General features: G+C 39.5%; 1 protein-coding gene across 1 annotated transcript; it reads right to left on the bottom strand.

Moving 5' to 3' along the window:
* Positions 1–30,032: 30,032 nt before the first annotated feature.
* LOC127126107 (tryptophan synthase alpha chain) lies at positions 30,033–32,206 on the bottom strand. Its single transcript, XM_051054962.1, has 9 exons — positions 31,920–32,206; positions 31,571–31,717; positions 31,383–31,448; positions 31,184–31,292; positions 31,009–31,085; positions 30,830–30,907; positions 30,654–30,731; positions 30,408–30,467; positions 30,033–30,324 (listed from the first exon to the last, which is right to left on the bottom strand). The coding sequence occupies exons 1-9, from the start codon at positions 32,115–32,117 to the stop codon at positions 30,190–30,192; spliced, it is 948 nt and encodes a 315-aa protein (XP_050910919.1). The 5' UTR covers positions 32,118–32,206; the 3' UTR covers positions 30,033–30,189.
* Positions 32,207–72,089: the final 39,883 nt, after the last annotated feature.

Below are 72,089 nucleotides of genomic sequence, written 5' to 3'. Positions count from 1 at the left end.
AAAAGTAGGCATATTCAATAGATGCTCATCGGTGAGGTCAAAGTCGGGTAGTGAATGTGTTGGTTGTGTGAAGGTGCTGGGTTGGGTGTGTTGGATAGGAGAATAATAAACATCATCAGGGTTGTGTAGCACCTCAAATTTGCACCTATCATTGTACATACATTTTCATATTAGGTCATAGCATATCATGGTCCATTGCATAGCATTGCATTGCCTCTTTTGCCTCAAGTGCAAGCAAGTCAAGAAATTAGGTCAAACTGATCAGGAGATCAGTCAGTCAAGCAAGCAAGCACAATTCCCAAGGAGCCAAGGCCCTAGGGTTGGTTCAACATGTTCACATGACTTGGGGATCCATTTGAAGTGTTTAGGTCAAGGATTGGATGTTCAGAAGTCATCAGTCAATGCACAGTCAATCAGAAACCCTAAAAGTCAACTGTTGGTCAACTGTCCATTTAATCAGTGATTTGATGATGGAAATTGGTTTGAGAGGTCTCATTCATGTCCAAATAGTCCTCATATATCATGTCAAACACCATCATGGAAGAATTTGAAGCCAGATCAGAAATTTCCAAAAATGGAAACTGGACCTGTAACTGAAACTTACCAAAAATGGAAAGTCTTGATCCTCAAACTTACATCATGATACAAGCTTCAAATGAATTTTTGCCCAACATGAAAGTTGAAGATCTTGTTCTCCCATTTCCAAAAAGTCCAAGAACTCTCAATTCCCATGTGTGGTTGGCAAGTTATGATCGAATCGTTTTCAGAAATTCTTGAACTTCAAAAGGCCATATCTCTCAAACCATTTGGCCAATTTGGGTGGGGTTTTTTCCTACAAGTCACATTTCATCTCCTCTTTCCAAAAATATAAATTTCATGAACCAAAACCTTGCCAATCAAAATGGCATTTTTGAACCTAGCATGTGTGAAATTCAAGTTTGACCAATGGTTGACTTTTTGAATTATGCATTTTTAACACTTGGGGCCAATTGGAACTTGTTTGGAATGTTATTTGCAGCATGTACAAAGGCATTTTCGTGCAAGTACTTGCACCCATCATGTAGCCCATGCTAGCTTGCTTGAAACTTGGAAGGAAAGTACAAATTCAACCATATCTATCCATACTATCCACCATACCATGCCTTGTACTATCAAACAGAATTTTTGGAGATCATTTTCTGTCATTGGAAACTACTAGCTGCAGCCATCAAACAAGAATTCATTCATTCTCTCACATTCTAAAAAAAAAAACTCATCTTGGATGCATTTCTAAAAACTCTGTCCAAAAACACCAAAGAACCAAACCCTGCCTTACCACAAAGCAACATCCAACAGCAGGTTTTTCCTCATTTTTCTGTCATTTGAAACACAAGAAGCAGTCAGCAAAACACATTGCACACAGAACTTCATTCATTCTAAAAAATCACATCTTGGCCATTTCTCAAAAAAAACTGTCAAAACTCCAAGAGGACCAAGCCTTGCATTGTTGTTTCACCATCCATTCATCACTTGGAAACCACTAGGAGCAGCCATAAAACACATCTAACTCAGAGAAAAACTCATTCTAAAAAAACCTCATCTTTGTGCATTTCTAAAAACCAGTCAAAGAAACTTCAACAGAACTGAGCTTGGCCATGGACTGTTTCACCAACATAGCAGTATTAGACATCACTTTCTGTCATGGAGAACCCTATTAGCAGGAGCAGCCATCATCTTGCAGAGAAAAAAAATCATTCATTCTCTAAGAACATCACCTTGCTTTTGCATTTCAAAAGGTCTGTCCAAAAACTCCAAAAGGACCAAGCCTTGCATTGTTATTTTTTTTCACCATCCATTCATCATTTGGAAACCACTAGAGGCAGCCACAAACCAGACAAACCTTGGTTCTCTCATTTGCTCAAAAACTCATTCTTAGCATTTTTTCCAAAAAACAGTCAAAAACTTCTAAAAGAACAAAACCCTGCCCTGCTTGATACAATATAAAAAACAACATTTTCTGTCATTTTGAAACCACAAGAAGCAGTCAGCAAAACACATCAAACCAACAGAACCTTACTCATTCAAAAAACACATCTTGGCCATTGTTCAAAATCTGTCCAAAACTTCCAAATAACCTAACCTTGCCTTTGTTGTTTCATCATCAAAACAACATCTTGAGCTCATTCCAACATGATTTCTCCATCTGTAGAAGCTTCTTGCAGCACTGTTTTTGCAGAGCATACAACCATGGCAGAGTTTGTTTAAGGTCTTTCCAAGCTATCTCAAGCCAGGCCAACTTCACACTCATCATTTGAAGGCCTAAGGTGCATCTGTTTCAGGCCAAAGACACCAAACAACATCAGAAACGCGACTGTCCTTCCATTTTGGTAAAAATTCGATCTCCCTATTTTGTGAAATAGATGCATGCTTTAGGTAGGTCTCTTAATGCTGAGCTTCATGATAGTTTTGTTTTTGAAAATGGTTGGGTAATGGTTGAGTAATGTTGAAATGAATATTGATGATCCAAACTTGTTTTGCTTATTCCTTCTTGCTTAGCTCGATTTAAGGAAAATGGATGTTGGAATATTGTTGTGCTTGGTTTGTTGATGAGAATGATGTGCTTGATTCAATTTTCTGGGCGTTTTTGAAAATCACGATTTGAAGGTGATGATGAAGCTTGCTGTAGCATTTTACAAACCCTAATTTTTCCAGATTTCCTCTTCATTCACGCGCATGGCATGGTCTAACCCCAACAACCAATCAAAACATTTCCAGCCATGGCCCTAAACGACCGCGTTTGATTAAGTGGTCCAGGAAATTACAAAAGTGCCATTCTCCTTTAATTAATCCAACTTATTCCATTTTAATTTCACATTTTATTTCACTTTGATATCCAATCTTCCAAAAATCATAACATCTCCAATTTTGATTCAAAAATCAGGGGGTTTTTTGCATCATCTCCATCATGATCCCTAGTTTTTTATCATTATTTTTCCAGATTTTTTGGTTGAGTAATTCTTAATTGGTATGAGGGTTTGTGACATGTATGCACATTTTGTACATCTTGCCAAAACATTTGTGAAATGATGAGAATGTATCCAATGGCTCTCCAATTTTTTGTGCTTAAACTAGACACACTCATGGTGATTTTGGTGTAGAGTTTGTGAATTTATCATTGCTGGTTTGTGAGTTATGATTTTTTGAATTAGGGTGTGACAATTTGTGTCACACCATTGATGTCCAACTTCATGATTTTTGATACCATGCTTCTTGACCTCCAATTGATCTGATTTTTTGCATGAACCCACTCTTGTATGTCTAGTTTACATGTGAATTTTCTTGGAATTATTTGTGGCATTTCCTAATTGTTTGAGATTTTCTCCCCTGTTTAGTCATATGTTGACTTTTTGTGATACATGTTCCCATTTCATTTGTGAAATTCTCATACTTTATTAGATGGACATGAAATTTTACATGAGATAACTAGACATCCTCATCTTTGACATGGTTTTGATCCCATTCATTTATCATATGCTATCCCTGACTTATGATTTTTCTAAGTTGATGCATGTTTGGTTGACTTCTTTGAGCATGTTCAAAATTGCTTTGACTTTCTGATTTTCATTGACTGCCTTCCACTTGTCCAAATGGGATGAAATTTGACATGCTTACCATGCTGTGGGTTGTGATTGGTCATGATTTATTTGATGATTTTTGGAAATGTTTAAGATTGCTTTTGAGTTAAGTCTTGCTGTTGACTTCTACGAGCTTCTGTTTGCTATACCTTGACCTAATTTATTCATGAAATGATGATAGTGATTGATATGAATGTGAACCCAATTGGTCTTGTTTCTTGAATGTTTGAAAATGATTTTGGACACTTGTCATTTGCTGTTTTGACTTTCTCATTCTCTTTTGACCCTAGGCTTGTCCTAGTGGTCCCGTTACTCACCTTTGAGCTTATGTTTTCAGGTTGACCAACAAATGACCAATGAGACCACTTCTTTTGATTGAGCTTGCCTAAATATCATTGTCTAACATGTTTTGTTTTGTAGGTGGCTTGGCTCACATGCCTTAAGCCTTATGCCTTGCACATTCACTTGCTTGTGTTGACTGGTTGACATCTGTTTCATTTTGATTTAACTTTGACTTGTATACTAACTGTCTGCTTGACTATTTCAGGTGCTTTTAGTTGCTCAGTTCCTTGTGAACTTTTGCTTTGCTTTGCTTGTATAAGCAATTTGCATTGAGGTATATCTCTTTTTCTTCATGTAGTCTGGAAGACCTGGCCTGTTACTTGGCCAGGCAACTGTCTGAAGTCCTCCTTAAGAGGCAATGTTTGTGATTGTTTAATTTTGTCCTTGCATAGAGTCAAAGACCTCCTAAGTGAAGAGGCAATTGGCAGAACCCAAGGGATATGCAACCTATCCCCTGCTATTCAGTGTGTCTTCTGTTTTGCTCACACCACTGTGCTGATGCATTACAGATACAAACCCAAGATCTTGTGCAATCGCACAGTTGAGTCAGTATCAAATGTGTAGAAGGGTTCCCACTTTCTGAACCCACACATTCTTGTCTTAAGCTCTCCCAGGCCAGGGATAAGAGCTGTGAAGTCTTACCTTCACTCACCTTTCATCAGCTTCACCTTAGCCCCTCAATGGCAAGGTTAAGAGCTAACTTTACCCAGTTCCAGAGGTTTGCTTGTTGAGGTTGATATGACCCCTCGACTAAAACCTAACCCTTGTTTGAGCCACTTGCTTGTGTATAGTGTGTGCTATCTGTGCTTGTATGTTTGTTTGACTTGCTTCCTGTGCAAGTTAGGATTGTTTGACTTGCTTCCTGTGCAAGTTAGGATTGTTTGACTTGCTTCCTGTGCAAGTTAGGTTTGTTTGACTTGCTTCCTGTGCAAGTTAGGTTTAGTTTAGACTTGCTTCCTGTGCAAGTAGGTTTTGCTTGGCTTGCTTCCTGTGCAAGTTAAGTGGGTGTGTGGCTTGCTTCCTGTGCAAGTCATGATTAGGATAGGCTGGCTCCCTGTGCCAGTTAGCTAGAAACCTTAACTTAGGGATGATTTTGCATGATAACACCTAGGCTCGAGTCGTAGTCTCCCTAGTTGTGTCTCCCTCTGTTATCTGGTTAGGCTAGTCCTTTATCCCTCCGTAGGAGAACTACATCGCCCTGATCTTCATACCAGATGAAGTATGTAGGCAGGAGATTGAGCTGATCTCTCCGGGCGCCCTTTTTTCTTTTTGTGTGTGTTGTTTGACAGTTGCTAGGCTCGAGTGCCTGACTCCTTAGCAATTTGTTGTCTGTTTGTTTGAGCGTGTGCTTGACAGTTATAGGCTCGAGTCCCCGACTCCCTATTAACTTGTTGCCTTGTTGTGTGCTTGGAAGCTGATGTAAGTCCATCGAGTGGCAGTTAGGTTCCAGTGTGCGTGTGTTTGGTTCGGATGCTGATGTAAGCCCAGTGATTGGCATTCAGGCTCCATGTTTGCCTTCTTGAGTGTGTTTTGGTTCGGATGCTGATGTAAGTCCAGTGATTGGCAGTCAGGCTCCACATTTGCCTTTGCCTGTGTTTGTTTGTGTGCGTGTCAGCCGAGCTACGAATGCTCTGATTCTCCTTCGTCCAAAGGAGATACGTATGCATAGGATGCGATATCCTAGCGAGCATGTGTCGTTTCCCAGTCCGAACTACTTCGACTCTGATGTCTATGCCTGATAGACTAAGTAGGCCCAGGATACGACATCCTGCCGAGTCAGTTTCAGTCTGTTTTCTTGTGTCTCTTTCAGCCAGTGTGTGTGTGTGTGAGCAGTGTTATAGCAACCATTTTCCTTCCTTTTGTGCGTGGATCCCGTAGAGTACTACGGATGCGTAGGGGTGCTAACACCTTCCCTTCGCATAACCGACTCCCGAACCCATTCTCTTTGGTCGCGAGACCATGCTTTTTCCAGGTTTACTCTGAGCGTTTCCTTTCCCTCTTTTGGGATAAATAACGCACGGTGGCGGCTCTGTTGTTCTTGTTTTCCCGCCGGTTTTTCGCGTGATGCGACAGCTGGCGACTCTGCTGGGGATATAGAGAAGTTGACCTCTTGCTGGTCCATCTTCCCTGAGCGAGTCTCTCCTAGCGCTCTCTAGGTTAGGGTTTTGGTTGCTGTTTGCTGTTTTTTATTGCATTCATTTATTTATTGTTTGCATTTATGTTTGCATTAATGTTTGCATTTATATTCATCTGTTCATCTGGCTGGTTGTCTGTTTCTCTCTGTTGGGGTGGGAGTTACTCGAGGTAAAAGGCCCAATACCCAGGCTATGAGTGAAATCTAGGATGCTTAGGAATAGAGTGATTCATGGGAAGCGGGTGGTATTGCGCCACTTAGCGGAACATTGATATCACGAGCAGTTCAGACCCTGGTGGGATATTGTCGTTACATACTTCAGGTGTGTATATGATGGTATTCTGCGAAAGGTTATTTATGCTGCGTTTCTCTTCGACTTTGCCCTGGCCTAGATAACACCCGTGAGTGGGGAGGGTTTGATCATTACAGGTACAGTTGCTGATTGGTTGGTGATGTGTTGGTGACTCTCGGTACTGATGGTGACTGTGAATTATGGACATTTATTTCTGGGACGCCGGAGTTCTGTCCGTGGTTTATCAGCGGGTTCCGTTTATTTCGGATCCCCGGGTTGAATTTGAGAGTACCTGTTCAGAGGAGCTGGCTGTCATCCGTTCAGTGGATGTTCCTGTGATGATAGTGATGTAATCTCCAGTTTCGTTTATTTCGGAACTCCCCAAGTCGGATTTATGGTGACTTGGTTCCTCATATTGGTTTCAGATGCCAGTTGATCAGATTGACTTTGGGTTTCAGATGTTTGTGATCAGAGTTCAAGACGAAGCTTTGACCCTGTGCCTTGAGACGCACAGCCTGACCAGTCATGTTCACATCATTTGCATCATAGCATATTTATTTTCAAAAAAATAATAATGCATGAAAAAAGTTAACTTGCATGCGCATATCCTTTATCAGGATCATTCATGATAAAATATAGTACCCATATCATGCATATCATGTACATCCTTGCATTGCAGACATGTTTGGAGAGACTTCTCACTTCGGTTCTTGACTGTGGCAGGATAGCTGGTCAACGTCCGCACCGCTACTCAACTAGATTAAATCAACAGAGGAGTATGGATCAAGTTCAGGCAGAATTGGCCGAGATGAGGGCAAACATGGCCCAGTTCATGACGATGATGCAAGGAGTGGTTCAGGGGCAAGAGGAGCTGCGTGCCTTAGCCCAGAGACTGGAAGCCGTGATTCCACCAGTCCACCGTGCTTCACCAGTGAGTGTACCCGTTCATGAGAATGCTGCTGTCACTATTCTCGTCAATGATTATGCCTTGGGCGATGAATTGAGGGGGATCAGAATCAGTGAACAACCACTTACTGCAGAGACTGTTGATGTCAGAGCAACCTGTGCTCCGTTTCGCCATCCTGGCTCTTCAAATTCTTCCGGTTCTAAGAAGCCATCCTCTGGGGCACCCAAAAGGGGAGAGATTGAAACAAATGCTGTGCACCGTCGGAGGAGCGCAAATAGAGGACCATGTCGGCAGGCTGCTGCTGTGACTATCCCAGCAACTCAAACTCAACAGCAACAGAGAAGACCAACTCAGCAGCATCAGCGTCCACAACGTCATCCTCAGCAGCAGGTTCACCAGCCTCCCATTGATAATCAAGCTGGTACAAGTAATGAGAGGAAGAAGATCATTTTTGATCCAATCCCCATGTCCTACGCCGAATTGTATCCTACTCTGTTAGAGCGGAACTTGATTACTCCCAGAGACCCGCCGCCCATACCTGTCAACCCTCGGTGGTGGTATAGGCCTGAACAGCATTGTGTGTATCACTCGGGTGCTCCTGGTCATGATGTAGATAGCTGCTTTCAGTTGAAGATGAAGGTTCAAGACCTCGTAAGGTCAGGTATTTTGAACTTTGAAGACTTAGGTCCCCGTGATAATCAAGCTTGAAGATAGCAAGTCCTGGGCTGGCGCCGACTTTTCTTCTAGAGGTTTGTTCAAAAGCAGAGGCTGCTGATGCAAAGGATACTGACAGTTGTCATCCCTGGTGGGATCTATCACAATTGGGTCACAGTGGGCGTTCCTACAGTTGTTCATAAGTCGGAGTAATAATCACTTTGTTTAGAAACCCTTCTCCCATGAGGAGATGTGATGACATTGTTGGCAACGTTTTGTGCAATGATATTTTCATTCAAATAATTCATGTTAAAACATTTGTTTTCCAATTGTTTTCCCTTTTCGCTTTTTGCATGAAATTGGTGATCACAAAAAACCCTAAAAAACAAGAATAAAAGCAATCTTTTCATCTGCATAACGATTGTCTTGTTTGATTTCCAAAAAGCTTTTATGCTCAAAATCTTTATGCAGGTTGTTTCTTAGACCCATTGAACATAGTGATCAGACGTCATCTCCCAATTTTGAATTCCCTGTATTCGAAGCGGAAGAAGATGATGTTGAAAGGAATTCCTGACGAGATTTCCCGACTTCTTGAGCAAGAAAAGAAGGTCACTCAGCTGCATCTCGAGAATCAGCAGAACAGCCAACTGGGGCATTATCAAAAAAAAAGAAAAAAAGAAAAAAGAAAGAGGAGGGTGCAAAACCAAATCAAAAGAAATCCAAATCAAAAGAAAAAGAAACAAAGAAAGAAACAAAAAATAGCACCCTCGAAGTCCCAAGTTGACTGATGCTGAATTCGATCGAAAAGAAGAGATCAACTGCCATGTGTCATGGTCAGTCATATCAGCAGAGAGTGAAGAAAATATTCAACAAAAAGGTCAAGCCTCGTGTGTTCCGAGAAGGTGACCTTGTGCTCAAGAAATTCTTGTCTTTCGTGCCCGATTCCAGGGGCAAGTGAACCCCAAGCTATGAAAGTCCATGTGTTGTCAAGAGAGCCTTTTCAGGCAGTGCTTTAACACTTACATCAATGGATGAAGAAGTTCACTCGTCCTGTGATTTCCGATGCAGTCAAGAAATACTTCGCCTAAAACAAAAACAAAAAAAAAGCAAAAGCTCGATAAGTCGAACACCCCAAAGGGCGACTTAGTCAAAAAGGAGCGTCTCGGTGGATTGAAAACCCGAAAGGGCGATCCAGGCAAAAGTTAGAGACATTGAAAAAGAATTTGCATCCCGCTAGATTGAACACCTCACACTGGGGCAATCTAGGCAAAAATTAGGGATTTGGCAAGTAACTGCATCTTGATAAGACTGTGCTCTATATCTGTCATCCGTCAGGGATTCTCGATTCATCATCGACTGAAGCTTTGAATACATCGAAAATTCAGAATGGTAGAGGAAAGGTCATTATGTTCAATGTAGCCCTCTTCCAATATACATCACCGATTTCAAACTTGTACAGATCTATGGAGTCTCGCCCTTTGCAGACTACCATTCCATCACATCAATTTGAGCTTTTATCCAATTGTTTGCACTCTTCTTTGTTTCAACTCAACAAATGTTTTGCATGTTTTAATTGATAAAGTATCATTGTTTTCAAAATAAACAAATTTTTCAAAAAAATTGTTCTTAAACAAAGTGAACATTCACAATGATGAAAGGATACCTAGGAGACCCACAGTGCTCTCCCGGGGGTGGTATGATTACCAACAGGTAAGACAATTGTTCGTATCCCGAGCATGACTGTATCTTTGTCCCGCAGAACCTCGTATGGTCTCTCCCCAGGGAATTTGCCCGATGCAGTGTCGTTTGAAGTTGTTCATCTTCATGTTCCCGGCAGTACATATTCTTCCTCCAAATCCCTGTTAGCCCTATCGTGGGGCATCCCCAGCAAGTTTGCTGTTTCGGACATTATTGTGGGGCAGCTCCCCTAGCAGAGTGTTTACTGAAGACTTCAACTTTCGCCTCTCCAGCAGAGCAGTCTTCCTCTCTCCCCCAACATGGGTGTTTTTCTTTGAAGATTCAGTACCTGGTGGATCGACATCCCCGTAATCCGACATTCCCTCAGATAGATCCCCCAGTGGAGTTGTTCGCATAAGGAGCTTTATCAATGCTTTTGTATTTCTCATCAGAAATCTGGTTGCTTCTCGGTATCCCTGATTTCCAGCACAAGTTGTTGTGGCGCATCCGCCTGTATGTTGAACTCTGTTCTCCGGTTGCGACTGACGATCCCTCCGGAAGCCTTTGGTGGCCTTCCTCCCCTGCAGGATGATGATTGTTCCCTATTGTCCCAGTCTCCAGTGGATTTTCTTGGCTCTCTGGTGACTTTGGTTTTCTCTCCGGATGATTGATTCCCGGACCTGTGGTTTGAGCATGTCTGTTTGTCAGCATTCATCATACATTTTAGGTAGAATGCATACATGCATAATCATAACATTCAGGCACTCATGTTGCAGCTGTTACTGTGTATCTGTTGATGGTTGTCTCCTGCAAATTGGTGATGCAGATCTCCCCAGTAGATCCTCCCCCAGTAGATATGGGTGTGTCTGATCTCTCCATGTAGAGTCTGCCCCTTAAGCAGAAAGTGTCAATCTTTTCCTGCCATTTCCCCACTGAGATACATCCTCGTGGATGACGGTTGCTTCCGTTCCCTCCCTAATGGGATGGGTTTTCCCTATTGAGTTCTTTCCTCATTTGGATGAGTCTTGATTCAGTCTGCCTTTTTGGATCGATCCTAAATTGGTTTCTTGTTGACTATCTCTTGTGCTGCCCTGGGGCATAAATGAATAGTCGCTCACTAACCAGCACTCATTCATTTCATCCTCAGCGGAATTTGTTGTTGGCCTCTACCTACAAACCGGTAGTTGTAAGTCCTATCTTTGTGGTTTCCTACCTACAAGCTGGTAGTTGTAAAATCCCACTTTCACCCCCTAGCAGAGGTTTTTTGTGGTTCATTCTGTTTGTTGGCCTCTACCTACAAACCGGTAGTTGTAAGTCCTATCTTTGTGGTTTTCTACCCACTAGCTGGTAGTTGTAAAATCCCACGTTCTCCCCTTGGTGGAGTTAACCCTGTGTGCTCATCCCGATGATGACTGGTTACTTTTCCGTTGGCCTCTACCTACAAACCGGTAGTTGTAAGTCCTATCTTTGTGGTTTTCTACCCACAAGCTGGTAGTTGTAAAATCCCACGTTCTCCCCTTGGTGGAGTTAACCCTGTGTGCTCATCCCGATGATGACTGGTTACTTTTCCGTTGGCCTCTACCTACAAACCGGTAGTTGTAAGTCTTATCTTTGTGGTTTTCTACCCACAAGCTGGTAGTTGTAAAATCCCACGTTCTCCCCTTGGTGGAGTTAACCCTGTGTGCTCATCCCGATGATGACTGGTTACTTTTCCGTTGGCTTCTACCCACTACTGGTAGTTGTAAGTCCTATCTTTGTGGTTTTCTACCTACTAGCTGGTAGTTGTAAAATCCCACTTTCATCCCCTTGGTGGAGTTAACCCTTGGTGCTCATCCCGACGATGACTGGTAACTTTTCCATGGGCCTCTACCACCAAACTGGTAGTTGTAAGTCCTATCTTTGTGGTTTTCTACCCACTAGCTGGTAGTTGTAAAATCCCACATTCTCCCCTTGGTGGAGTTAACCCTTTGTGCTCATCCCGATGATGACTGGTTACTTTTCTATGGTTGTCTGCCTACAACCGGTAGATGTAATCCCCTCTCTGTGGTTTTGATACTCTTTTCCCCTTTGGATACTTGCCTTGATCAAGCAGTATTGTCCCCATTGGGTCTGCCCTTTCTTTTTGGATATTTGCTCCGAGTTAGCAACTTTATCCTCTTTTGATTGGTCATCTTTTGCATACCTAGTCTGGTACCCAGATGCCTTTCTTTTCGGTCGATTATTCATTTAACAACCTACAACCCGGTTATGGATAATCTTCCATGCGAGTGTATTATCTACGTTTTGACGGCTATAGATAATATGTACTTATGATTTTTCCGGTATTCAGACCGAAGAAGTTTCCGACGATCAGGTCGATGTACTTATGTCTTTCCGGTATTCAGACCGAAGGAGTTTCCGACGATCAGGTCGATGTACTCATGGCACTCAGGCCAATTTTTCTGGTATTCAGACCGAAGAAGTTTCCGACGATCAGGTCGATGTACTTATGATTTTTCCGGTATTCAGACCGAAGGAGTTTCCGACGATCAGGTCGATGTACTCATGGCACTCAGGCCAATTTTTCCGGTATTCAGACCGAAGAAGTTTCCGACGATCAGGTCGATGTACTTATGATTTTTCCGGTATTTAGACCGAAGGAGTTTCCAACGATCAGGTCGATGTACTCATGGCACTCAGGCCAATTTTCCGGTATTCAGACCGAAGTGGCGTTCAGGCCAATTTCCGATTCTCAGATCGAAGAAGTATTCCTCCTCTCCGTTGGTGTCGATAAACGTCGAGTTTTTCCCAATCTTCCGTTGATGATTTGGTTGTGTTCACTCCCCCAGTAGAGTTTCCTCCTCTCCGTTGGTGTCGATAAACGTCGAGTTTTTCCTATTCGTCCTATGACGTCTAGTTGTACCTGTCCCCATGTGGATTTACCTCTCCGTTGGTCTTGGTAAACGTTGAGTTTTTCCCATTACGTCCGCTGACGTATGGTTGTATCCCTTCCAGTCATTCATTAATGTCTGGTTACCTCTCCGTTGGTCTTGGTAAACGTTGAGTTTTTCCTAGTTGTCCGTTGGCATCTAGTTGTGATTTCTTTTCCCATTCATCGTCGTTGCGATGTCTGGATGTGGCCGTACTCTCTGAAAACAAAACCAAAAAAATATATACCCAGCAATAAATATCAAATCCCAGTGGACGTTTCCATTGGTGGATCCCTGTTGTGCAAATTCTACGGTTCTTGGTATTCAATCCCTGTTTACCCTGAAAGTCTGACAGCCGTTGCTCTCATCCATTCGGGTTCCCAGCTGATTGAATAGGTTGTATGTAGGACTGAGTTGTGCGAATGTGGTGTTAAATGTTTGGGGTTGAGAATTGGGGTTTGAGTAATCAAAGTTGGGTTGAGGAATTGGTGTGTATTGTATGGGTGGCATAAATTGGTTTGTTGTTGATATTGTCGGTTGTAATAGTAGTTTGTTTGAGGGAATGAAGTGTGAGGATTTTGGTGTTGGGTTGAGGTGGAATAAAATGTGTGTTGTTGGGTGGTCTGGGTGTGTTGGTAAGTTTGTTGAACTGATGAAGATGGTTGGGCCCCAAATTGGGATGTGTACGTGAGGGGAATGTTTCGATGTAAAGGTGATGCTATTTGTTGGGTTGAAGAAGAGACACATTGATGGGGATTAGTAAAAAATTGTGTGGGAGCAACATGCGTAAAAGGAATTCACAAAAACCAATTCATGTATTCTTTATCCAGCTTAGACTCACCAAGTACCGAGTTACCTTGTAACACCAAATGCCTTCTCCTTTTCCATTCTTTGAGCTCTTCTTTGTTTAAATCTTGCCAATGTTTATCCCAAGCTTGCACCATAGTCATATTATGGTGTTCACTTAGACATCTTACTGAGACAGGATGTGTTGTTCGAATCCAAGTTGGAGTTTGACCCGATCCGTCTGATGCATCTAAACGGTAAAGAAACATACTATATATGTCGTTGCACTCCAGATTCGGCTGTCACTATAATTAGGCAGTGGATATAGTATGTACGACCTCCATATAAACTGTTAAAAGTAATATAATTATTAGAATGTAAAAAAGAAATTTAGATAAGTTGAATATTATAATTAACCATACTTACATCATTTTCTTTCATGTGTTCAATTGCAACACGGTACCCACGTAGATGATGACGGGGATTATTTCTGTAATGCATACATCGTTTGCACCATCTTGCATTGAAAAAAAAAATTAACGCGATGTATAATTAATTTTGAGAAAAATAAATTGCATTCAATGAAAATGAGTACCTTAATGCATACGAATGCGATGGAACCTCGTTACTAACTGGGGCAAACAAGGGTATGCGTGTGAATGCCCAAACACTTAGTAATACAACACAACCTACTATGCTCTTTACTCTTTTATGGGCTGCCTTGCACATATGTCTATATAATGTTGCCAGACAAGCAGAATTCCAATTGTATGTGTTACATTTTTCTAGGTCTCCTACTAAAGGTAACCATGAAGAATGCAATAAATTGTGACTCTTATCTGACATTAAAAAAGTAGCAATTAATAGTAAAATATAAACTTTTGCATGGAGAATGTTTTCTGCCTTCGTCGGGATAGAGTTACTTTTTAGCTGTGTTAATAGAGCTTCTAACCAAACAATTTTGACAAAAGCCCCATTTTTATCTGAAGCGGTCGGTTCGACGCCCAAATTCTCCATGTAAACATCGTTAGTTACATTTGTTGGGCCATTAACAACTTTACCATTACTTCAGAGACCGGGTAACATACTCACATCCTTCAGTGTGATAGTACATTCACCAGTTGATAAATGAAACATGTGTCTCGAGTCTCCATCTCTCTAACAAAGCAACAACAAGTTTACAATCTACTTTTAAACTTGCTATCTTGGCTACATTTGCAAAACCCGTTAGTTCTAAATACGGTTTTATAAACGCACTTGGTTGAATGTAAGTATGAGAATGGACACGGAACCTAGTGTCTTCCTGAAATTCAGATAAAAATGATAATGAATATTTTTGTGTGATGAGAAACCGAATTTAAAAAAAAGTAAAGAATACGCAGACTTACATATTCGACAATGTTCGCTGCTTTCACACGGTGTGATTCTCCCATCCATAACAAAAACATTTTGTAGATGTGAAATAAAAGAAAAATTTGATGTGAGAAACCGAATTTGTTTGAAGATTGAAAGTAGTTGATGAAAATTATTTGTTGATGAAAGGTTAATTTATAGGGGTGAAAAATATTAAATCAATTGGTGAAAATAGTGTAGGTTGATGGAACTTATGAGTGCATGCGTGCAAAAAACCTGTGTAGCGTATGCCTTAAAGGATTCCCTGACTGATTAGACATTGAACTGCAAAATATGCATGCGTTCAGACCCGCCCATTGAATGGCCGAGCTAGGCCTGCCACCGTGTTGACTCGTCCAACCAATGGACGAGTTGTTGCTACACACGTTTTGGGTCGTCCAACGAAAGGACGAGCTTGGTCTACACGCGTTTTCTGTCATCCAACTAAAGGACGAGCTATGTCTGACTGCCTTTTTATCCGCCCAATAAATGGCCGAGTTAGGGTTTAGGGTTTTGTATCCTTGGAAATCTTTTTTTAACTACAAAATAGGTCTTTAATGGTATTCTTTGTCAACAATCCAACACTCATACTTTCATATCTATATCCAAATGGCTCAAAGAAATTTAGTTGTGTATATCCATTCTAACGGGTCAATTTTCACAAATGTTAATGAGAGATTCTCATTTAGCAATACGAATGTGCATTTATTCAAAATCCACATCAATTCTGACTTCCATCATCTAAAAGATCAAATTCAAAAAAAGTTACAAAGTTGTGTTGAAGACATTATTTATCGCCATCCATTAATTAATGAAGACGATGCTACCGTCTTTTACGTAATGATACCTATTGAGAATGACGAAGATGTCAAGTCAATGTTTCAATGTCATATAACGTTTTCTCAATTACCCACCATTGAGATATATGTTCGTCTGCTTGAAAATCTTGAAACATATCCAACGCAATCCATACAATCACACTAGTACGGAATGAGTCAAACCATTGACGAAGAACCGACTCAAAATAATGAACCTTTCATACTGAATGAAGAGGTTTTCGATAATAGTGAGGATGATCAAGAAGAGGTCCGATTTGAAGATCTATTTGGTGCTAGCGATGACGATGGAAATGAAGATATCATCGACACACCGACCGTAGCACTAAGAGCTCAATCGACTAGTTTGCACAACCCACCTGTTCACATGCAAAATATAAGTTTGGATGATGCTGAACCAATCTCTATTTTTGGAAGTTTCATACCAATTCACAATGCTAACGAAATAGAGGAGGGAATCGAGTTTGAAAATAAGGAAACATGTGTTGTTGTGTTGCAATAATGTTATATAATTCGTAGTCTAGATTATTCTGTGACTAAGTCTAACAATGTACACTATGTCATCAAATGTAGAAATTCTGCATGCAATTTCAAATGCAGGGTTTCTTTGCGTAAGGGCAACTCAAAGTGGAAAGTTGATAAGTCTGGCGGGCCTCATACATGCACAAACACTTCTATGTCACAAGACCATACAAAACTCAACTCAGAAATGATTAGTAAGAGCATAATGAAGCTTGTAAATCGCAACACTTCTCTTAAGGTGAAGGTGATCATCACTCATGTTGCTGAAAAATACATGTATATAATATCCTACAAAAGGCATGAATTGCAAAGTGTAAGGCAATTGAGTCACTGTATGGAAATTGGGAGACATCTTACAACGATCTGCCGCAGTGGATACTGGTAATGAAAACATATCTTCCAGGTACTATTATAGAATTGCAATCCTTATCTGTGATTTCAAATGATGGATCACACTTGGGTGACCAAATGATCTGCCATCGTCTTTTTTGGGCGTTTCGACCATGTATACGTGGTTTCGCGTATTGTAAACCTATTCTGCAGGTTGATGGAACATGATTGTATGACAAGTATAGAGGGACTCTGTTGATGGTTGTGGTACATGATGGGAACGAGAACATTTTTTCAATAGCGTTCGCATTGGTTGAAGGTGAGACAAAGGATGCTTGGAGTTTCTTTCTTAAGAATTTGAGAATACACGTTACTCCACAAGCAAATTTGTGTCTAATATCAGACATACATGAATTAATAAAGAGTGCATATAACAATCCGGAAAATGGATGGCAATATCCTCCGTCTTCACACGTCTATTGCATTAGACACATTGCGCAAAACTTCATGCATGAGATTAAAGACAAGGAACTGCACAAAATAGTTGTTAACATCGGTTATGCGTTGACATAGGCAAAATTTAACTACTGTCAGGGGGAAATCCGAAGAACAGACACTGACGCTTTATCATGGATAGACAACATCCCTCGGGAAAAGTGGGCAAGGGCATTTGACGGAGGGCAACGCTGGGGTCACATGACAATTAATCTGGTAGAAGCAATGAACTCCGTACTCAAAGAAACCCGAAACCTTCCAATCACTACATTGGTCAAATCTACATATTATCGATTAGGATCACTATTTGGTAAAAGAGGCCATCAATGGACAAAAATGTTAGCCTCTGAGCAAGTTTTCACTGATAACTGCAACAAGGGGATGATTGAGGAAGTCACTAAAGCTAGCACACATAACGTCATGCAATTTGATCGCGAAAGATTCTATTTCATGGTCCAAGAGAAGATTAATCAGAATGATGATCGACCAACCGGTACATTCAGCGTTGATCTTAGGAAACAAAACCGCGATTATGAGAAATTTCAGGCATTTCACTTACCTTGCTCCCATGTAATCGCATCATGTTCGAGTATACGCCAGAACTACTCCATTCACATACTAGACATGTTCAACATTCTTAACGTCTTCAAGGTCTATAAGGAGAGTTTCCTAGGACTTCCCCATGAGGAGAATTGGCCACAATATGAAGGATTTACTCTTTGCCACGACGACTCTATGAGAAGGAGGAAGAAAGGGCGTGAAGGTGAGAAAAACAAGAAATGGGGGGTTTGAATTGTTTGAAAAATAAGCGCTTTTGCAAAATGAAATCACACAAAGATTTTATACTGGTTCGCTTATAACACAAAGCTACTCCAGTCCACCCGGCCAAGGTGATTTCGCCTTCAACAAGGACTTAATCCACTAATCTTGAAAGATTACAAACAACCCCTAAGAGAGAAGAAAATCTCTTAGTCCTCTCAAGTCTACAGACTACAAAGAGTCACTTGAGGAAATCAAATAAAAATTAGATACAAGATATGTAATCTAGAGTGCTTCTAAGAAAGCAAATATTACAAACTTAAGAACAAATATTTCACTTGATAAGCAAAAGCTTAGTGAAAATCTTTGAAGAACAAAGATGTTTTTCTTGAGCGTGATATGATTTCAGTATAGTTTTGGCTAGTGATTTCTTCGTGTTTACTGAATGAGATTTCTTCTCTTATTTATAGGAGTTGAAGTAGAGTTGAAGTGGCGTTGAATTAGCGTTGAATCTGTTGGATATTGAGATGTAATTACGCCATTCCATTAATAGCTTCTGCAGTAGACTTTTTCACTTAGAAGTGACTACTTACCACAATTAGTATCTTTTCTCTTGGAAGTGGAGATTAACGTCTCTTTCTAATTGAGGAAATCCATTTGCAGAACTTTAACTTGGCTTAAACGTTACTTCATCATGATTAACAATTCTGATTAGAGTTTTTGTGTATCTGGAGAATCTTGCTTCTGATGTCGCTGATAACTTCCAGAGTTTACAGAAGACATTTGTTCAGAGTCAGAGCTTCTAGACTTTACTTCATGTTCAGATGCTTCTGATACTTGTAGTTTTGTCCAGAGTCAGAGCTTCTTGAAACGAGATTCCACTTTAGATGCTTCTGATACTTGAGATTTTGCATCTGATCTTGTTGTGCATCTGATGACATCATCAGATTTATTTCTTCTTTCTTTAGAACCCTGCACACTTAGAAACTTTTCGTTAGGGTGCCATTTTTGGTTTCATCCTTTGTTATCATCAAAATCATGGAATCTATTGTAGAACTATTTTTGTTCTTACAATCTCCCCTTTTTGATGATGACAAAACAAATAAAATTATCAGATGAAACATGAAAAATATTAGATCAGATAGACAAAAGCTCCCCCTGAGTTAGTACTAGGGAGTTCAGAAGTTCTTACCAGAGCTTTCCAAGCAATAAGATTTCTGAAAACTTTCTGCAATTTCTTAATTTAATGTTAGAACTATTTAATCAGAGCTATTATTTAATCAGAGCTAATTTTATCAGAACTATTTCTACAATTGTTGCAGAATGCTTAAGGTTTTAGACATAATTTTCATCAGAGCTATTTAATAATTTCTCCCCCTTTTTGGCATAATCAAAAAGGCATAAAACATAAAAAGAATAATAGAGAGAAAAACACTTCATTAAACAAAAGCACAAAGGCAAGCAGCAGTCAAAACATCAGATTCAAGAGAATATCAGAGCTAAAAAAGAAAAGACAGAAGCAAAAACACTAGGCAACCAAAATAAATCCTAAGTGCCTAAGGGTTTGGAGGAGGAGGAAGTCTCTGTAGTAGCATAGCAAACATATTCTGGAGGTTTTCATTCAGAGCGTCTTGCTTGTCCATCCTTGCCCGGAGCTCACTCTGATCTTGCTTGATCTCTTTCTGATCTTGCTTGATCTCCTTCAGAGTGTTAAGAATCAGAGGGATCGCAGAGGAAGACTCCCCCTGAATCAGAGCCTGCTGAGCTTCAGCTTCAGCAGCAGCTTGGGCTTCTGCATCTGCCTTAGCCTTGGCTTCAGCTTCCTGAATCCTTAGAAGTTCTGCTTCCTTTGCCAGGCGTTCTTCTTCCAACCTCTTAGCTTCTTCTTCAGCTTCCTTAGCCAATCTTTCTTCTTCTAATCTCTTGGCCTCAGCTTCTCTAGCCAGTCTCTCTTCCTCTAATCTTTTGGCCTCAGCTTCTCTAGCCAGTCTTTCTTGGAGTCTTTCCTCAGAGTCTCTGATGTAGCCATTTCTGACTTGTTCAGAGATACTCTTCAGCCTATAAGACTCAGAGGTCATCCAACTAATAACTCTGTTCCAGTGTGTCCTAACAGATTTAGGATCATCACTGACTTCAGAATTTTTAGCCAGAGACTTGATCTTCTGGACTGAGGATTCTGCAACCTGTATAATGGCCTCCTCAAGGGTAGGAATGATAATTTTAGGTTCAGGTTCAGGTGAATGAGGTGGAGAGTTTTGAGGGCTGAGATTTAGAGGTTGAGGTTCAGTTTGATGAGGTTCAGATTCTGCTTGAAGTTCAGAATCTGCGTCTGGTTGAAGACTAGGAGAAGAAGCATATAATGGATTTAGGTCTAAAGGGTCAGAGTCTGGTCCAGGTACAGCGGGAATAAGTGGTGGAGTGATATAAGGTTCAGATGGTTGAATCACAGGTGGTTGGGTTTCAGAGGGTGTGGTGGTTGTTTGTGGTGGAAGTGAGGTTTGATTTTCAGAGGAGATGGTGGTTGTTTGTTGTGGAAGAGAAGTTCGGAGGGGAGAGGTTACTTCAGATTGTGTTTGAGTTTGTGGGGCGAAGTTTTTAGCATAGATTTCAGCTATTGTTGGGGAGTTTGGGTCAGAGTGTTCTTGATCAGAGGACTCATGATCAGAGAACTCTTGGTCAGAAGAAGGGGAAAGGTAAGGGGGTGATTCATATTCAGAGGATGAGGAGGAGCTGTGGTGGTATAGTTGATTAGGGTCAGAGGTTGTTGTGAAATTTCGAGCAATTTTTAGAACAGGTGGAGGTTGAGAGGTTCTGGTGATTGAAGGAGGGATTTCAGAGGTAGTGAATATGGGAGGTGTTGGGAGAGGAGTAGAAGAAGCCATTACAGGTACAGAAGTAACAGGAGGAAGGGACTTACCAGAAGAGACATTCAGAGGTGCTGAAGCTTTGGTGCCAGAGGTTTCTCCAAGTCTGGCTTTCTTTGCCTTCCTTGCTTCCTCAGCTATCTTCTTCTCAGAAAGACCTCTTTTGTATCTGACCAGATCTTCTACAGAGTCCAGACAGTCTTCAAGGCGGAAATCAGAGATATCAATGCCTTCATCCAGACGATCCTGAAGGTAGATAGCAATGGCATCTCTGGGTTCGTTCTTGAAGAACCTTTCAAGGCCATGAGGCATCTTCCTCTGATCTTTCAGAGCTTCCCAGGTCACATTCATAGTGGGCTTGACTCTGATGTCTTTGATGATTCCCATACTCCTCAGATTTTTGGCATTCAGAGGCTTTCCAACGTCAATTGCCAGATCATCCATACATCTGGTCTTCTCCAGAGCATCTACCAGCCCATGCTCAATGAAGATGTCAGAGAGCAATCTTCCCAGAGGAATGTAGGATCTGGGCTTCATATTATTCCTTGTTTCTCTGACTGAATCCCTCAGATATCTGAAGAGGAGAACAGGGAGGTTGATTGGAATACCCTTCTGAATACAGTAGAGGATGCATTTCTGGTCAGCATTAATGTAATCTGAAGAGTTGGAGGCTGGACGATGATGGATTGTTCCCAGAATAATCTTCAACCAAACTCGGAGGTTCTGATGAAGCTCCTTGTTCTTAGATGGGTTTCCTTCAACATTTGCTTTGAAGATTGTAGGGTTAATGACTTCTGTGATGCGCTTGGACCTTGGAGGAATGTTGTAAATCCTTTTACCTCCAGCTTTTTCCATATTCAGCAAAGAAGCAATAGACGCTTCTGTGATAATGATCTTCACACCCAGAACAAAAGAAACAATGAACTCATCATCAGCATCTGCACATCTCCAGAATTCTTTCACCAGAAGAGGATAGATTGGACCATACAATCTGTTGAAGTAGGTTTCCCAACCTTGCTTGCGAAGATCTTCAGTTAAATCAACGCCATTTCTTTTCAAGTTCTCAAAATCCACCAGCGATTCACACAGTACATCCAAACCTTCAAAGGGAGTTGAAAGATGAATGTGTTGTTCACGTTCCAAAATGTGAGGTTCTTTGTAAACTGGGGTCGTGGTAACATCTACAACCATGGGTGTTTGAGTGTTTGAGGTTTGGGGGTTAGAAGCAGCTTCCATTTGTTGGGAGAAGTTAAAAACTGCTTGCTCTTGAGGATTCATGATGAAGATTGATGAAGAAGATGAATAACTGAGAAGGTTGCAGAGAAAACTTCGAGAGAGGGTTTAGGGTTTAAGAGTGAGTGAGAGTGATAAGTGTGTGAAATGTGAGAAAAGTGTTTATATACTAAGGGTAAAAACACATGCAAAACGACACACATACCAGCGTTAGCACAAAAACCAAAATAGCACGTTTGGGGGAAAAATGATTACAGCTCATTAATGAATGTCTAATCCCAACAGTAAGCACACTGCTCAAGGAGATTTCAAGCGTTCTGACCTTTGATTTCTTTTGACAGCTGTCTAGAAGTTCTAGGGTTAGACGCATGTTCCCCACGTGTTGATGTTTCTGATCTTCAGGAATACCAAAGGATTTCTGAAGATTTCTAACTCAGATATCTTCTTAACTTGGTAGAAGTATCAGAGTCAGAGGCAGAAGTATATTTGTTTTTATCAGAGTCTCATTTTACATGTTCAGAGCCAAATTTTACTCAGGACAATTTTTAATGTTCAGATTTTCTAAGATGAAACGAAATCTATCTTCAGCTAGAGGCTTAGTAAAGATATCTGCCCATTGATGTTCTGTATCAATGAACTTCAGCGTTACTATTCCTTTCTGAACATAGTCTCTAATAAAATGATGTTTAATTTCTATGTGTTTGGCTCTGGAATGTAGAATAGGATTCTTACTCAAACAAATAGCAGCAGTATTATCACAAAGGATAGGAATGTTACTCTCAAAGATTTGTAGATCTTCTAGCTGATGTTTCATCCAGAGCATCTGAGTTGTGCACAGTGATGCTGAGATATATTCTGCTTCTGCAGTTGATAGAGCGATAGTTGACTGTCTTTTGCTAGCCCAGGAGATTAGATTGTTTCCCAGAAGCTGGCAATTTCCAGATGTACTTTTTCGTTCTATTCTATCTCCTGCATAATCTGCATCACAATAACCAGAAAGCCTATACTCTGATGTTTTCTCATACATCAGGCCCAGGTTAGGGGTTCCTTTCAGATACTTAAGAATTCTCTTAACAGCTGTTAAATGAGATTCTCTAGGATCTGATTGGAATCTAGCACAAAGACAGACGCTGAAGAGAATATCAGGACGAGTAGCAGTCAGATAGAGAAGAGAGCCTATCATACCTCGATAGAGCTTCTGACAAACCTTGTTGCTTACCTCTTCCTTCTCCAGAATGCAAGTTGGATGCATGGGAGTCTTTGCAGAATTGCATTCAGACATATCAAACTTCTTTAGAACGTCTTTAATGTACTTGCTTTGATGAATGTACGTGACTTCTGGAGTTTGATTGATTTGAATTCCCAGAAAGAACTTTAGTTCTTGCATTAGACTCATTTCAAATTCTGCCTGCATTAACTTAGAAAATTCTTGGCAAACAGAGATATTAGCAGAACCAAAAATAATGTCATCAACATAAATTTGGCATATCATGAGATCATTTTTATGATTTTTACAGAAGAGTGTAGAATCAACTTTCCCTCTGATAAAATTTTGTTCCAGAAGAAAATTGCTCAGACGTTCATACCAAGCTCTGGGAGCTTGTTTAAGTCCATATAGAGATTTTTTAAGTTTGAAAACATGTTCTGGAAAGTTTGAATTTTCAAAACCAGGAGGTTGATTGACATACACTTCTTCTGAGATATAACCATTTAGAAATGCACTCTTGACATCCATTTGGTATAATTTTATAGAGTGATTAATAGCAAATGATACAAGAAGACGAATAGACTCTAACCTTGCGACTGGAGCAAAAGTCTCATTATAATCAATACCTTCTTGTTGACTATAACCTTGAGCTACCAGTCGAGCTTTGTTTCTGACAACTTCTCCTTTCTCGTTCAGCTTGTTTCTGAAAACCCATCTGGTTCCAATGACATGAGTGCCTCTGGGTTTAGGAACAAGATCCCAGACATCATTCTTGGAGAATTGATCTAACTCTTCTTGCATAGCTGCCACCCAATCATTATCTTGAAGAGCTTCATCACAGGACGTAGGCTCAATCAGAGACACTAGTCCCAGAGGAATATCTTCAGAAGTTCTGAAGGTAGATCTGGTTCTAACAGGTTCATCTTTGTTTCCCAAAATCAAATCTTCAGATACGTTGCTACGACTCTTGACTTTCCTTGGAATTTCTGGAGATTTAATTTCTTCAGAGTCTGGAGTGACAGTTGCTTCTGGAGTTTTCTCAGATTCTACCAGAGTGATCTCTAAATCTGCAAACTTTTCAACTAGCTTTGACTTTTCAGGGTCAAGCTTATCATCAAATCTAACATGAATTGATTCCTCCACAATTTTGGTTTCTGTGTTGTATACTCTGTAGCCTTTAGAGCGTTCTGAGTATCCTAACATAATACCTTTCTGTGCTTTGGAATCAAACTTGTTCAGATGTTCTTTAGTATTTAATATAAAGCAAATGCATCCAAAAGGATGAAAATATGAAATGTTGGGTTTTCTTCCCTTACACAGTTCATAGGGAGTCTTATCCAGAATAGGTCTAATAGAGATTCTATTCTGAATGTAACACGCTGTATTTACAGCTTCTGCCCAAAAGTGCTTTGCTACATTTGTTTCATTGATCATGGTTCTGGCCATTTCTTGGAGTGTCCTATTCTTCCTCTCTACAACTCCATTTTGTTGTGGAGTTCTAGGGCAGGAGAAATCATGGGATATTCCATTAGAATCAAATAGTTCTTCAAAATCTTTATTTTCAAATTCTCCACCATGATCACTTCTGACTCTAACAATTTTAGAGTCAAATTCTTTTTGCACTTTAGAACAGAAACTGGTGAATACAGAGTGAGACTCACTCTTGTGCCTTAGGAATTTTACCCATGTCCAGCGGCTGTAATCATCAACGATTACTAGTCCATACTTCTTTCCATTGACTGATGCTGTTTTCACAGGACCAAATAAGTCAATGTGAAGAAGCTCCAGAGGCTTGGAGGTGGAAACAACATTTTTCTTTTTAAAAGATGTTTTTGAAAACTTTCCTTTCTGACAAGCTTCACACAGAGCATCTGAAGAAAACTTCAGTTTAGGTAAGCCTCTGACTAACTCAAGTTTAGTTAGCTGAGAGAGTTTTCTCATGCTAATGTGGCCTAAGCGTCTATGCCATACCCATTGCTCTTCGTGAACTGACATTAAACATTTAACATTTTGATCTTTTAAATCAGAAAGATTTATTTTATAAATGTTGTTTTTCCTCTTGCCTGTGAAGAGGACAGAGCCATCGTTCTGATTAATGGCTTTACACGTTTTTTGATTAAAGATTACATCATAACCGTTATCACTTAATTGACTTATGGATAACAAGTTATGCATTAATCCTTCTACATAAAGAACATCAGATATAGAGGGAAGAGTACCATTACCAATAGTTCCGGAGCCTCTGATCCTTCCTTTCTGATCTCCTCCGAAGCCTACAAAGCCAGCGTCTTTAAGTTCCAGGCTTTGGAACATAGACTTTCTTCCCGTCATATGTCGCGAGCATCCAGAGTCCAGGTACCATGACTGGTGTCTGAACTTTGCTGCATAGGATATCTGCAACATAGATAATCTTATCTTTCGGTACCCAGAATCTCTTGGGTCCTTTCAGATTAGTTTTCCCAGAGTTTCTTACAACTTTGGGTCTTCTAGCATTTTTAAATTTGTGTTCTTGTGTGTGTGTGTAGTGGTATGAGAAAGGCGATTTAATTTGGTTACTGGTAGAAGTTTTATCAGAATCAGAATCATACCCAATTCCCCTTTTATTATTCTGACCTACTCCATAAATCATGGATGCCATAATACTCCTATTTATCCCATTCTTCAGAAATTGTTGAAAGGCTTCTTCATACTTATAAATAATTTCATTTGAAGTTTGTGGTGCTTGAGACAACACTTCTTCTAATTCTAAGCTTTTTGTTTTAGCTCCATCTCTTTCTAACGTTAAAGATTTGATTGTATCTTCATGTGCTAGAATTGTTGTCTCAAGTTCACTACATTCTTCAGATTTTGCTTTAAGAAGACCTTTAATGCTTTTAACTTTTTGTTTTAATTTCTGAAGAGAGGTAAGAGTTTCTGATAAACATGATTCTAAGTCAGATCTAGAAAGTTCAGAAAATACCTCTTCAGATTCTTCATCTGAGCTGCTGGATGTGGTAGCCATAAATGCTACGTTGGCTTGTTCATCAGAGTCAGATTCTGATGATCCTGATTCACTATCGTCCCAGGTGGCCATTAATCCTTTCTTTGTTCTGAAGGCATTTTTCTTGAAGCTTTCTTTCTTAGAGTTATCTTTCTTCAGCTTGGGGCATTCATTTCTATAATGACCTGTTTCTTTACATTCAAAACAGGTAATATCTTTATTAGGTTTACCTTTTGAAGTTGACTCTGATCTATCCCCTCTGGGTCTTGATCTTCTGAAGTTGTTGTTGTTCCTTCTTTTCCAGAGTTGCTTAACTCTTCTGGTTAGTAGAGACAGCTCTTCTTCATCATCAGAGTCTTCAGGTTCAGAGTCATCAGTGTCTGCAGTTTCTGCTTGAAGAGCCTTGGTTCTGTCTGACTTCCGTCTTTCAGGTCTGGACTTCAGCGCCACTGACTTGTTCCTTTTCTGAGGCTCATCCTCCTCTAGTTCTATCTCATGACTTCTGAGAGAGCTAACAAGTTCTTCAAGGCTGATGTTGTTCAGATCCTTTGATAGCTTCAGAGCAGTAACCATTGGTCTCCATTTCTTTGGCAGACTTCTGACAATCTTCTTAACATGATCTGCAGTCGTATATCCCTTGTCTAGCACTTTAAGACCTGCAATAAGAGTTTGGAATCTGGAAAACATAGCTTCTATAGCTTCGTCATCTTCCATCTTGAAGGCTTCATATTTCTGGATCAACGCCAGAGCCTTCGTCTCCTTGACTTGGGAGTTTCCTTCATGGGTCATCTTCAGAGAGTCAAGTATATCTTTAGCCGTCTCTCTGTTGGTGATCTTTTCGTATTCGTTGTATGATATAGCATTTAGAAGTATTGTTCTGGCCTTGTGATGATTTTTGAACTCACGTTTCTGATCTTCTGACATTTTGCTTCTGGGAATTTCAGCTCCATTTGAGACTGGAGGTTTGTATCCATCTGTGACAATGTCCCAGAGGTCAGCATCATAACCCAGAAAGAAACTTTCGATTCTGTCTTTCCAGTAATCAAATTTTTCTCCATCAAAAACAGGAGGTTTAGCATTGTAAGAATCTTTCTCATTTGAGTGGGCCATTTGTTTTTCTCGCACTGGATCTCTCTACACGGTTAAGTGTTTGATTTGAAAATCAATAACAGAGCCGGAGCTCTGATACCAATTGAAGGTGAGAAAAACAAGAAAGGGGGGGTTTGAATTGTTTGAAAAATAAGCGCTTTTGCAAAATGAAATCACACAAAGATTTTATACTGGTTCGCTTATAACACAAAGCTACTCCAGTCCACCCGGCCAAGGTGATTTCGCCTTCAACAAGGACTTAATCCACTAATCTTGAAAGATTACAAACAACCCCTAAGAGAGAAGAAAATCTCTTAGTCCTCTCAAGTCTACAGACTACAAAGAGTCACTTGAGGAAATCAAATAAAAATTAGATACAAGATATGTAATCTAGAGTGCTTCTAAGAAAGCAAATATTACAAACTTAAGAACAAATATTTCACTTGATAAGCAAAAGCTTAGTGAAAATCTTTGAAGAACAAAGATGTTTTTCTTGAGCGTGATATGATTTCAGTATAGTTTTGGCTAGTGATTTCTTCGTGTTTACTGAATGAGATTTCTTCTCTTATTTATAGGAGTTGAAGTAGAGTTGAAGTGGCGTTGAATTAGCGTTGAATCTGTTGGATATTGAGATGTAATTACGCCATTCCATTAATAGCTTCTGCAGTAGACTTTTTCACTTAGAAGTGACTACTTACCACAATTAGTATCTTTTCTCTTGGAAGTGGAGATTAACGTCTCTTTCTAATTGAGGAAATCCATTTGCAGAACTTTAACTTGGCTTAAACGTTACTTCATCATGATTAACAATTCTGATTAGAGTTTTTGTGTATCTGGAGAATCTTGCTTCTGATGTCGCTGATAACTTCCAGAGTTTACAGAAGACATTTGTTCAGAGTCAGAGCTTCTAGACTTTACTTCATGTTCAGATGCTTCTGATACTTGTAGTTTTGTCCAGAGTCAGAGCTTCTTGAAACGAGATTCCACTTTAGATGCTTCTGATACTTGAGATTTTGCATCTGATCTTGTTGTGCATCTGATGACATCATCAGATTTATTTCTTCTTTCTTTAGAACCCTGCACACTTAGAAACTTTTCGTTAGGGTGCCATTTTTGGTTTCATCCTTTGTTATCATCAAAATCATGGAATCTATTGTAGAACTATTTTTGTTCTTACAGGGCGTCCAAACAACACCCAGATTAGAACCGAGATGGACAATGTTGAAAAAGAAAAGAAAAGGTGTGGGATTTGCCGTGAAATAGGACACATGCGTAGGAAATGTCCAAATGTTGCAGGACCCTCTAGATGATTATGTTTTTTTTTATTATCAACTATTATGCACATATTATATATCAACCCTTGTGTATTAATAATGTCTTTTGGAAACAAACATTATGGAATACATTTGATAATCAAAGGCTTCTGGTTATAAAGTACAATCACAACAACTTAAATCCTTAGTGGTTATTAACTAACTAATCAACAACAACAACCAACACAAGTGGACCTTCAACTCCTTTGTTAACTTCACCACTATGTGTTGAAAACATACACGGAACATCTTCATCATTTTCTATACGATCCAGGTAATACATGTACGTACCATCTGGGCTTGCATCAGTCAACATTATGTATAGACAACGATACTCTATTTTTCTCACCTTCATACGACGCCCGTCCAATTGTCGAAAGCCAGTGTGGATGACTGCAATCAGTGTTATGAAATTCCATTGCAGATCGAGACAAACACAGACTTTTTCACCTTGTCCATAAAATACAAGACCCCAAAATGACATTCTTACAAAAATAATTTGATGTGTGATCTGAATTACATTTCTACAAGTCCTGCTATTTATAGAAAATTAATACATGCATACTTGGTCAATGAAAGTCATTGGTAATAACTATATTATTTAAAAACAATATTAATTCTTTAAATTTATTAAATTAATTTAAAAAACAAAAAAAATAACACTTCATTCACTCGGCCATCCATTGGCCGAGTTCATGCATGGAGAAAAATTCATGGTAGTATTCGTCCAACCAATTTTCGTCCTTCAACAACTCGTCCTTTCAGTGGACGTGACAAAGGAATATAGTAGGACATTCTGAAATTTAATTTTCAAAATGGGATATATTGAAAATAATTTTTCAAAATTAGGACATTGCGAAAAAAAAAAAAGTCGTGTTTGGACTTGTTTCCGTATTGGCAGGTTTATAGGCTATTCTCAAAGATCAAGATTTGGTGCTCATTTGTTCATAAACTATTTTTTTTAGTTTAACTTCACTCCCATACAGAGTTTGTTAAATTGTAGTTGAAGTGCGTCTATGTTTGCTACAGTAGGTATTTAGATCTAGGTTTGTTTTATTTACCTCTTCTGCCTGGCTTGTGTTACCTTTCAATTTCAATTGTACTCTGTTTTTTATTGGGTTAGATTTTTTCTGAGACCTTTTGGACCCGTTTATTTTAACTTTATAAAAATAGTTTTTTTTTTAAAAATGGATTTTACAAATTATTATAAGTTTTTTTTTTTTTATAAATTAAAAGATTAATTTTAATATAGTATAACATAAAACGACATTATTGAAGATCAAAATACACTTAAAATCATAATTTTTTCAAAAAGTTATATTTCAAAAATATTTTTTATAAAAATCTATTTGAAATAGATTTAAAATTAAGTGATTTTTTAAAAATTTAATATACAATTTATTTCTTCATAAAATGATAAAATATCTAAAATAATTATTTAAACCAAATTTTTATTTTAAAACTTTTTTTTATAAAAAATTTCTTTATAATTTTTTTTTTACTTTAAAATATATTACACTATGAAAATCATTTAAGAAAAAAATAAAATAAATTGGCCCTTTATATTCTTTTCTTTTTATTTTAATCTAAAAAAAACCAAACTTTATTTTCTTCAAGATACAGACAATCATAAAACAACAAGCAGCAATACTATTAAGTATATGAAATGAAAATAGGAACCAATTGGCAACAGCTCATCAGAAAGGTAGTAAATCATCATACAACATTTATTTCAGTAATGAAAAATCCAGTCATAATTGAAAATGAACCAAAACTTGACCCTATTACATCACTGTGGTACAATCTTTATTAAGACAACAAGTACTAGAAGTCTTTGATCTTCCAGACATAATTTCAATCAAGTGCTGATCTTAAGGAGAGGGTGAAAATTTCCAATTCTTTCAATCCCTCTTGAGGAGTTTTGGCCTCACCAAGCAACTTCACCATAGCACTTCCAACAATCACACCATCAGCACCCCACCCCGCTACCTGAAACAAAAATTATTCAATCAAAACATCATTTCATTAAATATCTCTAATGCATCAACAATAAGATCTACAGTTACTAATACCTGCTTCACTTGCTCGGCTGTTGATATCCCGAACCCAACTGCCACAGCCTTAGGTGTTGCCTGCATTTCAAAAAATATCACTAGAGTGACTATTCAATCTTTTTAATCAAATTTAGTTACTCCAATCTATTGTCACGAGATTTATAGTCTTCAGATGAATATTTTTCATCTGACGACTTCAATCTCATTACTGACCGGGAGTAACTCCGTAGCAAATTTTATAAAATGAACCGTAAAGAGATATACCTCTTTAATTTCCTTCAGAAGAGCCTGAACTTTACCACTAATTGATGCTCGAGTTCCCGTGACCCCCAAAGAACTCACCTGCATAATTTTGATTGTTTCCCATTTCACAAAAATTGTTATCACTCTCAACATAGAGAAGAATAACTGAATTTAGCATAATTGACAGATGCTCTTACCAGATAGACAAATCCTTCTGCACCATCAACAATGGCCTTCATTCTGTTTGTGGGAGTGGTAGGCGTTGTGAGGAGCACCTTCATGACATCAAAGAATCAAATGTACCAAAATCATAACCATCATTCGTTCGAAATCCAGAAACAAAAACAGAAGAAAATTTCATCAATAGCTAACAAACCAGTTCAATTCCATTCTTCTTAGCTTCTTTCCTTAAAGTTTCTGTCTCCTCCAGAGGAACATCAGGGACTACAAGTCCTGCATAACATATCAAAAACAAAACAACATCATCACTTGAGAACAATGACTCTCATCATGAAAAATGAAATAGTATTCATATTTCAATTGAATCTCACCATGAACACCAGTGTCTTTTACAATGGACATAAATCGGTCAGTACCGCGTTTCAGAATCGGATTGTAATAAGTAAACAACGCAATTGGAGTAGATAATTCTGGAACAACCTGAAAAATCAACCATTCAAAAATTAGTTTAATTTTAACTAGAGAACAATGCACACAAAATATAATATCCTGGCAAACAAGGTGTAGTACCTCCTTCAACATAGAAATAATCGAATCAAAATCGGTTCCTCTCGCTAAAGATCTCGTAGAAGCAGCCTGAAGTCAGAAAGACATATCGGTTTGAGAATCAATCAGACAGACAGTGGTAAATATTAACAATAATATCAAATGTAACACCGTAATTAATATGTCTAGAAGAAAAAATAAAACAAACAAACCTGGATAACAGGACCATCTGCTAAAGGATCAGAGTATGGAACACCGAGTTCAATAATGTCAGATCCAGATGCATCAAGAACTTTCAATGCTTCTGCTGTGGTTGAAAGATCAGGATCACCAGCTGTGATGTATGGGATTAACGCCACCTTCACACAAATACACTTCTTAGAAAATAATCATTTCAAGACATTATTAATCTCTGTAACACAGACATATTTTTACGTGTCTGGTGTCTGATACGCGACACTATGGTATCATTTTTGATGTTTATGTTGGTGCTTCGTACTCATAGAATAGTTACTAATCCATTATAAACATGCAAATGATAAATAATAAATAAACACTCACTTTTCCTTGGTTCTTCAGCTTGTTGAATGTTTCAGAGATGCTAACTGCTTCAATAGTCCTGTTAGCAGTAGCAGAAACCGAAGTGTATCTTTTAGCTGAGATTATCGAAACATTGTTGGAGGATAAACTGAGATTATTGAAACCGGTTTCAGCTTTCTTCAATTGCAAGAAGCAACATGATTTCAGTGCAATAGCCATAATAACCAATTTTCTTCTCAATTCTATACAGAAATTGTACACAGGTTAAGTTTGTGGGTGGTTAAGTATGAGTGAGTTTAGTAATGCTGAAGAATGAATCTGAGTTTAAAATATTAAATTTTATTTTAAATTAATTATTATGCACAGTTAGTATAAATTTTTTTATAATATCAATTCATCAGCATTATTAGTTTTCATTATTTTATAAAATATTAAAATAAAAGTCAAAATTTTCTCAATATCTAATATCTTTCAATAAAGTTTTTTTTTTCCATGAAATTCTCCATAAATGGGACGAATTGTCTATGTACAATGTAAGGATAGTTAAAATTCAATGGTTTTTCCTCCCCTAATATTAGTTTTTTTTGGATGCTATTTATTATTTATTTGATGAAAATATAACTTGTTTGGTTATTGGTATTATCTTATTCTAAATAAAAAACATTTAAATAGAAATAAAATAAAAAGTACTTATATATTTTAATTTAATAATAATTATGTAGTCCGGATGAATTGAACGAACTCACATAAACTTTCATTTATTAGAATTTTTTTGGTTACATTCATCTATTTGAATTGTGTACTTCAAATTAATTGGATCCTATACTAAAAAAAGAAAGAAAAAAAAATAGTCCACTTAAAAAGATAGGAGGTAAAGATACTCCATTTCTTATCACTAAGTAAAGATTTTTTTAATTCTTTGCATAATTATTATATCTTATTTCTATTTAGATTGGATATACCGATTATTAAATGAATTTAAAAAGAATTTTGTAATTATAATAATAATCGGTGGGAGTACAAAATTTGTATTTAGATAAATATTTCACATAAATTATTTTATAAATTAAAATTCATAAAATTCTATTTTAATATTAATATTTCACATCAATTATTTTCTAAATTAAAATTTATAAAATTGTCCTTGATACGAATATTGTTTTAACAAAATTGAGCTGGCGTGTATACAAGAAAATCAATTGAGTCTATTATCTATTAAAAGAATAATCTAAATCTTAGATGAAAAACAAGAGAGATTATTTCGAATATTGCATAATTTTAAAGATGTTAGTTTAAAATCAAACATGATTCAGACAAAACTCCCTACTTCGCATACTATTTCTCGAAATATAAATAATTCTTTTGGATTTAAGTGATATTATGCAAGTGAGACTTTCATCGAACACATATTTGATTTTAAGCTAACATCTTTAACATACTAAAACAACAGTGCCAATAGTATGTGAGCCGACTACTATTGTTGAGCCTAATCAAGGTGTGTCATATCCCAAAATTTGTCATCCCCTTTTCATTTTTATCCGACCTATGACTTGAGATTCATCTGTATTCATCCTTATCTCATTCATGTGCATCATGCATTCATATCAATACCTTCTCATAACCATCATAAATTCAAAGCTTATGGATAACAAAAACTTAGTTTTGCTTGAGATTTGTGACATCATTGGGGAAAAATCCTAATTTCTTAATCTGGGGGACATGGATTCAAGGAGACCACATCCTAACATTCATCATAATACTCATTAGGCATTCAAACCCTAGTTCTTGACTTTGGGTGTTAATTTTGCCTTGAGTGGTTGTGAAACCCTAATTTCCCAAGTCAGTTGTCTTGGTTGGCTTGAAGAGCATTATTGCTTGAATCATATGGCTTGCAATCCTAGCTTTCTTGGTCTATATCACTGGTGGTTTTTGGTTGATTTCCTGATCATCTTTATCCATATAGTTTGGCTTATGATCCTCTGATTTGCTTGAAGTACCTTAATCAGGTATGCTTGACATTTGTGGATAGCATGGGTTATCTATTGATCTTGTGGTTGACTGAAACCCTAATTCATGAATAAAGGTTATTGGGTCACTATGCTTTGCATCTTTGCATCATGCCATTCTTGTTTAGAATTGATGCATTCCTAGTTCATGGCTTCATGTTTCTTAATACATCAATTCAAATTGCATAGCTCTCATCCTAGTCCATTGGTTCAATTCCATAATGCATTGATTGAAGGTGTTTCAAACATGTCTTTGGAGGAAAAATCAAGTTTTGAAATAAAAAACATGTTGCATTGATTAAATGAATCATTTTCATTCAATAATCCATTTCCTTCCTGCATATATTACTAATACAAAAATTACAAAAAAATGACAAATTTGACTAGGGTTGACTTTGGTTAATAGTTGATTTTTTGGTCAATTTTGACCAAAGTTAACCACACTTCCATAACTTTTCACAACATGCTCATATCCATTTATACTTTCCATGTTGAATACTCTCACACCATTTCAATCCACATTTCCAAACTTTTCAAAAACCATTTGGAACTTAACATTCAAATTCATGATGATGGTCGAAAACTTACTTGGTTGTGAAGAAAATCGAGATGCAGCAGCTGTTTGAAGGATGCAGCTTGAAACAGGTGCTTACAATGCTATGGAATGATGGAATCTTGAAGTAATCCAGCTCAATGATGCTTGGAACTCTTCAAATCTCATTTCACCATTGTTATGCTCTTTGAAAACAGAACAAGGAAGGGGCTGTGCAGATGATGATTGATGGTTCAAGAGAGTTCCAAATGTTGTCCAAGTGAAGCAAGAGCCAAAGGTTGCTCGAGTATTTGAATGTTTAAGCAGAAAAATGAAAAATGCAAAAATGGAGAATGAGAGTATCCAGGTTTTTTCTGTCGTGTGGCTGCTGTTTCTAGGGTTGGAATGAGCTGAAAAAGAGCTTTTATATTTCTGTTTAGCACTGCTAATCCAAATGATAAGTTGGTTTAACTCAAAATGAACCATTTGCTATTTTGCTAATTGTGTACAAATGAACATGGAGGTGCAAAGCTGTACCCGAATTGGGCCTGAAACCAGCTGCCAATGACATTTGCAAATGCTGTTTGACATATGCTTATGGATTGCTGTCCTTGATTTGCTTATATGAAGCCATTTGCCAAATTTACTAATTATGAACATTGCATATGGAGGGTGTATGGCTGCACGAACTGGGCCCTAAACAGGCTGTAAACAGACCTATACAAATGCTGTTTGTGGTCTGCTCTTGAATTGCTGTACTTGTTTTACTCTTTTCAAACCATTTGCAAAAATACCAAGTTATGCAACTTTGGTCCAAAATTGTGGTATGGTGATGGAATGGGCATGAATTTAAGCTTGGAGCAAGTTTCAAATATGATATGAAACAAATCCCAATTGGCCAAATGGAGAAAAAGTCAATAAATCAAAAAGTCAATGGTTGGTCAAACTTGATTTTTAAATGAAATAGGTCCAAAAATGCCATTTTGATTGGTAAGGTTTTGGTGAATGAAATTTATATTTTTGGAAAGAGGAGGAAAAATGTGGTTTGTAGGAAAAAACCCCACCAAATTTGGCCTTATGGTTTGAGAGATATGGCTCTTTGAAGTTCACAAATTTCTGAAATTGAATTGATCATATCTTGACAACCAAACATGGGATTTGAGAGTTCTTGGACTTTTTGAAAATGGGAGAACAAGATCTTCAACTTTCATGTTGGGCAAAAATTCATTTGAAGCTTGTATCATGATGTAAGTTGAGGATCAAGAAGTTTCCATTTTTGGCAGTTGAAATTACAGGTCCACTTTCTATTTTGGGAAATTTTCTGATTGACTTGATTTTCTTCCATGATGAGGTTTGACATGATAGATGAGGCTTATATGAGCATGAATGAACTTCTTCAAATCAATTCTATCCATCAAAACATTGATTAAATCCACAGTTGACCAAGTTTGACTTTTCTAGGGTTTTGGATGACTGAACCACTTCTGATGAATTCCAAACCCTAATTCCTTGAGACCTTGACTTCAAATGATGTCCCAAGTTGTATGAACTTTTGATTATGGATCATGGTGCCCAAATTCTTCAAGAATGGCCACCATCCACTGCTTTGACTGACTGTTGACTGTCTTTGACCTAATTGCTGATGATTGCTTCAACTGCAAGCAACAAGGTTAAACTGACAATATTTTTGTACTTTTTGAATGATAAACATATGAAAAGCAAAGATATACAAATGCAAAGCATGCTTGGTGATCAAGAACCAACCCACAAGGCAATCTACCCACTAGGAGGGAAACCAGGGCATGCAATGATCCTTGAGGCCATGATATGATATGATATGGGCCATGAGGGATCTTAGGGCCAAAATTGGGGTCTTACAGATGCCCCTATTTAAGGTCATTCTAGCCGGAGAAGTGAAGTTTAGAAATCTTCATCTCGACGCGGTAGAATGGGCTTAAATAACAGTAATGAGACAAATTTTGGTCCCTAAGAGACCTCATGATGCAAATGTATGCATGCAAAAGACACAAACTCTGTGGGGAATATGATTCACACAGAAGAAAAGACGATCCATCGGAGTAGTACACTCACCAGGAACAGAGACTCTGACAAGACTCTAGTTGGGGATAAACAACACTGACACAGCGTGAACAAGACACGACTCTGATTAGGGGAAAAACAGAAAACAGACTGGAGAACTCACTGGGGAGTGAAGGACTCACACTGGGGACAAAGAGAATTCCAAAGGAGAATAAATCCATTGGAAAGACACAAGCTGACTCCTGGGGGAGAAGCAACAGGAAAACTTCACTGAGGAAGCAACAAAGAAATGAGATGTTACCTGTATAAGAGTAACAAAAAACAGGAAGGAACACCAAAGATACCGGGTTGTAGGTATGTAACAGGTGACCGACCAAAGACGTGAATTGGTGTGTGTTCCAAGACACTCATCATCCTGAAGAGAGCGAAAGCAAACTTGTTTAAGGATGGACAAAAAACGTGAATTGGTGTGTGTTCCAAAACACTCATCATCCGAAAGAAAGCTAGAACAGCAGACTTGTTTAAAGGATGGACAAAAAAGCGTGAATTGGTGTGTGTTCCAAAACACTCATCACCCTGAAGAAAGCTAGAACAGCAGACTTGTTTAAGGATGGACAAAAAACGTGAATTGGTGTGTGTTCCAAAACACTCATCACCCTGAAGAAAGCTAGAACAGCAGACTTGTTTAAAGGATGGACAAAAAAGCGTGAATTGGTGTGTGTTCCAAGACACTCATCATCCTGAAGAGAGCGAAAGCAAACTTGTTTAAGGATGGACAAAAAAGCGTGAATTGGTGTGTGTTCCAAAACACTCATCATCCGAAAGGAGGGCTTGAAAAAGCAAATCGACTTACAGGATGGACATTCGAATCCACAACGGGAAAACGAATCTTACTCAACTGGGGACACAAACCCAAAGAGTGCATGAGATATACTATTCATTACCGGCAGACAGTGAATAATAAACTCGCATGAGATATATTATCTATTACCGTCAGAACGTAGATAATAAACCCGCATGGTAAGAAACACCAGAGATACCGGTTACTGGGTATATAATAGGTGATCTACCGAAAACGTGAATTGGATTTCACTTCCAAAACACTCATCATCCAGAACACAAACTGGTTAAAGGATGGCTATTCGATTCTACAAAGAATACGAATCTTGCTCAGTTGGGGAAAATCAACAAAGGATTCCAACTAAAGAGCGCATGAGACATATTATTCATTACCGGCAGACCGTGAATAATATACTCGAAAGGAAAAGACACCAGAGATACCGGTTACTGGGTATATAATAGGTGACTATCCATAACAGAGAGACAATCGATACCAAGCATCCGGGTAAACGAAAGACAACTCAAAGGGATAAATTGCAAGCATCCGGCAATTATCCAACAACAAAGAATATTCGACTCCGCAAAGGGAAATAACGAATCTTACTCGACTGGGGAAACACAAAAGGCTTCGACTGAAGAGTGCATGAGATATATTATTCATTACCGGCAGACCGTGAATAATATACTCGCATGGAAGATTATCCACAACCGGTTACTGGGTTAATAAAGGATAAATCAACCGAAAAGAAAGGCATCGGGGTACCAAACCAGGCATATAAAGATGACCAATCAAAAGGGGCAACAGACATTACCAACAAAAGGGTAAATGAAAGGCGATCTGCTGAGGATAATTTGCAAGCATCCGGCAATTATCGACAGGGACTAGCTGGGGATACATTGATAAACAGTCAATGATCCGGGGAACAAATCACTAGCATACGGTGAAAGGACCCACTGGGGATAAAATTGCTAGCATACGGCAATTATCCACAAAAGACTTGCTAGGGGTATAGGCGCTGATCTGAGCAACTTATACAAGCAAAGGAAAATCAACATCAAGGACTAGATGAAGATAACCACAAAAATAGGGTTTACATCTACCGAATACGGGGTAGAAGACCAAAAACTCCGCGTGGGGATAGAACAAATCACAAATCCGCACGGGAAACCAAAATAGGGTTTATAACAAACCACAAACTGCTGAAAAGCAGGAAAATAGGATTTACAACTACCGACTGTTAGGTATGAGGGTAGAAAACCAAAACTCTGGCTGGAGAATAAAATGGTGTATAACCACAAATTCTGTCAAGAAAGCCAGGAAAAGTAGGACTTATAACTACCAGTTATGAGGGTAGAGGCCCAAAAACATTCCGCTGGGGAACAACCCACTGGGAAGCACAAGATATCTGACGAATAGCCAATTCGGGAATGATCCGAAAAGACGGACTGAATCAAGACACGTCCTAATGAGGATGTAACTCAAATAGGAAAATCCATCCCAATATATGTGCTGGGAGGAAACGGAAGAAACCGTCATCCACGAGGATATATCTTGGTGGGGAACTGCAGAAGGAAAGGCAACATTTTCTGCTTATGGGGTTGACTCTATATGGAGAGATTTTATAACACCCGACATCTGCTCGGGGAGATCTGTAAAGAGATCCATATCACCCAAAAGCAGGAGACACGACAAACAAAAGATATATGGCAAGAAATGCGACATGAATATCTGAATGTTTATGAATATGCATGAATATGCGTGATTTATGTTTGATGAATGCTGACAAAACAGACAATTCTAACACAAACAGGTTCAGGAACAAACGTCCGGTATCATACTTCCAGGGGAAAAAACCAGCTGGAGAGCCAATCTGCGGAGATCTTCATGCTGTAAAGCAAAGATCTGCGGGTACTGCTGAAGAAGCAGAGGATCGGAGATATCAGGAAACAACCCAATCAGGGTACAGAAAGTCACAACGGGCAAAACAACCACCAAGACGAATCTGTAGGGGAACAAGAGGAGTCCCAAAGTATATCTGCAGGGGATCCCAGTGTCAACTGAGAAACAAAAAAGGGTGCATAAGCACGAACCGCTGTAGAAGCAACTCCACACAACTCCACTGGGGGACAACCCACTGAGGGAGAATGATATCATCCAAATAGAGTGTAACTGCATAAGCAACTCTACTGGGGAAAACTGTCGGCTACTCTCTTGGGAACAAGCCACTGAGGGAGGACAGATCAAACAAGTAGATTCTGCAACGAACCACTCCACTTGGGGAGAATACACAGCAAACTGATCACAACAAGTAGATTCTGCAACATAAGCCACTCTACTGGGGATCACAAACAATCAGGAAATTAATCCGTTCTCTGGATGCTAGATCCATCATCCGACCATATTGGGGATTGAAGGAGTATTCAACAGGCAAAACTGCCACAACAAACGTTCTGCAGACTATGCTGAGGACAAGATGGTTGAAACACTGGGATATCAACCCAAACAACCACTGAGTAGGAAAATAAATCCTGCTCTGCTGAAGAGAACAACTCTGATGGAGAGATAGCAACAAATCCGCGGACGACTTCGCCGGGGAAAAGGTAAAGTACCGGGTATCAAACCGCTGACTTACCAAATCTTCAAAAGGAAAGCGATCGTGCTGAGGAAACAGACAAATCCTGCTGGCACACTGCATGGGGAGAAGAGTGATAACAAACTCTGCTTGCAACTCTGGGGGGAGTATCAACAACGGTTATACTCGTGACTCCGATGGGAATATCAATAACATCTCTACTCGCGACCCTGGTGGGGATGTTAATAACAGCTCTACTCGCGACTCAGAGGGTAATATCAATCAATCAGTTATACTCCTGACTGCGCTGAGGAGACAAATAAAGTCTGGGGCGTACAACCCACTAGAGAAAGTGACGGGGCACCAAGATGACAAACCATCAACCGCCGAAACTTCACAAGAAAACACCCATGCTGGGAAAACTGCTGCCGGAGAAAACGAAGTCTTCAACAACAAATCACTTGCGACTGTACTGGGGAACAGCCCCAACAACAACTCTTTCTGAGGAACAACCTCAACAAAGGTCTGGAGAAAGAAGATACCACCAAACCAGGAATATGAACGAATGTCTTACCTGTTGGAAATCATGCCACCCTCGGGAGAGCACTGAGATATTCTTGAGTATCCTTTCAATCTTGTGAATGTTCACTTTGTTTAAAACAAAAAATTTTGAAAAATTTGATTTGTTTAAAACAATGACATTTTATCAATTTAAAACATGCAAAACATTTGTTGAATTGAAACAAATAAGAGTGCAAATAAATTGGATAAAAAGCTCAAATTGATTTGATAGAATGGTAGCCTGCAAATGGCAAGACTCCATAGATCTGTACAAATTTGAAATCAGTGATATATATTGGAAGAGGGCTACATTGAACATAATGATCCTTTCTCTACCAATTTGAATCTCGATGTATCCGAAGCTTCAGTTGACGACGAATCGAGAATCCTCTGACGAAATGACGACTGATGGACAGAAAGTCTTGTCAGGATGCAGTTACTTGCCAAATCCCTAATTTTTGCCTAGATTGCCCCAGGGTGAGGTACTCAATCTAGCGGGATGCAAATATTCTCCTTTTTTCAAGTCTCTAATTTTTGCCTGGATTACCCTTGCGGGTTCTCCACCGAGACGCTCATTTTTGCCTAAGCCGCCCTTTCGGGTTTTCAACTTAGCGAGCTATTCTGTTTTTTTTCATTCGTTTTTTCATTTGCATATACTTTTTTTCTAGGCAAAGTATCTCTTAACTGCATCTGAATTCACAGGACGAGTGAAATCCTCCCCATCCATTGTTGTAAGCATCAAAGCTCCGCCTGAAAAGGCTCTCTTAACAACATATGGACCCTCGTAGTTTGGAGTCCACTTGCCCCTGGAATCGGGCGCGAAAGACAAAACTTTCTTGAGCACAAGGTCACCTTCTCGGAATACGCGAGGCTTGACCTTCTTGTCGAATGCCTTCTTCATTCTCTGCTGATATAACTGACCATGACACATGGCAGTTAATCTCTTCTCTTCGATTAAATTCAATTGGTCATAACGACTCTGAATCCATTCAGCATCAGTCAACTTGGCTTCCATCAAGACTCTCATTGATGGGATCTCCACCTCTACTGGGAGAACGGCTTCCATGCCATAAACAAGAGAGAAAGGGGTTGCCCCTGTTGAAGTGCGTACAGACGTACGATACCCATGCAAAGCAAATGGCAGCATCTCATGCCAATCTTTGTACGTGACAGTCATCTTCTGGATAATTCTCTTGATGTTCTTGTTAGCAGCTTCAACAGCCCCATTCATCTTAGGTCTGTAGGGAGAGGAATTATGGTGTGCAATCTTGAATTCAACGCACAACTCATCCATCATTTTGTTATTCAGATTAGATCCATTATCAGTAATGATCCTCTCTGGCACACCATAACGGCAAATCAGCTGGTTCTTGATAAACTTCACAACCACCTGCCTGGTTACATTCGCGTACGAAGCGGCTTCAACCCATCTGGTGAAGTAATCAATTGCTACGAGAATAAAGCGATGTCCATTGGACGCTTTCGGCTCAATCATGCCGATCATGTCGATTCCCCACATAGAGAAAGGCCATGGTGATGAAATCACGTTCAGGAGCGTCGGAGGAATATGAATCTTATCCGCATAAATCTGACACTTGTGACATTTCTTCACATACTTGCAACAGTCAGACTCCATTGTCAGCCAATAGTAGCCTGCTCTCAACATCTTCTTAGCCATGGCATGTCCATTGGAATGAGTACCAAATGAACCCTCATGGACCTCAGTCATCAATAGGTTTGCTTCGTGTCTATCCACGCATCTGAGCAAAACCATATCAAAATTTCTTTTGTACAGCACTTCTCCACTGAGGTAGAAACTGCCTGACAACCTTCTCAAGGTTTTCCTATCTTTCACAGATGCCCCAGGCGGGTAGACCTGGTTCTGGAGGAAATTCTTGATATCAAAATACCAAGGCTTGTCATCTTTCACTTCTTCAATTGCAAATATGTGAGCTGGTCTGTCCAAGCGCATCACAGTGATGTTGGGAACATCATTCCACCATCTGACAACAATCATGGAAGCAAGCGTAGCAAGGGCATCTGCCATCCGATTATCCTCTCGAGGAATATGATAAAATTCCACTTCTGTGAAGAAAGTTGAAATTCTCCTTGCATAATCTCTGTATGGAATGAGACCTGGTTGATTCGTCTCCCATTCACCTTTGATCTGATTGACAACCAAAGCTGAATCACCATAGACATCAAGATACTTGATCCTTAAGTCAATGCATTCTTCAAGTCCCATAATACAGGCTTCATACTCCGCCATATTATTCGTGCATTTGAAAGTTAGCCTTGCTGTAAATGGAATGTGCGATCCCTGGGGATTAACAATTACTGCCCCAATTCCATTTCCATATTGATTAACAGCGCCATCAAACACCATCGTCCATCTGGAACCAGGTTCCGGACCTTCATCAAGTGTAGGCTCATCGCAATCTTTCATCTTCAAATACAGAATTTCTTCGTCAGGGAAGTCATACTGAACAGACTGATGATCTTCAATCGGCTGGTGCGCTAGATGGTCAGCCAAGATACTACCTTTGATAGCTTTCTGAGCTCGATACTCGATATCATACTCAGACAATAACATCTGCCAACGGGCAATCCTCCCAGTTAAAGCAGGCTTCTCGAATATATACTTAATTGGATCCATTCTGGATATCAACCAAGTTGTATGATTAATCATGTACTGGCGCAAACGCTTAGCTGCCCAAGCTAAAGCACAGCACGTCTTCTCAAGCATAGAGTACCGAGACTCACAATCAGTAAACTTCTTACTGAGGTAGTATATAGCAAACTCCTTCTTCCCTGATTCATCTTGTTGACCGAGTACACAACCCATCGAGTCTTCAAGAACTGTCAAGTACATAATCAGAGGTCTTCCTTCCACTGGCGGAGACAAAATCGGCGGTTCAGACAGATAATCTTTGATACTGTCGAAAGCTTTCTGGCAATCCTCGGTCCAATCATGAGACTGATCTTTCCGGAGGAGCTTGAATATCGGCGCACATGTGGCAGTCATGTGGGATATAAATCTGGAAATGTAGTTCAAGCGGCCAAGAAAACCTCGAACTTGCTTCTCAGTTTTGGGTGCAGGCATCTCTTGTATTGCTTTGACCTTTGCAGGATCAACCTCAATACCTCTTTCACTTACCACAAAACCCAACAACTTGCCGGAACGGACTCCAAAAGTACATTTGTTCGGATTCAGGCGGAGTTTGAACTTCCTCAAACGCTGAAAAAGCTTCAACAAATGCTCAATATGCTCAACTTCCGTTCGGGACTTAGCAATCATATCATCAACATAGACTTCTATCTCCTTGTGCATCATATCGTGAAACAAGGTAGTCATAGCTCGTTGATACGTGGCTCCGGCGTTCTTCAAACCGAAGGGCATCACTCGATAACAGAATGTTCCCCAAGGTGTGATGAATGTTGTCTTCTCCATATCCTCTGGTGCCATCTTGATTTGATTATATCCGGAAAATCCGTCCATAAAGGAAAAGACTTTGAATTTAGCTGTATTGTCTACCAACATGTCAATGTGTGGTAGAGGAAAATCATCTTTTGGACTAGCTTTATTCAAATCTCTGTAATCAACGCACATACGGACTTTTCCGTCCTTCTTAGGAACAGGCACAATATTGGCCACCCATTGAGGATATGTAGAAGTCACCAGAAACCCCGCATCAATTTGCTTCTGAACTTCCTCTTTGATCTTCACTGCCATATCTGGATGAGTTCTTCTGAGCTTCTGCTTCACAGGCACGCACTCAGGCTTCAAAGGCAGGAAATGTTGCACAATATCTGTATCTAAACCTGGCATGTCTTCGTAGGACCAAGCAAAGATATCTGAATATTCTCGTAGCAAGCTGATCAAGTCTTCCTTGACAGACCCTTCAAGAAGTGCCCCAATCTTCACCAGGCGAACACAATCTTCAGATCCCAAGTTGACTGTTTCCAAGTCTTCGAGATGCGGCTGAATGATCTTCTCTTCGTGCTCAAGGAGACGGGTAATCTCATCGGGAATCTCTTCAACGTCATCTTCCTCTGCCTCAAATACAGGGAATTCAAAATTGGGAGATGGCGTTGGATCATTATGTTCAATGGGTTTTAGGATCAACCTGCATAATGATTTTGGTTAAAGAAAAACTTCAGAATTTAGACAAACAAATCATTATGCAGATGAAAAATGTTTGCTTTTATTGCTTTTTGTTTTTGTTTTTATGGTTTTTTGTGATCACTGATTTCATAAAGAAAAGCAAAAAGTGAAAACAAAGGAAAAACAAATGTTTAACAATGCAAAAATTGAATGAAAATATCATTGTATATATGCTTTGCCAACAATGTCATCACTTCTCCTTTTGGCATGGGAGAAGGGTTTTAAACAAAGTGAACAATTTACTCTGATCTATGGATGACTGTAGGAACATCTACAGCGACCCAATTGTGGCAGACACCACCAGGAATAACAAAATTGTTCAAGTCTTCTGCGTCTTCTTCTTCAATGATAGCAGCGGCTTCCTCTTCCGCAGGTTGATCGGCGTGAATGAATCCTCCACTGGTGAACAGACCTTGCTCGTTGCATGCCCCAGAACCAAAGCCAATGCCAGCCCGGGATCGGTTATCTTCAAGTTCAAGCACTTTCCCTAATCCAGCGACTGCACCACATTCAATGGACAGTTTTGCATCACGGTAGGAAGTGAATGAAGGAGACTTCTTCTCAATTGGTTCATCAATAGATAAAGCTTGGAACTGAGTTCCAACTTCATCCTCTGCGTCAATGTACGAGAAAGAAGACAGATGGCTAACCAGGAGCGCCCTTTCTCCCCCTACTACAACCAATTTCTTATTTTTCACAAACTTCAGCTTTTGGTGTAGGGTGGATGTCACGGTGCCAGCCTCGTGAATCCATGGTCTGCCTAAGAGACAGCTGTATGATGGGTGGATATCCATTACTTGAAAAGTGATCTGGAAATCACTTGGTCCTATCTTGATTGGGAGATCAACTTCCCCAATCACGGTCTTGCGCGACCCATCAAATGCTTTTACAACAACCCCACTCTGCCTCATAGGAGGACCTTGATATGATAGACGAGAGAGTGTGGATTTTGGCAACACATTAAGGGACGATCCAGTGTCCACCAGTACATTGGACATTGCATCCGATTTGCAATTCATAGAGATGTGTAAAGCCATGTTGTGGTCTCTTCCCTCCTCAGGGAGATCAGCGTCACAAAAGCTCAGAGTGTTGCAAGCGGTGATGTTTGCAATAATGCTATCAAATTGCTCCAGGGTGACATCATGATCAACATACGCCAGATCCAAGACCTTCTGCAGAGACTCCCTATGAGGCTCTGAATTCAGCAATAGAGAAAGAATAGAAATTTTGGAAGGCGTATGTAGAAGCTGGTCTACAATATTGTACTCGCTCTTTCTGATGAGCCTCAGCATCTCATCAGATTCTTCATCAATAATGCCACTCGGGCCAACAACTGAAGAAATGGGAGTCTTTGGTACGGAGGAGGAAGGCTGGGCAACAGCAAGTGCCGGATTCTGAACATTCACAGCATTCCCTACAGGGTGCACAACAGTGTCAGAAGCAGTAGCCTTCGGAGGCGCAGAAAACACACGACCGCTTCGGGTCAAACCACTAACATCAGCGATAGTGGTCACGGAAGTAGACGGTAGAGGTACCTCAACCCCATCCTGGACGGCAACAGGATTGTACCGGAAAGGTACGGCTTTATCAGATGAATACGGCACAGGGCCGGCTGGTTTGATGATCAAAGCAGGGGAAGCCTTCGGCTTGTTGCTATTGTAGCGAATAACAACAGGCTCAGGCAATTTGAACACCGGGGAGATGACACTCACTTCGGGCTCAACTACATCCACATTGCGATTCTGAAGAATCTCAATGGTACCTTCATTCAACATCATTTGTAATTCCTTGCGAACCTGGTCACAACCCAAACGATTGACCGAGCAGACGCGGCACTGGTCATGGTTATGCTTCAAATAGCTGTGCTGACACAGCATCTTATGTAATCCAACCAATGACTGCCGGATATGACTGATGTACTCCACCTTGTATTCCCCAAGGTCTTCCTGAATCATATTCACAGATTTCCCATGCGAAGGCAATGGGTTCCTGGTGACGTTCGGGTTGGAGTCTTCAAAACTCAGAATTCCGCTTCTCATAAGGTCTTGAACCTTAGTCTTCAGCTGGAGGCAATTTTCAATGTCATGGCCCGGAGCGCCAGAGTGATAGACACAATGCAGGTCAGGCTTATACCACCATTGCGGGTTTGCAGGTATAGCCGGAGGATCTCTTGGAGAAACCAACTTCCGCTCTATTAGAGAGGGATATAACTCCACATACGACATAGGAATCGGATCAAAACTGATCTTCTTCCTTTCATAGCCCATGTTTGCTTGATTACTCGTACTCCCACGAGGCTGATAAGCCTGTTGCTGCGGACGAGCTTGTTGTTGATACTGGGGTTGTTGATATTGTTGCTGATGCTGATACTGTTGAGGTTGATATTGCTGACGTTGAGGAGTGTTGTCCTTGAAAACAGGCGCTACGTGAGCCACCTGGTGCTGATGACCGGAATGTCGTGCAGGCTTCCTCTGAATAGAGGGTCTTCTATGTTTCGGCTGAGATTGCACGGCATGCGCTTCACCTTCTTTCCTCTTAAACGCTCCATATCTTTTAGAGGAAGAACCATCATCCTTAGCTAACCGTCCCTCGCGGACGCCTTCTTCAAGACGCATCCCCATATTCACCATCTCGGTGAAATCAGAGGGAGCGCTTGCCACCATTCGTTCATAATAAAATGAACCAAGAGTTTTCAGAAAAATCTTGGTCATCTCTTTCTCTTCCAATGGTGGAGTGATTTGAGCTGCCAGCTCACGCCATCTCTGGGCGTACTCCTTGAACGATTCCTTGTCCTTCTGTGACATGGACCTGAGTTGATCTCTGTCAGGTGCCATATCAACATTATACTTGTATTGTTTGACAAAAGCTTCGCCAAGGTCGTTGAAAGACCGGATGTTGACGCTGTCCAGGCTCATGTACCATCTGAGCGCGGCACCAGACAAACTGTCTTGAAAATAATGGATCAAGAGTTGATCATTATCAGTTTGTGTTGACATCTTCCTGGCGTACATGACCAGGTGAGCTAATGGACAGGTGTTCCCCTTATACTTTTCAAAGTCTGGGACCTTGAATTTGATTGGTATTTTCACACCGGGAACTAGGCAGAGTTCGGCTGCAGACTTGCCGAAGAGATCTTTGCCACGGAGAGTCCTCAATTCCTTTCTCAGCTCAAGGAATTGGTCGTTCATAGCGTCCATCTTTTCATGAACATCTGAGCCCTCAGAAGCTTCAGAGTGATAGATGGTGTCGTCTACCCTAGGCATGGTATGCACGACAGGAGGAGCGGGAACAGGGACCGGGCTAGATGCCGGCATTTGAGCAAAGGTAGGAGCTGGCAGATCAGGTATGAAGCCAGGAGGCATCCCCCAAGGAAAACCGGGAGGCATAGCATTAGGCTGATGGGCGCTGACAGGCACCGTTGAAGTAGCTATCTCTGATATGACCGTCCGCTGAACCGGAGTTGCTGGCTGCGACGGAGCAGGCTGATTCTGGGCAGCGAGAAGTTGCTCCATCAAAGCGCCAAGTCTGGCGACCTCGTCTCTCAGACTTTGGTTCTCTTGTTCCAACTGCTCCATGATTCTGGCAGAGTTGACTCTTGTATAATACCGGTGAGTCAGCTTGTCTTCAAAATAAATGAAGAACAGAGGTTAGAACCAGAAGACCAGAAACAAAGGGTACCTGCTTATGCAAGAATGATGCATGAAATGCTTGTGCAAATGCTTTGTTTTCAAGGAACCCTTAGGGTGTTGTTTGCAATATTTTGAAGTATTTAAACATTTAATTGCTCATGGAAAATATTTCATTCAAATATATTGAAACAAAGCAGTACAGCGTTCTTTTAATTCATTACAAAGAGAAAAGGTAAATGACATCCTATGGATCCCTAACAGCTCGGGATGCTGGAGGACGAGAAGTGCACAACTTCTTGATCTCTCTCTCATAGGCAGCCTCCATATCAGCTTTCTCTTTAGCAAGTCGATCATACCTCCTCTTCCAGAATTTGGAGGACTGAGGAAGTAGAGAAGTCCAAGTGTCGTTCGGATCGTCGATCACTCGGTGCTCGAGAAATTCAATCATAGCATCCTTCTCCTTGAGCTGCTGCAGCAATTCCTCTCTTTCGCGGATCCAGGCACGCGAAAGGTCTTCTTCTCTCAACTCCTCTACACGTTGGGTAGGGAGGGTTGAAGGCCCAGCCACATCCAACAGTGTAGGTCTCGGATGATCATATGGCATCAGGTAGGTGGCAGCTCTCTGTCTGACCCAAGAGGTGTATGGCTCCAAAGCAATGCAGTTCTTCAGACCCAACTCATTCCTACTCTTCTTGTGGATATTGCGCCAAGCACGGACAAATCTGGCTTTCAGGCCTTGGGGATCTTTACCCTCCTGAAAGAACACACCTTCTAACAGAATGTTATTGGGTTTATCCTTTAGGGGGAACCCAAGCTGACGTCGTGCAAGAATAGGATTGTAGGTAATCCCACCACATGTACCAAGAAGAGGCACATTAGGGAATTCCCCACAATAATCAATGATCTGGACGGTATCGTACACGCGATCATACCAGGTGATATCATCATTGGTGAGAGACATGAGTCTCTGAGACCACCGTAGACATCCCTTGTTCTCCTTGAAAGCAACTGTCTGCGGCAAGTGCGAAATAAACCACTTGTATAGCAGGGGTAAACAGCAGACAATAACTCCTCCATTCTTCATATTCCTTAGGTGCATGGAGACATATGTATCACCCAACAAGGTCGGAACTGGATTAAGGACTGCAAAGATCCTAATGGCGTTCATATCAACGAACTTGTCGAAGTTGGGAAACAGCACCAATCCATAGATAAGCAGCACAAATAGAGCCTCAAAGGCATCCTCACTCATGGCTTTCCCATAAAAGGTAGCTTGGTCAATGAGGAACTCGGAAGGAAAACCTTGAATTCCGCCTTTGGTAGTCAGATTAGCTCTAATCAGATCTTCATCTATATGCAACAAGCTAGAAATCTCTCGAGCAGATGGAATACTCTCTAAGCCACTGAACGACACTTGATCCAGAATAGGAATCCCAATAAGGTGAGAGTATTCTTCCAAAGTCGGCAACAACTGGAAGTCCGGAAATAAGAAGCAGTGATAGAGCGGATCATAGAACTGAGCAAGGGTGCTCATCAATCCCTCATCCACCTGAGTAGTCAACAGCGGCAGAAGCTTCCCATAGCGAGCTTTGAAACCCAAGGGATCTAATACATATGATGTCAGATTCCTTAACTCTTTGACATCAGGCTGTCTGAAGCTGTACTTCTTTGTATACCTCTTTGGTCTTTCCATGTCTGAAAATTTTGCAAATAACCCTTTAAGTTCCTTGAAAATTTTCTCTTTTGATGACATGAATGCGGATGAATGCGTGAATGCATGAATGCAACAAACACACTCAAGGATCAAGCAAAGCACGCCAAACAAAGGTCGTGGGAAAGCTCAATGTATCCCTAATATCAATCATCCATTTTGGTGGATTTAGGTTTTCACCTTATCGACACCCAAGTTCCATTGATATTAACGGTACATGAACCGGTTCAGACATTCTTAATATCAACCAGCCGCTTTGGTGGATTTTAGGTTTTACACCTGATCCGGGATCCATTGATATTAACAATGTTTGAACGACTCAACCACGAATCACGGGTTTGTTGAGAGTCACGAGCATGGGGTCTCGGTTAAGAACCACCCAAAGGGAGTGTACTAGGGTTTAAACCTGCCAGACATGTTCTATCAGAGGTTCCCATAATCATCGTTCCATCTTTCGAATATTATCGGAGGAACGAATACTCGTATTCCAAGAATATTCTCAAGAGAAACTCTTATGAGTGTAGTATCGCGTGACAATCGTATCAGAACTGACATCTGAACGACCTCCGCACTACGGTCCTAAAAATAGGCCAAGATGGGTTTGGTAAACTAAGGTCCTTGGCTTCTGCGGAACATGATTGAAAGAATAATGCCTAACCACAAATAACTTGTGTGACATTATTAGTTCAACATGACCTCCACCAAGTGAATGGACTCGCAAGTCAACTGGCTAAGGAATACTCCACACCAGTCGACAAGACTATGCCATTCTCCTATCCTAGAGTGCACTCGAGTTCGGGTATAGAACTCATCTCACAGATCACCAAAGCAAACATCAATTGTATATCAAGCAATTCACACATTACAATCAATACAGTGATCCCAAATTGTACAAAAATATGTCATATAACAAATGATAATATAGCACAACAAGGGTGAAAAGTAGGCAATACCACCAAGGATCGATGTACTTCCCCAGCAGAGTCGCCACTTTTCTGTAGCGGTGTATTCGTCGCCATATGATTTATCGATTAAACCATAAGCAAAGCATACAATGAAGTTTCGAGTCGCCACCGCACTTTTATTTATCCAAAGGACTGGCTAAAAAGCGAACAAAAGCCTAAGAAGTTTTACACGTAGAAAACTAATAAAAGATCAGAGAGTCTGGGTAAGGGGTAAGTTACGCAATGGGAAGGTGTTAGGCACCCACTACGTCCTAGGTACTCCTAGGGAGCCCTTTTCACACTTGTTGTAAAAGATTGTTATTTGTTATGACATAAACATTGTGCAAACATGATTGGGATGATGAGAAAAGAATATACATTTTATTATTGGGTTTGAACGGATGAACCCGCTGCCTACGTACCTTCCATCAAAGGTAAGGATCAAAACGCCGTAGTTCGGCTAAAAGATTTCCAAAAGTTGGTGGATTCAATTTTAAACACAAGCACTGAGGCTTTTCATTATCAATGGGAGAAAACTCGACCAAGAACAACATCCACCATGCGAGGATAGCTTCGACGTACTAGAGGGGTTAGCCCTGTTTTCAGTACGGAAGTCTTACTGTCGACTCACTAAGGATAGGCAAGATTTACATCAACCACAATGATAATTGAAACCTATGGCTAATGTGAAAAGATTAACAATGGACAGAGCCAAAACAAGTGAATGAGTGAAGTTAATTGATTGTGATTATGAAAATGAAGTCAAAGTATGATTAAGATTGATTCAAAGAAGTATTATGAAATGAGTTTGAAAAAAGTCAAGGACTCGGGTCCAGGTTTTTTGTTTGAAAACATGAAGAAGTTTGCACAATATCTATGTCAAGTTTGAAATCAAAGTGTGAAAAGGTTTAGGACATAATGAGGATGAATGGATGGATGGAAAGTAAAACTTCTTAGAAGGTTCACTTCTTGAGATCATATAGAAGATGATTCAAGTGTGTCCTTTGGAATAAGCAATGGATAATAACAAACAAACAAGAAAGAAAAGCGGATATCGGATGCCAATCACTGGTCTTATACCAATCTCCTAAAACAAAATGGATGTCAGAAGCCACTCAATGGTCTTACACTAATCTCCTCAAAAGAAAACAAAAGGCGGATACCAGATACCAATAGATGGATTTACACCAGTCTCCTAAAACAGAACAGGATATCAGAAGCCACTCAATGGACTTACACTAATCTCCTCAAAAGAAAACAAGAGTGAAATATGGAAAGTCAACTGCCAATCTATCTGGACTTAAGTTAACTCCACAGATGCTCATAGGAAAACCAATGCCACATTACAGGGACTTACAATGGATCCTCACACACAAACAGATAAAACAAACTATGATCACAGGAAAGCAGATGCCAACTTACAGGGACTTATAACTGTATCCTCACATACAAAGCAACAAAAGATATGAGTGACCAATGAGGTCTTACACTCTATCCTTCCATGTCATAGGAGCAAATGCCAAAGCAATGGACTTACAATTGTCCTCAATGGGTAAGTAACAATGATAGCATCACAAAGACAAATGAGATGATCATGTATTAATGGCAATTGATGATAATGATAAATGCATAGCATACAAGCAAACAAGTGCACATGAAGCAATCAATCAATCAATGAATATCAAACAGCACACTCTATAGCCAAACAAGGGGCTCACACAAGAGGGTTTGACTATGAAAGTCCACTGTAATAGGTAAATGTCGCTCTTAACCTTGCCATTGAGAGGCTAAGGTGAAGCAGATGAAAAGGAGATGAGGGGTGTGCCTCATTGCTTCTATCCCTAATCAGGGAGAGCATATAAGAAAGTGTGGGAGTTCAGAAAGTAGGAACTCTCTCCACATTATTGACTCGATTAGATCTTGGGTTTTTATCTCAATGCTTCAACCATGTAATGGGAGCAAAGAGAGGACACACTGAATAGTGGGGGATAGATTACTTATCCCTACCTTCCACCAATTGCCTTACTTGAAGGACTTTTCCTGCTTGGGACAATTTTAAACACACACAGGCATTGCCTCTTAAGGAGGACTTCAGACAGTTTGTCCGGTCAAATAACAGACCGGGTCTCCAGACTACATGAAGAAGAAGTAATTATACCTCAAAAGCAATTGCTAAATAGCAAAGCAAGCAACTAAAGCAACTAAAGTGTACCTGAAAAAGTCAAACTTATTAGTAAACAAGTCAACAGTTCAAATCAAAAAGGAATGGATAAACAACAGTCAACCACAGAGGGACTAATGTGCAAAGCACAAGACTCAACTATATGAGTCACACCTACAAAATAAGGGTTAGCACATGATATATAATCCAACTCAATCAAATTTGAATGATCTTTGAGGCATTGGTGCTTAACCTGAAACATTAACTCAATTGTAAGCTCAAAAGACCACTAGGACTAGCCTAGGGTCAAAGATGAAAGAAAAGGTCAAAACAGCAAAGTAAAGTCAACCCAATTCATGTTCAAACATTTAAGAAGCTATCTCAATTGGATTCATAATCAAATCATGCATCAATGTCATTTTATGCACAAAAGAATGCAAAGCATGGCAATAAGAAGCACAAATAGGTCAACAGCAAGACTTCATTCAAAAGTCAACCCAAACAATCTCAAAAATTATCAAATAAATCACATTCAATCCTAACATCTAGCATGGCAAGCATGTCAAATTTCATGGCATTTGGATGAGAGGAAGGCAGTCAATTAAAATCAAGAAGTCAAACCAAATTCAAGCATGCACAATGAAGGTCAACAAACATGGGTCAACTTCAAAAAATCATATCAAATTGAAAACAGATGAGAAATGAATGAGATTAACACCAATGCAAAGCTCAAGATGTCTAGTCTGCACATATGAAATTTCACGATCATACAATATGATATGAGGATTTCCCAAATGAAATGGCAATGTGTAGCACAAAAAGTCAACATTTGACTAGGCAGGGAAGAAAATTCTCAAATAAATTGGAAACAGCATGATTAATTCCAAGAAAATTCATACACAAACTAGACATGTGATAGATGATTCATGCAAAATTTGGGGTCAATTGGATGAGAGGAAGCATGTGAACAAAAATCAAGAAAATGCACATCATTGGTGTGACACAAATTGTCACACCCTAGTTCAAAAATTCATATCTAGCAAACCACAAATGGGAAATGCATAAACTCTACATCAAAACAAAGATAAATGAGTCTAGTTTTACCACAAAAAATTTCAGAACCAAAGGATGCATCATCATTATTTCACAATGGTTTTGGCACAAGGTATCAATTAGGCATACATGTTAAGAGAACTCATACCATTTAAAATCCAGCCATCCAAAAATTAATTAAAAATCATGATAAAATAGAGGACATTCTCATGAACATGATGGAAAAAATTTCATGATTTTAGGAGTTGAAATGAATGAAATATGAATTTGGAAAGATGGGTGATCAATTGGAGGAAGCATGAGCAAAATAACATGGATAACAAGGTCAACATGGTTGACCAGTGGCACGGTGGTAAATACCACCCCCACTAATTGAAACGGTGCGTACAGGCAAAGGGAAACGAAATGTTCCCATTGGTCCAAACCCAATGGAACAGTACCGTGGCCAATGGCATTGCAAATTTTCTGGTTTTAGAAACCCTTAGGGTTTTAGCACAGCAAGGCATCATGTTCATCATGTTCAATCATCAAACCAACATTCGAATGGCATGGCAAACATCAAAGCAATGATATAACAAGTTCATGCAATGTGTAAACAGCAACAAACCACAACATTCATGCGAAAATCTGGGCAGAGTTCTAGGGTTTCAAAACAGCAGCATGGCATTTCATCATTCAACTTCATCATCATGTAATCATCAAAACATGAACAATAACATCAACAAATAAGCGTGGCCACGAAACATCATCATTAAGCAACATCAGCCAACAGCAAAACAAACATCATCATGGGAAAATTCTGGAAATGCTAGGGTTTAACACAACAGGGTATATCCATCATCACCATGCATTCGAAAATTTCATATGCCCAGAAATCGAAACCAAGCATGCTAATATCATCAATAAACATCAAGCAACAAGAATATGGTGTCCATTTTCATTAACTCATCATGAATAGAGCAAATCGAGCTAAAACTTGTTTGAACATAAACAATGAAATTCACTTTTCTCACAGCATAATCAACCAACTAGCACGATGTAAGTTGCAATGGATTCAGTTAAGCAAGCTCTATCTAATACATGGCATGGATTAGAGAATGATGATGGTCGAAAACTTACTTGGTTGTGAAGAAAATCGAGATGCAGCAGTTGTTTGAAGGATGCAGCTTGAAACAGGTGCTTACAATGCTATGGAATGATGGAATCTTGAAGTAATCCAGCTCAATGATGCTTGGAACTCTTCAAATCTCATTTCACCATTGTTATGCTCTTTGAAAACAGAACAAGGAAGGGGCTGTGCAGATGATGATTGATGGTTCAAGAGAGTTCCAAATGTTGTCCAAGTGAAGCAAGAGCCAAAGGTTGCTCAAGTATTTGAATGTTTAAGCAGAAAAATGAAAAATGCAAAAATGGAGAATGAGAGTATCCAGGTTTTTTCTGTCGTGTGGCTGCTGTTTCTAGGGTTGGAATGAGCTGAAAAAGAGCTTTTATATTTCTGTTTAGCACTGCTAATCCAAATGATAAGTTGGTTTAACTCAAAATGAACCATTTGCTATTTTGCTAATTGTGTATAAATGAACATGGAGGTGCAAAGCTGTACCCGAATTGGGCCTGAAACCAGCTGCCAATGACATTTGCAAATGCTGTTTGACATATGCTTATGGATTGCTGTCCTTGATTTGCTTATATGAAGCCATTTGCCAAATTTACTAATTATGAACATTGCATATGGAGGGTGTATGGCTGCACGAACTGGGCCCTAAACAGGCTGTAAACAGACCTATACAAATGCTGTTTGTGGTCTGCTCTTGAATTGCTGTACTTGTTTTACTCTTTTCAAACCATTTGCAAAAATACCAAGTTATGCAACTTTGGTCCAAAATTGTGGTATGGTGATGGAATGGGCATGAATTTAAGCTTGGAGCAAGTTTCAAATATGATATGAAACAAATCCCAATTGGCCAAATGGAGAAAAAGTCAATAAATCAAAAAGTCAATGGTTGGTCAAACTTGATTTTTAAATGAAATAGGTCCAAAAATGCCATTTTGATTGGTAAGGTTTTGGTGAATGAAATTTATATTTTTGGAAAGAGGAGGAAAAATGTGGTTTGTAGGAAAAAACCCCACCAAATTTGGCCTTATGGTTTGAGAGATATGGCTCTTTGAAGTTCACAAATTTCTGAAATTGAATTGATCATATCTTGACAACCAAACATGGGATTTGAGAGTTCTTGGACTTTTTGAAAATGGGAGAACAAGATCTTCAACTTTCATGTTGGGAAAAAATTCATTTGAAGCTTGTATCATGATGTAAGTTGAGGATCAAGAAGTTTCCATTTTTGGCAGTTGAAATTACAGGTCCACTTTCTATTTTGGGAAATTTTCTGATTGACTTGATTTTCTTCCATGATGAGGTTTGACATGATAGATGAGGCTTATATGAGCATGATGAACTTCTTCAAATCAATTCTATCCATCAAAACATTGATTAAATCCACAGTTGACCAAGTTTGACTTTTCTAGGGTTTTGGATGACTGAACCACTTCTGATGAATTCCAAACCCTAATTCCTTGAGACCTTGACTTCAAATGATGTCCCAAGTTGTATGAACTTTTGATTATGGATCATGGTGCCCAAATTCTGCAAGAATGGCCACCATCCACTGCTTTGACTGACTGTTGACTGTCTTTGACCTAATTGCTGATGATTGCTTCAACTGCAAGCAACAAGGTTAAACTGACAATATTTTTGTACTTTTTGAATGATAAACATATGAAAAGCAAAGATATACAAATGCAAAGCATGCTTGGTGATCAAGAACCAACCCACAAGGCAATCTACCCACTAGGAGGGAAACCAGGGCATGCAATGATCCTTGAGGCCATGATATGATATGATATGGGCCATGAGGGATCTTAGGGCCAAAATTGGGGTCTTACAATGATTAACATTTTTGCTGATTTTATTGAAGATTGCATGGAAGTGTTTATGGATGATTTCACTGTTTATGGTTCTTCATTTGATGCATGTTTGAATAGTTTAAATTTGGTTTTAGAGAGATGCATCGAAACTGACCTTGTTTTAAATTATGAAAAATGTCATTTTATGGTCGAACATGGAATTGTCCTGGGTCACATAATTTCTGAAAAAGGAATTTCAGTAGACCCTGCTAAGGTTGATGTGTTGGTGTAAGCCCTAGAGGCCAATACTTTTGGTACTTGTATCGAATTATTTATTAATAATAAAAGGTTTTTTCTTTGTTATGTTTGTTTAATAAAGTCCCTAGAATAGCTAGTCCGTTTAATGTATCAAGTATGACTTAATCATGAGATCACATTAAATATAAGGGCACTATTCTTAAAGTATCCATAATCGAGCTTTATTGTGAAGTGGGATAACATTGAAGCCTTAAGACTATTATGTATATAGACTGATGATCACATCTCATGGATTATGGATAAGGAGTTATCAAGTCTTAAACATATGTATGAATATTAAGAGTAATATTTATACTGGATTGACCCGCTATGAGAATACTATATAGAATGTTATGCAAAGTGTCATAAGTTATTCTCATGGTGATAATGGTGTATACCACCCTTCGACCTGAAACCACTATGGACCCTATATGTAGAGTCGAGTGTCTTATTGCTGATCAAACATTGTCCATAACTAGATGACCATAAAGACAGTTGATGGGTACTCCACGAAGCATGCTAAGGGACATGAGTGACCTAGATGGAATTTGCCCATCCTGCGTAACAGGATAAATATCTATGGGCCCAATATTGAACTGGACAAGGATGACACGGTCTATGCCTTGTGTTCAATATAGACATAAGGGCAAAAGGGTAATTGTACACATAAGTATTATCACAAAAGGATTTGTCAGATCACATGACATTTTCGTGTCTTGGGTAGCAATGATGTGTTGCTAGATACCGCTCACTATTTATTATGTTAAATACGTGATTTAATATCATTGTCAATGCCGCGAAAACCTACAGGGTCACACACAAAGGACGGATTGATGAGAGATAGAGTAACTAAGGAACACCATAAGGTACGGTGCACTTAAGTGAATTGTAGAACATTGTAAGGTACGGTGTACTTAAGTAGAATACGAAATATGGTAAGGTACCACACACTTAAGTGAATTTTGGCATATTATAAAATATGGGCCACATACACTTAAATGGGCTTTTGAGCTTGTAGCCCACACAAGTGGTTCTATAAATAGAACCCTTGTGCAGAAGCATTCATTGCAGTTACATTTTTCATTTCTCTCTCTCTCTCTCTCTCTCTCTCTCTCTCTCACTCAAAGCCTTCATTCGTAGCAGCTAGCACTGAGATTGAAGGAATCCGTTCTTGTGGACTGAGTAGAGGCGTTGTCATCATTCAACGTTCGTGATCGCTCCGTAGATCTGCATCAAAGGTTTCAATCGTCACAAGAGGTAACGATTCTATCACTGATTATGCCCATTCGTAAGGATCATTAAAGGAGAAATTTTTAATTTCCGTTGCGTTTTGGATCACCATTCTCCTTCACGATGTTATTTCTACACTTCCTTACCCATCTTGCATTCACAAGATTTGTTCTTTTCTTGGTCATGCATGTTTTTACAGGCGCTTCATAAAGGATTTCAGCAAGATAACTCTTCCGCTGTCAAACTTGTTGAAGAATGACGTCACTTTCAACTTCGATGACAGTTGCAAAAAAGCATTTGACTTCTTGAAGAAAGCATTGACATCCCTCCCATTATCCAACCCCCTGACTGAACCCTCCATTTCGAGATTATGTGTGATGCTTATAACTACGCTGTTGGGGCGGTCCTTGCATAAAGAGTTGACAAGGTTGCCCATGTTATTTATTATGCTTTTAGGACTTTAGATTCTGCACAGTCTAATTACACCACCATTGAAAAGGAACTTCTAGCTATTGATAAGTTCAGATCATATTTGCTAGGTTCTGAGGTTGTTGTTTTTACTGACCATGCAACTTTAAAATACTTGTTGAAGGAGAAAGAAGCAAAATCGAGATTGATTCGGTGGATGTTATTGCTCCAAGAGTTTAATGTGGATATTAAAGATAAAAGTGGAGCTGAGAACTTGGTGGCTGATCATTTGAGTAGGATAGAGAGAGATGGAGATCCTTTTCCTATTCAGGATGACTTTCTTTATGAGCAACTTTTACTTTTGCATGGGGTTACTCCTTGGTTTACTGATATTGTTAATTATGTTGTTGCTGGTGTTTTTCCTACAGGTGCATCTAGGACATAAATTCACAAACTCAAGAGTGATGCCAAATATTATGTTTGGGATGATCCATATCTTTGGAAGTTTGGTAGTGATCAGGTAATTAGGAGATGTGTCCCCGACTATAAGGTTGAATCTATTTTGCATCTTTCTCATGCTTCTCAAGTAGGGGGCACTTTGTTCCTCAAAGGACTGCAAGAAAAGTCTTAGACTCAGGTTTCTATTGGCCCACTATTTTTAAAGATGCCTATGAGACCTATCGAACTTGTAAAGAGTGCCAAATAGAAGGTACAACCATCACTCGTAAGAGTGAAATGCCTCAAAAACCTATGCTTTTTGTGAGGTATTTGATGTATGGGGAATCAACTTCATGATTCCCTTTCCTATATCATTTGGTTTTCTCTACATTTTACTTGTTGTTGATTATGTTTCAAAGTGGGTGAAAGATATCCCCACTAGGACTAATGATTCTAGAGTTGTTGCAGATTTTGTCAGGTCCAATATTTTTTGCAAGTTTGGAATCCCCCGAGCTATCATAAGTGACCAAGGCACTCATTTCTGTAACCGCACCATGGAAGCTTTGCTCCAGAAGTATGAAGTTGTACACAGAGTCTCTACTGCATATCACCCACAAACTAATGGGTAAGCTGAGATCTCAAACATGAAGATCTAACAGGTTTTAGAGAAAATGGTGCAACCAAATAGGAAGGACTGGAGCCGCCGTCTAGAAGACGCACTTTGGGCTCAAAGAACAACTTTTAAGACACCAGTAGGGATGTCTCCCTATCGCCGCCAGATTCTTTTTGGTATGTTTTCTGTAGATGCTCGCTTTATTAATTTGCATTGATTCTAGACATTTCCTACACCATATATCATCTCCATTGTTACACTCGAGAAGGCTTATTACGATTGATGATGAACTCGGATCCGCCATAACGAATTTATGATTCAAGGTTTTGTAAACTGAGTGAAGATTCGTGAAACTTAGGATGATGGTTACACTCAGTAGTTTGCAGCCGTGACGCCATTGATGATGACGAAGGGATGCCGACAAATCGCGTCGTTATAAGAGCCTTCTCGTGAACATGCTTCCGTTATGCTTCAACATACAAAGACAATGAGGAAGAAATACTTGGTGCATGCTGTGTGCTCATGAAGACTTTGGATGTTTGGGCCTCTGAAGCAACAAAACTCTTCTGTCCTATACCCCATACTGATGCGCCACACATCCCCCTCTTTGGATCAGATCTTGGGCTTTAGGAACAAAGCTCAAGTTGGTTGCTTCCTGCACTACATAAGTCTCCATACCCCTGCCTCTATATTTACCTTAATCAAGGCTTAAATTCAATTAATTATTAATCATTATAAATTAATTTTTGTTGGTTCTTGTGTTGGCAGCAATTTTGGTAAAACCTAGAGTATTCACAAGATGTCACATGTGTTGTCTTAACATAAGATATCATGTATCTGCTGGATGTTTAAAATGTGATTATGCAGGATTTTACTGAGATGTAAGACCCGATGTCATGAAATCTGTATATAGAACATTCAGTCTGAATGTTATGTATTATGTGATTGCGTTTTTAATGCAAATCTATGTATGATTGAAGATATGATTAAACACGCTATCAATCAGTAATTACAACGAGATTAACTTATTTTCCAAAGAGATCTAATCAACTGTCATGAGAAGATATGAATGGAAAATAGTTTTAGGGTTTTATGATGTCCAAGCCCAGCCAAATGCTTCTATAAAAAGGACATGGAAAACCTGATTTGATACACAAGACATAACGAACGAAATATTGAGAGAGAATAAGGGTTTTAGTCTTGTGTGATCGTGTGAATTGTAAGTCATTCAATTCATTCATAGATGATTGAATTGGTCTGATTTTTGAGTTGTAATTTGTCACTCAAAGCTTTTAAGCATGAGTGTGTGTCTACTTGATTAAAGCTGTTAAGTAAGATCAAGTGTGTGTCTTTGAAGAATGTCTTCTTTTCATTGTAATTCTTGTTTTATATCACCGGTGTGATTGAGGGGGAGTGAGTGGGATCTCATATCTAAGAGTTCTTACGTAGAAGTCACACGGGTAGAGATTAGGTGAGAAGACTGTAACTTGTGTTATTTACTGAGAGTCTTTGAACTGATTCTATTTAGTGGATTTCCTTCCTAGCTTGGTAGCCCCCAGACGTAGGTGAGTTTGCACCGAACTGGGTTAACAATTGCTTGTGTCTCTTGCATTATTGTTCTCTATCTTTTATCCTGTTTGTATTGATCAGGTATTAGTGTCGTGACATTACCTTCGACATCTCATATCTAATACCAGAATTTCAATTGGTATCAGAGCAGGCATCCTGCTCTGGTTTTGGGTGAGATCTAGGGACGTTACTTTCTGGTACTATGGAGAGAGATGAAGGATCTGTTCACAGACCACCTATTCTGGATGGATCCAACTATGACTACTAGAAACCTCGAATGGTAGCCTTCCTAAAATATCTGGATAATAAGGCTTGGAAGGCTGTGTTAACAGGTTGGGAACATCCAGTTATCACTAAGGATGGAGAAGCTACTACTGATAAGAAGGCTGAAGAACAATGGACCAAGGAGGAGGATGATTTAGCCCTTGAGAACTCTAAAGCATTGAATGCTATATTCAATGAAGTAGATAAGAATATCTTAAGATTGGTAAACAACTGTGAGGTGGCTAAAGATGCTTGGGACATTCTCAAAACCACTCATAAAGGCACCTCTAGAGTGAAGATGTCTAGACTGCAGCTGCTCACTACCAAGTTTGAAAATTTAAGGATGAAATAAGATGAACATATTCATGAATTTCATATGAATATCCTTGAAATTGCTAATGCCTCAGGAGCCCTGGGTGAGAAGATGTCAGATGAAAAATTAGTGAGGAAAATACTCAGGTCACTCCCTAAGAGATTTGCCATGAAAGTGACAGCCATAGAAGAGTCTCAAGACATTTCCAATATGAGATTTGATGAGCTAATTGGATCCCTTCAAACATTTGAGATTGGAATGTGTGATGGATCTGAAAAGAAAGTCAAAAGCATAGCCTTCATGTCAAACACTGAGGAAAAAGAGGAGGAAAGTGGTCAAGATATTGATGAAGATCTGGCTAATGATGTAGCAATGTTGGGAAGACAGTTCAACAGACTTCTGAAAAAGATGGATGTAAGATGTAAGGCTAATGTCAAGAACATCTCATCTGACATCAGTAAATCCAACAATGCTGGAAGAAGAACAAGGTCAGATGAAAAGCCCAAAGAAGGAAAAGGAGTTCAGTGCCATGAATGTGAAGGGTATGGACACATTAGAACTGAATGTGGAACCTACCTCAAGAAACAGAAGAGGAGTCTTGCTGCCACTTGGTCTGATGAAAGTGAAATAGAAGAGTCTGCAAATCTTGTGACTGCCTTGACTAGAAGATGGGTTTCTGATGAAGGCTCAAGCGATGATGAAGTAACCTTTGAAGAGTTAGCCACTACCTACAGAAAGTTGTGTCACAGAAGTGCAGAAGCGCCTCAACAAGTTGAAAGCCAGAAGAAAGTGATAGCACAGACTGGAGAATGAGAAGGCAGAACATGTGGAAACCATCTCCAAGTTGAAGACTGAAGCTGTATTCTTGAATTCTAAACTGGATGAGATCACCAAGTATGTAAGAATGCTAAACAATGGATCTGAAACCTTAGACAAAATTCTCCAGAATGGACAAATAACAGGAGACAAATTTGGCATTGGGTTCAATGAATCTAAGCCTGAGTGCAGTTACACTAGTGGCAAACCTAAATCCAAACCTAAGTGCAGCCATATTGACAGCAAACCTGAGATGTCACATCATATGTCACAGCATCATAAAGGAAGACAGCAAAAAGGGAAACACCAAAGATGGAGATGTCATTACTGTGGAAAATTTGGCCATATAAAGCCTTTCTATTGTAAGCTGTATGGTTATCCTAGTCCTGCTCATCATCAACCTAGACCTAAACATCACAAACCTGTCAACAAAAAGCTATGGGCTTCTAGGACTGATGTTACAAGTCTGATAGCTCACACTTCTAAAGAAGATTGGTATTTTGACAGTGGGTGCTCCAGACACATGACTGGAAACAAAAACCTGCTAACTGGTCTTCATCCTCATGTCACAAGCTATGTAACCTTTGGTGACGAAGCAAAGGGTGAAATCAAGGGGATTGATAAGCTTGATTGCCCTGGAGTTCCTGACCTTGACAATATCCTACTTGTTAAGGGATTGACTGCAAATCTAATAAGCATCAGTTAACTGTGTGACCAAGGTCTAAATGTAAACTTCACTAAAACTGAATGTCTGATTACTAACAAAAAAAATGAAGTGATCATGAAAGGAGTCAGGTTTAAAGACAACTGTTACATGTGGAGTTCTCAAGAAACTGGTTATTCTTCAATGTGTACTTTAGCCAAAGAAGAAGAAGTGAAGACATGGCATCAAAGATTGGGCCATCTACATCTTAAAGGTATGAAGAGGATTATATTTGTTGAAGCTGTTAGAGGAATTCCCAACTTGAAGATTGATGAAGGAAAAGTCTGTGGAGAATGTCAGATTGGAAAACAGACAAGGATGTCACACCAGAAGCTCAGACATGACACCACTTCCAAAGTTCTGGAACTCCTCCATATGGATTTAATGGGACCCATGCAGGTGGAAAGCCTTGGTGGGAAGAAGTATGCATATGTAGTGGTGGATGACTTCTCTAGATACACCTGGATCAATTTTATAAGAGAAAAATCTGATGTTTTTGAAGTCTTCAAAGATCTTTGTCTAAAATTTCAAAGAGAAAAGGAAACTCCAGTTATCAAAATTAAAAGTGATCATGGGAAGGAATTTGAGAACATCAAATTTCCTGAATTTTGTTCTTCAGAAGGAATTCATCATGAGTTCTCATCTCCCATTACTCCCCAGTAAAATGGTGTGGTGGAAAGGAAAAATAGAACCCTTCAAGAATCAGCCAGAGTTATGATTCATGCTAAGAAATTGCCTTACCACTTTTGGGCTGAAGCTATGAACACAGCCTGCTATGTTCACAACAGAGTGACCTTGAAGAAAGGGACTCATACAACCCTATATGAAGTCTGGAAAGGGAGAAGACCTACAGTCAAATACTTTCATGTGTTTGGTAGTAAATGTTATATCTTGACTGATCGTGTACAAAGAAGGAATATGGATCCCAAAAGTGATGAAGGAATTTTCCTGGGATACTCAACAAACAACAAAGCATATAGAGTCTTTAATTCCAGAACAAAAGTAATGATGGAGTCTATAAATGTTGTGGTTGATGACCAACAAACTGATGTCACAGACGATGTTGAGACATCTCTGAATGATCCCCCAGCTGATTTCTCAGACAAAAATAAGGAGAGTGAACCTCCTAAAGCTGAACCTGAAGATGACAAAATCAACAAGGGACCTCCATCAGAATTCAGAAGGATCATCCCAAAGATCTCATTATAGAAGATCCAGATAAAGGGGTCCAACTAGATCAAGGGAAGTGATCTCACATGGCTGCTTTGTGTCCAAGATTGAGTCTAGGAATGTCAAGGAAGCCTTGGCTGATGAGTTATGGATCAATGCCATGCAGGAGGAGTTAGGTCAATTCAAGAGGAATGAAGTATGAGAACTGGTTCCTAGACCTGAAGGAATAAATGTCATAGGTACAAAGTGGGTGTATAAGAATAAATATGATGAACAAAGGGTGGTTACTAAAAAAAAAGCAAGATTAGTAGCACAAGGATATACTCAAGTTGAAGGAGTGGATTTTGATGAAACATTTGCCCCTGTAGCTCGCCTTAAGTCCATTAGACTACTACTTGGAGTGACATGTATTCTGAAATTCAAACTGTTCCAAATGGATGTAAAAAGTGCCTTCTTGAATGGCTACTTAAATGAGGAAGAATATGTTGAACAACCTAAAGGATTCACAGATCCAAATCTTCTAAAGCATATGTACAGATTGAAGAAAACCCTCTATGGTTTGAAGCAAGCTCCTAGGGCTTGGTATGAGAGACTCACAATGTTCCTCACTAACAATGGATACAGGAAATGAGATATTGACAAGACCCTATTTATGAAGAATGAAGAAGGAAAACTCATGGTGGCACAAATATATGTAGATGACATTGTGTTTGGTGGGATGTCAGATCAGATGGTAGAACATTTTGTTAGACAAATGCAGTCTGAGTTTGAGATGAGCCTTGTTGAAGAGTTGACCTATTTCCTTGGGCTACAAGTCAAGCAGATGGAAGATTATATCTTTCTATCTCAAAGGAAATATGCCAAGAACATTGTTAAGAAGTTTGGCATGGAGAATGCAAGTCATAAAAGGACACATGCTCCTACACATTTGAAAGTCTCCAAAGATGAAAATGGTGTTAGTGTAGATCAAAGTTTGTACAGAAGCATGATAGGAAGTCTGCTATATCTCACAGCAAGTAGACCTGACATTGCCTTTGTTGTAGGTGTTTGTGCTAGATATCAAGCTGAACCAAAAGTCAGTCACATAAACCAAGTGAAGAGGATACTGAAATATGTCAATGGCACCAGTGACTATGGGATGTTATACACTCATGGATCTGGATCTATGCTGACTGGTTACTGTGATGCTGACTGAGCTAGAAGTGCCGATGATAGGAAAAGCACATCAGGAGGATGTTTCTTCTTGGGGAACAACTTGATATCATGGTTTAGCAAGAAACAAAATTGTGTGTCCCTATCCACTGCTGAAGCTGAATACATATCAGCTGGAAGTAGTTGTTCTCAACTGGGTTGGATGAAACAAATGTTGACTGAATACAATATCACACAAGATGTCATGACATTGTACTGTGACAACCTGATTGCTATAAATATTTCTAAGAATCCTATTCATCATAGTAGGACAAAGCATATTGATATTCGTCATCACTTTATTAGAGAACTAGTGGAAGAGAAAATCATAGCACTGGAACATGTTACTACTAAATTGCAATGAGCTGACATATTTACAAAGGCTTTGGATGCTAATCATTTTGAATGTTTAAGAGGGAAATTAGGGAGTATTCATGAGAATTTATAGCAATTAAAGTGGAGTGGAAAAGGTAATAAAAATATTGTCTGCCCATTTAAAAGAAAGTGCCCCATTTATGGTAAATCATTACATAGTATTGGAACTACCATCTATACCATTTTCACACTCAAACTCAACACAACCACTTCCATCTTCATCAAATTGTATCGACCATCTCTGCTAGGGCAACAAAAATTATTTCACAAGTTCAACAAAATGTCACAACATCCTTCATCTTCTGGTTCAAAACCCACTCACAAAGCAAGAACTCCCTCCATGGATTTTCTGGATGAAGACGTTTTGGAGGTTATTCCTCTTTCAGTCATCCCAGGCGACGCCCCTGGTCCTTCTTCCACTACAGAGAACACTCAAGGTAATAGTTCTGACAACCCTCCTCCTAAGGATGACATGCATTATACTAATCGTGTCATTAGGAATCTGGTAACAAGGATCCTAAATGAAGGACACTCAGTCAAGGGGGTTTCGACTCCTCTATCTAGAAGGGACCCCTCACCTGAGGTGGAACCTCAAAATGAGAAAGATGATGATTCATCTAGGTCAGAGAAAGATATTATTGCAGAAGGATTGTGTTCTTTAGGGAAAACCGTGCCTAGTAAGAAACATGTAGATGCTTCTCAATCTAAGAAGCATGACACTGCTGAGAAGGTGATTGATTTGGAAGAAGAAAGCTCAGATGAGGAAGATGACACCTTGCTTCATCACTTGAAGCCAAGTGTTGCAAAGAGAATGAAGACCAGGAAAGGGAGGTCTGTGGCTGAGATGATGACAACCAAAACTAGTAAGAAGGCTGCTGTTGTAGGTCCTTCAAAATCATGGAGTAAAGTGGAAGTCAGTAAGAGAAAGGTCATAGAAAGTTCTAATTCTGAAGATGATGTCGAAGATGATGTCCCAGACATCTCTTCTGTTAAAAAGCAAACTGTTAGAAAATCTCCAGCTAAGGTTGCTGCTGTGCATTTGGATAACATTTCCTTCCATCTGGAAGATGGTGCAGCCAAGTGGAAATTTGTGATACAGAGGAGAGTTGCTGTGGAGAGGGAACTAGGGAAGGATGCTATGTAAGTGAAGAAGGTTATGGAGTTGATCAAGTCTGCTGGTTTGATGAAAACAGTTAGTGTATTACCCCAATGTTTTGAAAGTCTTGTGAAGGAGTTTGTGGCGAACATCCCTGAGGATATTTCTGACAAGAACAACAAAGAATTTTGCAAGGTGTTTGTGAGAGGAAGGTGTGTAAGGTTCTCCCCAACTGTAATCAATAAGTTCTTAGGAAGAGGAACAAAAGGAGTTGTTGAATTAGAGGCCACAGACAATGAAGTCTGTAGGACAATCACTGTTGGTCAAGTCAAGGAATGGCCAAGCAAAAAGCATCTATATGCTGGCAAATTAACTGTAAAATATGCTATCTTACATAAGATAGGTTCATCCAACTGGGTGCCAACGAACCACATCTCAACAATATCTAATGGTCTTGGAAGGATAATATATGCTATTGGAACCAGACTCAACTTTGATTATGGAAGGTTCATGTTTGAACAAAAATTTAGACATGCTTCCACAAATGCAGTGAAACTGCTAATTGCCTTTCCCTCAATTATTTGTGGGATAATTCTAAGCCAGCTGTAGCGGGGTATTCGTTACCATTAGAAATATTGACTAAATCCAAGGTAAACCATACAAGTCGAGTCGCCACCGCACTTCTATTTATCCAAAGGAATGGTTAGAAAGCGAACAAAAACCTAATAGTTTTAACAAAAACTAATAAAAGAAATAGAGATCTGGGTAAGGGGGTTGGTTATGCAATGGGAAGGTGTTAGGCACCCAAAACATCCTAGGTACTCCTAGGGAGCCCTTTTCATACTTGTTATAAGGTAGTTTGTCTTGTGAAAATTTTATTTGTGCAAACATGATTGAAGAGATGAGAAGAGAATGTACAAGTTATTTACATTTTGTGTTTGGATGGATAAACCCATTGCCTACGTACCATCTTATAAAAAGATTAGGATCAAAACCTCGTAGTTCGGGGTAAAAATCTCAAAACAAATTGGTGAATTGATTGGTCAAAAAGCCTTAAGCATCCTTCTCTTTAATCTGCTGAAGCAATTCTTCCCTTTCACGGATCCAGGCACATGATAGGTCTTCGTCTCTCAACTCCTCTACTCCTTGGTTAGGGAGGATTGAAGGTCCAGCCACAACCAAAGGTGTAGGTCTCGGATATTCGTAAGTCATGAGATACTCAGATGCTCTCTTCCTTACCCAAGTAGTGTAAGGCTCCAAAGCCATGCAATTCTTAGGACCCAACTCCTTCCTTCCTTTCTTATGAACCTTGCGCCAAGCGCGAACCATTCTGCCCTTCAAGCCTTCGGGATCTTTACCCTCCTGAAAGAACACACCCTCTAACAGAATGTTATTAGGTTTATCCTTTAGGGGGAACCCAAGCTGACGACGTGCTAAAACAGGGTTGTAGTTAATCCCACCACATGTACCAAGAAGAGGCATATTGGAGAATTCACCACAAGAGTCGATAATCTGCACACCATCATATACACGGTTATACCAAGAGATATCATCATTAGTGAGAGACACGAGTCTCGTGGACCACCGTAGACATCCCTTGTTCTCCTTGAAAGCGACCGTCTGAGGTAAGTGAGAAATAAACCACTTATACAACAGAGGCAAACAGCACACAATGGCACCACCACCCTTTGCATTCCTCATATGCAAAGAGAAATAGGTATCACCCAACAGAGTCGGAACAGGATTAAGAGCGGAGAAGATCCTAATAGCGTTCACATCCACAAACTTGTCGATGTTGGGGAACAATACCAACCCATAGATGAGAAGTACAAATATGGCTTCAAAGGCATCCTCACTCATGGCCTTCCCATAAACAGTAGCTTGAGCAATGAGGAACTCAGAAGGGAGACCTTGAATTCCACCTTTGGTAGTCATATGAGCACTAATCAGAGATTCATCTATGTGCAACATGTCAGCTATCTCTTGAGAAATAGGAATACTCTCCAAGCCACTGAACGACAACTGGTCTAGAATATGTATACCCACAAGATAGGCATACTCCTCAAGGGTAGGAAAAAGCTGGAAGTCCGGAAATGTGAAGCAACGGTACAAGGGATCATAAAACTGCACCAATACGCTCATCAACCCTTCATCCACCTGAGTAGTCAGAAGAGGAAGAAGCTTCCCAAAGCAAGCCTTGAAACTCAAGGGATCTAATACATAGGATGTCAGATTCCTTAACTCTTTCAAATCTGGTTGCCTGAAGTTGTACTTCTTTGTATTCCTTCTTTGTCTTTCCATGTCTGAAAATTTTGCAAATAAACCCCTTAAGTTCCTTGAAAAATTTCTTTTTTATTAGTGATATGGATGCAAATGAATGCATGAATGTATGAATGTAACAATCACACTCAAGGATCACGCAAAGCACACCAAACAAAGGTCATGGGATGGATCATATTATCCTTAATATCAATCATCCATTTTGGTGGATTATGGTTTACACCTTATCAACACCCAAGTTCCATTGATATTAAGGATACATGAACGGATCAACCATGAATCAAGGGTTTGTTGCAAGTCACGAGCATGGAGTCTCGGTTAAGAACCACCCAAAGGGAATGTACTAGGGTTTAAACCTGCAAAACATGTTCTACAAGAGGTTCCCATAGTCATCATCCCATCTTTCGGATATTATCGGAGAAACGACTACTCGTATTCCAAAAATATTCTCAAGAGAGACTCTTATGAGTGTAGTATCGCGTAACAATCGTATCAAATCTTACATTTGAATGACCTTCGCACTACATCCTAAAAATAGGCCAAGATAGGTTTGGTAAACTAAGGTCCTTGGCTTCTAAGGTCTATATTGGAAAGAGTAATGTCTAACCACAACTTACTTGTGTGACATTATTGATCCCAACATGACCTCCACCAAGTGAATGGACTTGCAAGTCAACTTGCTAAGGAATAACTCCACACAAGTCAACAAGACTACGCCATTCTCCTATCCTAAGTGCACTCGAGTCCGGGTATAGAACTCATCTCACAAAGATCACCAAGCATACAAGGAATTAATATCAAGCAAATCAATCATTACATACAATACAGTAATCCCAAATTGCACAAAAATATGTCACAAAACACTACAATACAACAAGCATGAAAAGTTGGCAAAACCCACTAGGCAAGTCCCCAGCAGAGTCGCCACTTTTCTGTAGTGGGGTATTCGTTACCATTAGAAATATTGACCAAATCCAAGGTAAACCATACAAGTCGAGTCGCCACCGCACTTCTATTTATCCAAAGGAATGGTTAGAAAGCGAACAAAAACCTAATAGTTTTAACAAAAACTAATAAAAGAAACAGAGATCTGGGTAAGGGGGTTGGTTATGCAATGGGAAGGTGTTAGGCACCCAAAACATCCTAGGTACTCCTAGGGAGCCCTTTTCATACTTGTTGTAAGGTAGTTTGTCTTGTGAAAATTTTATTTGTGCAAACATGATTGAAGAGATGAGAAGAGAATGTACAAGTTATTTACATTTTGTGTTTGGATGAATAAACCCATTGCCTACGTACCATCTTATAAAAATATTAGGATCAAAACCTCGTAGTTCGGGGTAAAAATCTCAAAACAAATTGGTGAATTGATTGGTCCAAAAGCCTTAAGGTCTTTTGTTATCAAAGGGAGAAAACTCAACCAAACCACAAATCCACCATGTGAGGATAGCTTCGACATGCTAGTGAGGGGGTTAACCCTATAATAAGCATGGAAGACTCATTGTCCATCACTAAGGATATAGGTGAGTATTACATCTACCACAAGGATAACTCAAACCTAATAGCTAAAGGTTATGGAAATTTTTGATTAAGGAAGTGGCCACTGGAACCACAAAAGGGAAATTTGAATGGGTTATATTTACCAATTAGAAGTATATACAAAAGTAGTCAAAGTTGACTTAAAGATTCAATTCAAAATGAGTGTTATGAAAAGAAAGTTTGAAAATCAAAAGCATAAGGCTTAGGTTTCTAATGTTGAAAACCAAGGTTAAATGTTTGCACAAAAAGGGTTTTGGCTTGGGTTAGAGTGGAGAGATGAAGAAGAAGGGCTAAGTCCTAAGGAAAACAAAAAGATGAGGGATATGAAATGAAACCACACTAGGAGTTCCTCTCTTGAGATCATATTGATGATCCAAGTAGCTCCCATCCTTTGAAATAAGCAAGCACAAAGTATAAGCAATCAAACAAGTCTCATAAGAGATCCTCAATGTATCTTGTATGAACATGGTAATGATCCTCCAATTAAGCTCAAATGGAAACCCCTAGTTCAAGAGCACACACATCAAAAGTTCCATGGGGTAAAACACTCTCCTAACCAGAGACCAGGGAAACAACAAACTAATAGGGAGATTAAGACTCGAGCCTAATAGTTGTCATGCAATCAACATCCCTAAGTTGAGGTCTCTAACAAGAAATTAACTCACAAGTAAACAAACATCACACACTATATCCATACAGGAGGCTCAAACAATGGGTGGGCTTTAGTCAAGAGGGGTCATGTCAACCTCGACAAACAAGCCAAACTGTAAAGGGTA

The sequence above is a fragment of the Lathyrus oleraceus genome, chromosome 3, assembly GCF_024323335.1.
Source record: "Lathyrus oleraceus cultivar Zhongwan6 chromosome 3, CAAS_Psat_ZW6_1.0, whole genome shotgun sequence".
Classification (NCBI taxonomy): domain Eukaryota; kingdom Viridiplantae; phylum Streptophyta; class Magnoliopsida; order Fabales; family Fabaceae; genus Lathyrus; species Lathyrus oleraceus.
Note: the sequence above shows the minus strand (reverse complement) of the source record. Positions and strands in the feature narration are given on the sequence as shown.

Excerpts from the sequence above, each read along its gene's own strand:
- LOC127126107 (XM_051054962.1), bottom strand. The coding sequence starts at position 32,117 with ATGGCTATTGCACTGAAATCATGTTGCTTCTTGCAATTGAAGAAAGCT. Across the intron at positions 31,086-31,183 it reads AAAAGACACTGGTGTTCATG|GACTTGTAGTCCCTGATGTT; the intron begins GTGAGATTCAAT and ends TATGTTATGCAG. Across the intron at positions 30,732-30,829 it reads CAGAAGGATTTGTCTATCTG|GTGAGTTCTTTGGGGGTCAC; the intron begins GTAAGAGCATCT and ends AAAATTATGCAG.